Source organism: Solea senegalensis, linkage group LG12, assembly GCF_019176455.1.
Source record: "Solea senegalensis isolate Sse05_10M linkage group LG12, IFAPA_SoseM_1, whole genome shotgun sequence".
NCBI lineage: Eukaryota > Metazoa > Chordata > Actinopteri > Pleuronectiformes > Soleidae > Solea > Solea senegalensis.
Genome location: NC_058032.1, coordinates 3,337,204 through 3,398,656, shown reverse-complemented (window position 1 = coordinate 3,398,656; position 61,453 = coordinate 3,337,204). Strand labels below are relative to the sequence as shown.

At 40.7% G+C, this 61,453-nt stretch overlaps 1 long non-coding RNA gene across 1 annotated transcript; it reads left to right on the top strand.

The window, feature by feature from the left end:
• The first annotated feature begins 35,518 nt into the window (after positions 1–35,518).
• Positions 35,519–47,954, top strand: LOC122778236. The gene is made up of 3 exons (XR_006361420.1): positions 35,519–35,572; positions 41,113–41,228; positions 47,810–47,954. It is a non-coding gene; the product is annotated as an uncharacterized LOC122778236 (long non-coding RNA).
• Positions 47,955–61,453: the final 13,499 nt, after the last annotated feature.

Below are 61,453 nucleotides of genomic sequence, written 5' to 3'. Positions count from 1 at the left end.
TTGTTGAGGGTTAAGACCTGGTTTTAGGGTTAGAATTAGAATTAGGTTTAAGTTAAGGCCGGGGTCTCCAACAAGTAGATTGCAAGCTACCAGTTTAGCTCCCAGTCCCTTTCCAAGTAGCAAAGGTTTCAATAATCAAAACAGTGGTTCTCACACTTTTTTATACAACATTTATTGAAATGAACATCAATATTAGAACAAACATTTCACTTTCCTTTCAATAATTTGCTGTGAAAATAACATTTTTGCCTGAGCAATACAAACAACCTCAATATTGCTTCCAGAGAAAGCAATTTTTCAAATACAAATATGAAATGTGCATTAGTCTTGTTGCAACTATAACAAAGTTTTAATAGTCGTCGTATTTTCTGCAGTTTTCCTTTTGGCCCCCGGCAGAAACGTCTCCATTATTCAAACCTTGTCACCAGCGTAGATTTTGTTGTGGTACATCACTGAAAGGAGTCCGGGTTACCGCGAGACCAAAAGTTCCGCCTGTTAAACTTTAGTTAGGACTTTAAAAAAAAAAACATGAGAAGCTCTTGGCCATTTTCATTTTGTCAAAGTAGCTCTCAGAAGAAAAGAGGTGGGAGACTCCCGGGTTATGGGTTAGAGAATTAGTCGTCCCGGTTAAGGTTAGGCTCTCTGTGAGTGTCCACGTAAAGAATGCAAAACCAGCATAGTGTGTGTGTGTGTGTGTGTCTTTGGCACAGCAGACTTGTTACAAACACAACAAAGTAACATCACTGAAAAGAAAAAAAAACAACATAAAAATAAAATAAGTATTTGATGAATAAATCTGTATCTGTGACCACAGAACCTAACACAAAGAAAGACTAATAGTGCTATTGTAAGTTTCAACTTTAACACCACGTGGTCACACGGAAACCGTGTTTAATATTAAGCTGTAAAGTGGGACAGCTTTTTATTACACCAGAATTTACAATATGAGCTCGGAAATGTCACTCCAGCACTTGATGGAGTGGTAAATAGAACTCCAGATTAATGAAAAATATTTGCATATAACCTCTATCGCGCTGTGATTACTCTATCCAACACACAGTGTGAGATATTTAAAAAAAAAAAGAAGAAAAAAGGACAAAGCAGAAACTTGAAAATAAGTCGTGTGAAAATCATTTGCAGCTTTGATTTTTTTATTTGTTTACAACGCGGGCGAGTGTCACACACATAGTCGGCGATTATCACAGCTCCATCACATTTAAAAGGGTTATTTGCTCATGGTGATGGTGCATAATGAGCACATTTGTTTGGAAATCATATTTCCCACTGAGAGAGGTGTATCCAATAGCGTCTGTGTTTATGAGTTTCCATTAATGAGATACAGCTATTGCCTTCTCCCCCCGCTACGACCTGTTAAATCGTCTTCTGGAAGTAAATCCATGTCCTCTTCTACCCAAAGTTGGGTTTTTTTGAAAGTAGAGCAGAGAGGATGTTGTTTTGTTTACTGTAGTCATCTGTGCCCACTAGGTCTGGATGTGAGATGATCTCTGTAGCCATGGCAGCTGCAGAGGAACTGCGTGTTTTGTTTCAGTTAGCACAGAACATTGTGTCTTGTCTATATGAACGCTGCCCCAAATAGACTTTTAAAGTCTATAATAATAGGTTTTAATGTTTGGTGTTGTGTTGTTTTTTTTTTTTTTTGAGGATTCCAGGACTGTGAAGGAGAAACCGGTAAATATTGTCTGACATTTTGTTTCAAAGATTCAGATTTTTTTCTGTGTTAAATCTGCAAAATGACACTTTTTTCTTTGGAGAGCACTTTTCTTTGTTGACTCTGAAAAGAGATAAGCGCACTTAAATCCGTCTCTCACAATGCTAGCACACTCGCCTTTGTTTTGTTCAATTGTTGGCCCCCCGATGGGTCAACACATGTTCTTTGCTGAGATATTTTGAGTTTCATAAGCATGAATAAGGGAGTAACGGGAAATGTTTTTGTTGTTTTTTTTAAATTAAACTCTTTAGGCACAGATTTAAAAACAGAAAAACTCTGCAAACAATGGAAAAGGTGAAGCACAAAGTCATAGCAACATTATGGGCACCTTGCAAAGACCCGGGTGCGTCAGAGAAGAGATAATGGCAGGGGAATATTTAACAATATCAAACAAATGAAAAGACCAAAAGCATCAGGAGATGAGCATCTGCCTGCGTCTCGGAGTTCCAGTCGCCCCCCAAGAAAATCGATTTAAGAAACGAGTCACACCTTGGCTCAATGATAAAAGCCTTTTCCGTCAACACAATCGACACAGGCACTGAAGCTGAGCCAGTGCCAAATACAGCACACACTGCCCCGACGCTGTAAATACACATTTAATGCTCTGCTGACTATTTACAACACACTGTCCCGGCGCTGTAAACACTCAGCAGAGCATCAAATGTGTAATTTGCTGCTGAAAATACCCAATAAATCAATCATTCATACTTTATTTGTGTGCCCCCTTTCACTGGATGTAACACAGAGTGCAGAATAATAATACAAAAAAGGCAATAAAATAATATCCCACCGCACCCCCGTCCTGAACCTATAGTTTAATAAATCACTTGTTATTTAAAAAAAAAAACAGAAAATATTTAAAAAAAGATAACATTAAATACTAAATATAAAGATGGGTGGAAGTTGGTATTATAAGGAAAAATGACTAAATTGTAAATGCCAGACTAAAAAAGGCAGCTCTTTCATTTGCATTTAAACATACCAACATTCTCAGCTGCCACTGTGTCTTTAGTCATGGACGTGGAAAATGCCTCATTGTGGATAATATGTTTCTGACTCTGAATGAAATGGAAAAGGCCACAAAAGGCTCGAGAGAGGAATCTGACATGTCACCGGATAAAAAGAGAACTAAACTGAATGAGAGTGGAGATGTTTCTGTCTGCAGGGAGAGAACGGAGAGACATTCAACTTAAGGCAAGGACTCTTTCCCCACACAATGAGAGGCGAGCTGCGACACTGTGATTGTTTGCACAGTCCCCTCATGAGAGTTCTGCTGTGTGATTGTGTGCAATGAGCTAAAGAGCAGTCATTTTTAATTTGACTACAACATAAAGCTCTTAACAGGGGATCGGTGCACTATAATGTACAGAAACTAAATGTTTGTGGCTCTTAAATGGACATTTTACCATTTTTAATAGAAAATATATTAGTATTACATCTTAACTGCATAAAATATTTGACATTAATTTAATACTTGGTCATTTCTCTCCTCTGTCCGGCTCTCTTTACGAGCAGCGGACACGAGATAAGATGGCAAGGTTTTAATCAACTAGTATTGATTAAACGAAGCAACTAAGAAGCCGGCTTCACAAGATCGACTTCCCGTTGTGATGATATAGTGAACGCAATCAATTCAGTGTTTTAAGAACAATGGAGATTCAAGCAGTGGTACGAGTGGTGTTTGTCAAGTCAAATAGACAATCAGCTGCGAGACGGAACCAAGGAAGAATGAATGCACTGGCCGGAGGACAGACAGGTGCTTTTAATTTAGTAACTCGTCAGTGCTCTTATTATGAAGGCAACGGCGTGAAACCACCCGTTTGAAAACGAACCACCTTGTTGACATGTCGGGGGTGACAGTCGGCACAGAGCTGAGTCTCCAGAGACGCAGATGTGTTGTCAGGGTCTCATGAGTGGAACGGTCCCAGTGCCATGTTAATCGATTATTTCCATTGGTGTGGTCCTTAAAATGTCAGAGGATGTTGAACCACGTTGACCCGTGATTCACGTGATGATTTTGTTTTGTCCACAAACCAAAATGATTGTGTTTTAAAGATTTCTTTCACATTTAAGAAGCTGAAAAAAATCATTTAGTAATGGATTAATAATCGGGTGTTTAGGACCTTTTCTGGTATTAAATCAAAACCTGGTCTAAATAAGGCAGAGTCATCACTGCACGGCTGCATGAAACCGCAGTGAAAGCAGTTGTTTTCACTAACTGAATCATTAGAATCCGTTCATTAAAACTATTTGTTCAGTACTTCCATGACCAGAGCACATTATGTCAATGATGTGTCCCCAGTAAGCTATAAAAACAAGTGTAAGTGTGTGTGTGTGTGTCTGTGTGTGTGCGCACATTCGCTCATTCTCATCAATAACGTCACATTACCCCCTGCTCCCCCTTTGAAATGAACTGATTATGTGTCCTCAGGCCACTTGAAGGTATTACTTTAATCAAACCTGGAGACTTGATGCGTGATGGCCATCTGCTTTGTTTCCAAAGGTAAAAGGGAAACTGCTTCTGTCGTTGTTCTTTGCGCTTGCAACAACGTGACCGGGCGTCGTGCAACTGCAACTGCAACAGCGCGGCGACCACGAGAGCACAGAGGCGGGAAGCTGAGAGACGGGTTCAAGACATCGCACTCACGCGTGGTTTCCTCCTCAATTAACTGCTGAAGGTTGAAGATGCAGAACATCGCAGGGTGCTTAACCTCTCTCCCAGCAGCCTGTGTACCCCCCTCCCCCACCACCACCACCACCCCACGCTTCTTTGCAAACCTCGATACATCTATCACAGCAGCTTCCAATCGACCGTCTGGAAGCAGCTCTGATAGTGAGGCATGTTAATGTTTGCCAGTACCCTTTTGGCTACCCATTAATTAACCTAGTTCATTTATAGTTGATTGATAAACCGCTGTAAGCCGCTGCAGCACGGCCGCTGCAGCACGGCCGCAGTCGTGGCTGAAAGTGATTTTTTTGTGCCGTGACTGTGTTAGCTTTGGGGTCGATTCATCGCTGCCAGGTATAAGTGATTATGTTTTATCAAGGAAACGCTAATAAGGCACATATTTATGGACTTAAATCCTTTTTTTTGGATAAATACCGGCACATTAGCTTCAGTGTAGATAGTGTAAAGCAAATATTTTATAAGTCTGATTCCCAGACATTTTAATGTGAAGGTATTCTTACTGATGCTAGAGTACAGTGATTCTCATAACCAAGATATTACTTTGGAAAATGATTATGACACGATATCACGATGTAACATTATATCCTTATTACCAGTGTTAATAGTAAGCTGTAAATTGCATTAAAAAATGATATTGCCATAATATATTTGATGTTCAAAGTGATCACCATACTATAAATAATTTGGGTTCTTCCTCTTGACCCAATAACATTTGTCAGTGAGGAGACTCTTTTCATCAGTGACCTATTTGTAACTAAAATAGCCAAACGTTTACAGATATTTATTGACACTCACTGCATAAATCAGCAAAATGAAACATGTCTTTAGTCCAGTTTGTGAAAAAAGCTCTGGTTCTTTGTTCATGTTTACATAGTGCAGCCAAACAACTGGCTACAAATGGATTAGGTAAGAAGGGGGATAATTAAAATGACCTTTCCCATATTGGACAATTAAACAATAACATAGCAGCAGACAGTTTATTAATTTATTGTGCTCGTCAGAATACAGTAGGGCTTTCTCTCTTTAGACTGTTCACTGAGCATTGTTTCTCCTACCTGATGTATGAATCTAATTACAAAGAAGTTGACACATGAACCATGAATGTTTCATCAGGAGCCACAATTAAAGGTTATCTCACAACTGCCTTCAAAATCAGAAATGTCCAATCTATGGCTGACAGACAGCAACGTTGCCCTTTAAGCCGGCGCAGCCAATATTTCTGATTTTGCTCTTTTCAATAATATTTACCAACCTGCAGTTACGTCTAATGCAAATTATTAACCATTATTCAAATGGTTATTGAGCTCAAATCACAGGTAGGCCATCACACAGCATAAATTCTGAGATTAAAGTCTGAATTCTGAGAAATAAAACCTCTGACTTCTGAGATTAAATTCAGAATTCTGACCTCAAATTTAAATCAGAAAAAATCTGAATTTTGAAAGAAAAGTAAAAGGAAAACGATTTCTTTCCTGCATGATTTTCCTCCAAGTACCACCAGAGGAAGCTTGCGTACCACTGGTGGTGCACATACCACAGTTTGAGAACCGTGGCCCTATTGTATTTTCTGGAAAAGAATAACTGAATAATGTAGTCCAACATACAGAGCCAAACATTCACACTTACACTCATATTCACACCCACAGTCAAAACAGAGTCTATTTGAGGCCTGTGCTGTAAAATGTGATGAGTTCAAAATCGAGGATGTCTGTTGATGGCCTTGAAAAATCTGAGTGAATACAATTAGTATTTATTCTCTTGGGTTTTATTCAAGATTTTGTTGAATTGGTTTAATTTTGAGAAGCTCTTTACCCCTTACAAATACCAAGTTTATTATTATTATTATTATTATTGTTACTATTATTAACATTGATTTGAAAATGTAAGGTACAAAACAAAGGCTGTCTACAGTAACCTCTCCACGGGGACATACATTCGCAAAGCAATTTTTCTAAATATTCTGAATATTTTACAATTATTTGAAGCTTAATGACAGAACACAAGGACATACAAACTAAATATTTGTGCTAAAGAACAAAGTGTTCTTTAAGCACCACACTTTAGTGGAAGTACTAAAGTATTCAACATTTTTGGTACATAAGTATTGCAAGTAGTTTATTTTAAAATGTGCTACTCAAGTACTGATAGTAAAAGTAGAAGTATTGTGTTATGTAGTTATTAAAGACAGCTAGTTAGCGTTAGCTAGCCGCTAAGTGAACACCGCAGCAGAAACCGCCGGTAGCTAGCTTCTTAGCTAACGCTCACTGATAGCTCAAGCTGTCGTGCCATTTGTGTATTACTGTATATTTGTAATTTACCTTAATATGTTTCTTCAAATTCGAAGGTGAATTTTTGAATGCCATTATTTCACAATCTTTCGGGAGGCAGAGTAGACATTTAATTAGATATGAAAGGTCTTTTACGTGGAAGTAGGAGAAAAAAAAAATACTCCAGTGAAGTACATATACAGCATTTTAGTACTTAAGTACAGTAGTGAAGTACTTCTACGTCGTTACTATACATCTCTGGATGACACTATTGACCTGTTGAATCCTCATTGTAATTATGTGGTCGCTGGTCCCGTTAGGACCACAGTGCATAATCAAACCGTGCACTTTCTCAGAAAATCAATAGAAGCCTTCATAATATATGTGCGTAATATGACAGCTGACACTTTCCTGTCATGGCATGACTGGATTTATTATTTTATGCCACATATATATATCCACTGACACGGTCACAAATAGAAATGTGGCATTTTCATGCCGCACATAAAACCAGTGAGTGATGTTGAGTGTGCATTAAGAGGATAATTGCTGCACATGTATTTAATTGGCTGCCACATGTCCCAGTGTAACCTAATCACCTGAAAAGTTATCCTCATACAGTAAAACTGAAAATTGCCTTTCCGACATTATCCGTCATTATATTTCTGGCAGAGTTGTGTTTACAGCCACGGTGAAGGATTGTCACGCTCGTGGTGATTTGATACACTCTCTGTAGTTTGGGCTTTTGGTACATAAAATAATTTAACCGGGCAAAAATGGAAAGTGTGTTCATTTTCTGGACTCAAGAGCTATGTTTACATGTGCAAAATGTCCTCATTCTGAAAGGATTCGTTCCGAAATCCTCCGATTGTGGCGTGTGTGCGCGTGCATCAAGAACAGATGTTTTGTGACGTGTGCAGTATTGTCTAATTCTCCAAAATTAGAAGTAGAAGAAGAATCTTCACTTCCGCTCCTGTCGTAAATAAACACTGCACATGTCTGTTCATTCGTTCTCGTTTTGGAGCCAAAATACAGCATTGACAAAATGACAATATGTCACATTTACGTGGGTCAGACACATGATGGCGCCAAACCAGGTAGTCGTGATGGGATCGACTGTTAATATGAACGCTGATCCAAATGATGATCGGCATATACCAAGCTGCCCTCCTGTTCGGAATGAAATCTCTTTCCGATCGGGCTGTATCGGAGCAGAATGTTTGGATTGGCATGTTTACATGACATACTTTTATTACGATCAGGCTTTTATTCCGTTTACTTGTGTCCATGCAACTAACGATTATTTTCATAATCAATTCATCTGTTGGTTTTTTTATCGATTCATTGAGTAATCGTTTGATCCATAAATGTATATTGATTTTCTCAGAATGTCTTGTTTTGTCCACAAACCAAAATGGAGCAAATTAACCAGACAATATTCACATTTAAGGAGCTGAAAAATCACAGAAACTGGTTTTAATTCTTTAGAAAACACTCAAACCGAATAATTGACTATCAAAAGTGATGGTTATTGAGCAACTTGAGCAACATTTATTTATGTTTCATTATTGTTTCTATTCTCTAGGGTAAATAATAATAATTTGCCATTACTGTGACAAAACAGAGTGCAGGGATGATGAAAATGGGTTTTAATGGTGTGTCCTGCAGCAAAACAGATTTCTAAGTGAAACGTCAGCATTGTTCACGGCAACCGAAAATCCCAGAATGACCTGGCAGATATGAGGCTTAAGAATAATGTTTTTTTTCCTGGACCTTGCAGCAGTCTCACTTCTTACCTCCCCGCAGCTCTGTGATGTAAACGTGTAGTCCAGTGTGAGCCGGAGCGCCGTGACATCACTGTTAAGTTGTGGTTTTATGTGCAACAGAGCACACTTGTGGGATTACCCAAGGTGAAGCCAACTCGAAAAATCCAATAGAGCTGTGAATTCCTGCTTTCTACTGTGATGGGGAAACTATATATATAATCTTTATGCATTTTTCATGGACGCAATCATTCTGAATTATTTCACATTTCGTTAAATTTAATGTAAAACCATAGTTTTCTGACTGGTCAAGATCGATATAATTAGACCAAGTAACCGAGACACGTAAAGAAACCTCAGATAAATAAATGCATGTGCTGATGATAAAGCAAACAACACAAAGATGTATGTTATGTTAATTACTTAGAGTGTGCTAATCCGACAAAGCCACCGTCAGTTTTTCTCACACAAAATGATGCCAAGTGTTTTTTGTCTGTATTGCACACATTGCAGTGCTGCAGTGACCAACTTAAAATACACATTTTATATTTCCAACTAAGCAACGGTGCTGTAAGATCATTTCAGTTTAATTTAAAGCCCACATAGACCGGAAGCTCCAATTAACGCTGCGTTTGTGTGTGTGTATCTGCGTCATGACCTCGTTTATGAAACCCTAAAGTTTCAGAACAAACAGTTCAGCCACTGCTGAGAAAATAGTGTTGTATGGTTTTCCTGGTCTCTGCGAAGCGGATCGGCACTTCCTTAATTTGATGTCGTCATCAGAAATCCTCACCACTCCTCTCACCACCGTAGCGCCTCCTGGTGCGGGCACTAGTCCGGGCACATCCGGTTGCGTACATTCAACCGCAGAAGAAGAAGAACTACTCTCGTTGTAGCTGCTGAGATGCAGAGCATCCACCGTGCCAGAGGGGGAGCTGTGTATCTGAGAGCTGGCCTATCTATTACGTCACTTCCAGGTACCTGGCCAATCACAGGACAGTGGGAAAGCTCTCGTTGGCTGGCCAATCACAACACAGTCCACATTCTAGGGGTGTGGTTTTGGTCTGAAACAGTGCGGCTGAAGAGAGCGTCAGTGAGGAGATATTTTGATCGGCTCGTTTGCAGCGATTAGGAGGTTTTTTAACCATGAAAACAAGTTAATATATGTAAGTAGACCTCCATAACTAACATATATGTGTGATACAAGCATTCAATGTCGCCTTTAAGGCAATATAACATGCAATCTCATAGCAGGTTTTTGTATTCTGATTGAAACATCTGCTAATTCTATTGTTGTCATCGCCGCTCTCCTTCCATCTCTGTAGCCAAAGAGGTTACAGCGGTTGTTTTGCTCGCTATTTCAGGCAAATGTTTCCGGAACATCTGTTTGTGCCGCGCCATTGGCACCTTCAGGGGAATGGATTGTATTGTATTTAAATGGCAATGCATGTAATCTTGTTTGACATGAAGGCACAACCACTCGAGTGGATCTACTTGGAAGATTCTCATCTACCTATCTCTGTCATTAAAACCAAATATCATACTCTTCACACACCACCAACACATCAGTTGGCGTACACAGCCGTTGGCGTCCAGAACATTGTGTTACTCACTTCTTCTTCCTCCCATATTCTTCAACAATAACACATCTAGTAATTCCCTGAGTTGCGTCAGTACTCGCCACAGTGCATACAGTCAATCAAAAGGTCTGAAGATGTTCCCGCACAGCGCTGATCTGATAAATGCAAGAGAAACACTGGGTATGCCAGTCACTGTTCTGTTAAGCACAAAGAACCAAAGGGACATGTGAGGCGAAATTGAACTCCTTGGACCATTACACAGTGAAGTAGAACACGGGACCAAATCAGACAGAGCTCGCCAGGAAAACTCTCTCACAGTGGGCATTATGCAGGAATTAGGCTTCTGACTGCAAATACTAAATGAGGAAATCTAATTAAATACAGGATTTGTAAAAGTATCTGTGCTGAGGATTACAAAGGCTCAGCTTCACTAAATCCACAGCATGATATTTCTCCATATAACGGTTACATAAACCAACGGACAAGGCAGACCTCGCTCACACGGCCACCTCTGCTTTCCTGTTTAGTATTTTTCTCGGTATCTGGGGGCTAAATGAAAAGAGGGAATTGTATCGTGTTGCACCAGGTTCCGCTGCCCTTTTTCCACCCCGATAAAAAAAAAAAGTGTAAAGGGGAAAGAAAGGGCAATGTAAAAGAGGAGCACTTGTAGCTGTGATGAATCAATTGTCACCGCCTCATGGCATGCTAAAGATTAACTTTCCTTTTTGGTTTATGAGGCGTGGCTGATCAGATTGACTGTGCTTACTGGGTAATTTGACACTTTAACCTTAAACTGTTACCGCGCAACAACGAGAAAAACTAATGAGAAGAGACAAATATGTTCTTTAATCATGTACGATTTTGAAATGAGGGATACGTCAAGTTTCAACGTAACGGTTCTAGCAAGCGCATTTTAGCGCTAACGCGTCGCGTTCGTGGCTGCTTTGATCTAGTCGTGCCAGCATCGAAGCGTGGAAATAACAACAAACGCACGCGTAGTATCGCATCGTGTTTCACGCCACGCATGACATTTCTCGCGCTGAGAAGTGATGTAAAAACATACCGCACATCAATTAGTAATCTATATATCGTTGATGCGAAGGCAGATTGCTCTGCGTAGTTCATTCCATACAGCTCAGCTGTCTTGAATTAGCGACCTATCAGCCATTCAGAAAATAGCATTTCTTGTTGCCGGGCGAAAGTCTGAAAATAGGTTTCTGCTGCGACGAGCAAAGCAAACAAAGCAAAGCAAATACAATTTTGATCATTGCAAACAAAAAGTGTATTTTCAAACAAATATAACGAGATATTTTTGAATGATTATATTGAGATTGTATTTTGATTATGTGGTTCACTTTTGTTTGCTCAATTCATAAGGTGTAGCTTACTTCATGAATTCCATAGAACACATGCCCAATCTAATTATTATCCTTTATAATTTACCTCAAAAAAATTGTATATGCCACATTTGTTTGCCAAGCACATTATAATGGAAAGTATTTCTGTCCATATCAGTATTTTCTTTTGAAACTCAATATACTACAACATACAGGTGGTGGGAAGGTAGTCAGGGCTGATGGGAGCCATCGGCTCTCATTCACATAATCCATTGCTCCCACACTGCGCCGTCACTGTTTCGTGTAGCATGTAATAGGCCCCGCCTCTTGCCCCCTCTCGTCTGTGTGTTCCACCGGGGTGGGAATTATTATTATCATCACTCTTCACTTCCTGCTGTGCCGAGTTTGGTGTTGAGGGAAGTGATGAGGCCTGAGCCATTACCACAGCTGTATGTGTTCTCCTTTCATATTATAATCGCTTTCATGTGAGTGGGTTAACTGAACTGTACTGTGCACTTTGTGAGGAACTGGATGTTGATCCAAAACAAGTATAAGATTCTGTCATTTGAATTCAGTATGAAAAACAACATCTTCAGTGTATTTATTCAGTATCCTCAATATGAAACACCTTTGACACAACCTTGAGCCCCCGCAAAAATCTAAGCGAAGTTGACCGAATGTAAAATTAACTTCGTATCACATTGACATGGAGCAGCAGCGCGAGTATAAGGGCTGATTTGTGTACATGTGTGTAGAGAGGAGATAGATTTTCCACATTGCGACCCTGACAAGGTGCTCTGCATCCCAACAAATGAGATCAGAGTGCTTCAGGGGCTTTGGCCAACCCGTGGCACGGATCCATGTCCAATTATCTGCCTTGGAAATTGCTGTGGCTCATCTAATTTATGCCAAAGATACCCTCTGCTGCACACACACACACACAAACACTCGCATGATAACATAGCTGTGGTACCCACTGAATATAGCGGGGCCATTTTATGTGAGGCCACCTTCATTTTCTTCTGCTGAGGGGGGGATGATTGCTTTCCCACTGTAGTCTTTAATGACCAATAAGAGGATCTGAACTCAGAGAGGTACTCTTAGAGTCATCACAGCGCTCTCATCACACAGGGCGGGAACACAGTCTCCGAATGAACAGGTTACAATAGACTACTTTACTGTCTGACCTCAAACCTGAAGACACTGTGTTCTAATCCACATGGATTCCTAATAAGTGTGTGTGACACTTTAATACCCAGGTGAAGAACTGCTCTGACGCTTTCCACATGGTTGGAACTGACACCACACTCTGTGTTGTCATTTTTGTTTCGCTGTGTTTAAATAAGGGGCCACGCGGTCGGTGCATTGGTTAGCACCCGGTGACACGGACCTCCTAGTGCCATCTAGTGGTTTTCTGTGAGAACCTTTTCGTTGACCATCTAGTCAGGCTCTGTGAAAGGTTTTGGTCGGCCATCCTTTTTTTGTCTGTCTGTACGTTGTTTGTTGTTTTATGTGTTGAAATATTTATTATTCCCGCAGCATGTTAAAAATTCTTATTATTTTGTTCGCTTTTTTTTTCGATACAGTAACTTAATTAGCTCATCCACGCTAGCCACCATGTGCACCTATTAAGTTTATGGTTTGTTCTGCTTTGCAGTTTCACACTTGACCCAGAGAGTTTCTCTATTGAATAACTCTAAAAGAGTCAATTACCATGTTCTGTAACACAGCAGGAAAGAGTGTTTTAGTAAGGTAGAGTCGGGAGGTCTTGCAATCAAGCAAGTCAATTTGATGTTATTAGAGTGCAGAAAAGTCTGCCTTATTTTGAATTCAAATAACTGATTTAATGGAATGGAATGGGTTTTTTTTTTTCAACGTGAGTCACACTGTACACAACTGAAACGAGCGTTTTCATCAAAAATGCCCCATAAAAACCAGTCAGTTGGGAAAACTCTCTGTGTCATTAAAAGGTTTATTGCGACAAACAGAAAATACAGTCAGACTCGGCACCGGTGGCTCCGCTCTGTGGATTGGCCAGGCAGCATTTTACACCAATGCAGGAAACCGCCATACAAGAGTGAGTGTGAGGCAGGTGTTATTGAAACGAGAACTGAATCACACAATCAAACCTCTCATCCTCAGTTCGACGGGCGTTCTCTTACTCATACACGTCGTCATAGTTTGCATCATTTACATCATAACGCATCGAGATTTCAAATAAATGATCACTATTTGCATATGTGCTTTTGAATCTATGATCGTCCCTGTGATATTAGGGCTCAACAGTAGTTTTACGATCAAAGCTCTCCTCCAAACAGGGCATGCAGTAAATTTAGCAGTGACATGTCCAGTCTGCCTTGCATTCACTGATGCTTCATCTTGAGGGCTTGGAGATAAAAGGGATTTTATATGAATACTTGACATTGCAAATTTAGGAAGAGAGGATCATTGACCTAAAATGTACCATCTCCCCCTCTCCTGTGGGCAATTTAAACTTCAGCTTCCCTGTATGCCTTTGCTTTTTTTACCTCAGCCATGCTGTGCTCACACTAAGGTACTTGTGAAAGGATAATTCTGCACACGCCGAGAACGAGACGCCTCGGGGGTCTAATACGGCGCGTAAGGTCATGATGATGATGATGATGGCATTCAGATTAAGTCCGTCTGTATTCATGTAGCAAATTGAAGAGGAAAAAAAACAACAGAATAAAGAGAACTGAAATAGCATAACACAGTGGGAGCCAAAAAGAAGCCACGAGAAAGCGATAACCCGATATGACTTAACAAAACTATCCCATAGGCATTCGCAAGCAAGGAACAGTTTGAAAATAACAAGCCTGAAAGGCTGGGGGAAGAGAATTGGAAGACTTTAACAACACTCAACAAGCTTAAGAAAACATTTGGGACCTCGGTTTACCCTTAAATACAGTGTGTCCACAGAGAGGGCAGACGGAATCGTAAACGGTGAACTGCTCCAGAAAGCTGTCGGGCAGCTGCACCTTAGCTTTTACTCAAGGCACAGTCAGGGACCGCTGCTCTGAGGATCTGAGGGATTTGGAAATCCAAGAGTGAACAAGTGGCTATTGTCATCTGCATGGGAATGATATAGGAGATACTGAGTGAACGTGCATAACACATACAACGACCCAATAGGACACATTGTCAATGACGGTTCAGGAGAAAAGAATGGGAAATTCTAGGCCTGTAACGATTAATCGATCATCGGCTATTTTGACCATTGATTCATCGGTTTAAGTGTTCTTTTTCAGCTTCAGTAATGTGAATGTTTCTAGTTTCTTTGCACTATATAATAAAAAATATCCATTAAACCTGAATAATTTTGGTTTATGGACAAAACTAGACATTTGAGAACCATCATTTCCAGGTTTATTACAGACCAAACAAGCGCTCGATTAATCGAAACAATCAACAGATTAAACTATAATCAAAATAATCGCTAGTTGCAGCCCTAGTTGATTTCACCAAAGTTGAAGCTGTGGTCCGGCTAATAATAATCCCACTAATTAATGTATGAAACAACTTTCATACATTTCTAAAGAAAGAATCTTTTTAAGTGACAACCCGACGTGAAAATTCTAAGAGTAAAAAAAAGTTGTAAGTGAGAAATGATGAAATACAGTAAAGTTGCTCTGGGGTGGTTTTAAAAGCCTTTACGATAAAGGTCAGCGTATGGGTGTACTCACAGCTGCAGGCTGGCCTGTCTGCCAACAGTGTTTTGGGGGAGGGGCTACGCTGCTGCGCTGGTTTACCGTGGAACAGTTTAATCAAAGCGTGGGGACAAATCGTATCTTATTTGTGCCAAATATAGCATTTGAAGGTACTAAAAAAATAACCGCGCCGTACCGTGGCGAGTCGAGCTTCGAGAAACGCGCCAGTACTGTAATGCCCAGAGCAATTGTGGTGAAGATGTTTTGCTCATGCGTGTTTTCGTTGTCACATTCTTTCAAAGTAATCAAAGAGCATGACTCTGTTTGCCATGAAATTTGCATGATAGACTGTAACCCACTTTTCACAAAATGCTCATTAATATGTTAAAAAATGTGTATTTTTACCAATTTTTTTAAATATACGATGCTATGCTTTATACATTGTTAATGTGTCCACGGAGATTTTTTGTTTTGTTTACGCTGTTCATGATGCACAACACTAACCTCCAGGAGCTTTACCACACCGTCAACTCAAACCTGAATCTACATGTCACGACGCCTTTATGAAGTAATTAGTCATCTGGTCTCCGAGTTCATTTGTCAGGCAGTTAGCAGAATTTAATTGGCTTATCTGACAGTGAGCCATCAAAACTGCAGGTGAATGGGTTGATGTTTTATTCAAGTAGCACTTTTTAAAGCCCTGATTGATCGTCCATCCCTGAAAGATTATTGTAATAAAAGAAAGAACAGTAATAATGAGCATGAATCAATTCAGGCAGATGGCGCATCCGCAGACGATTCAGATGAGCTCACAAGTGCGTTCAGCAAACTGAGTGGTCAAATGAGCGGATGAATGGAAGGAAGGAATGGACAGATGAATGGATGAGCAGGCATATGGAAGTCAGCGATTGTTCTCCAACCCACAGATGGTTCTCCGGTCTCAAACACGGTTTGATGACAGCCAAACCACAGACAGATCCACTGAGCATGACTTCCTGTGAACAAAGTATTCAGTGTGGCTACAGCAGTTTCTGTCTGGCTAATTTACTCGGCCCACTCAATCATGTTTAAAGTCTGTCATGCACTGAAACACTGGAAATATGGCTTTCCAGCGCTCAGAGCGAGAGAGGCTGCCATAGGCTATGACGCAGACTTCACATTATTATTTTTTTGACGAGCCGTAGGAGCCCTCTGCGCCACCTTTGACTTTGTGACTTCAAAGATCGCGCGCTGGCCTTTGGCTGCGGTGCCAATCTGTCAGCTATCACCGTTACAGTATGTGGGGATTATCACCTGCCAGTGAAGCAGTGTGTCGGTGTTATATCTAACACCGACACACTTCCTGTGACCCTTTATACACAGCGCTGAAGGAAAAAAAACAACTCACCTTAGACTAATAGTGCTCAGAGCAGACACAAGAAGAAAAACAAAAAAAAAAAAAGAGGTCACAGGTAGAGAGCACCGAGGCAGCACACCATACTTGAACTATCATGAAAAGAGACAAACCTCAGTGTTAAGTGGAACCTCAAATACTTATTTTCTTGATATCTCTCAGTCCTTTTTTTTATTTCAAAGTGTCTTTAATGGTTTTTTGACCTTTTGCCCCCCCTGAGAGTAGAAACTGTGTGTGGACAGAGACACAAATACATTTCTGCTATCATGTAATGACAGGGATGACTTTGGTAATGACTTATCACAGCAGGGATTATGAAGCGAAAACCCATCTACAGGGTTTCGCTGACACGGCGCTCTCGTCATCGCAGCCAAACAAATGAGTAGCCTGTCTCTGAATGGGACTGTGGCTGCACACTTCCGTGTGATTCATCTGCAGGATGCATCTGTATGTAAGTGATGTGAGTAGTTGTGCAGGAGGTAGAGTGGATCGCCCACTCACCAGGACATCAGTGCGTTGACCCCCCGAAGCTCTTACAGTCCCTGAGCTGAATACTTGGACGTGAGGAGACACTGAACCCCAATGTCCCTCTTGTGTGTGAATAACATGTGAATGGTGAAACCAGAACATAAAACACTTTAAGTAGTATTAAAGTACCATCAGTATAATAACAATGAATTAATTATTTGTAGGGCTGTCAACATGAATGTGTTCATAACGATTAATTGCTAAAATAAATGAAATACAATGCGACTAAGGGGGAAAAAGACTGACTCCTCTCTGGGAAACGTATTATTTTTTGTGAAAAATGACAGTTTTTTGTCTGCAGAGTAAAGTGCAACAATGCCTTGGTTGATGGTGAAAGGAAATGCTTGTTACTTCTGTTGAAAAAATATTCCAAGTCGGGTTACTTCAGCATGTAGCCGGACTGGACTCGGCGTTCTGCACATGCACCAAAATGTCCTCCCCGGTCTTTGACCCGGAAGTAGAAGGAGACGATGTCTGAACTGCAGTACTGTTGCCGTAAATGATACTGCCAATAAATTGATTTTCTCCTCCTCATGTATACTCAGACTCGGCAAGTTGTCCTATTGCCTGTCTTAGTCAGACTACGGCCTTTAGACTGCTCGAATGTGTTAACGCCGCAAACCACTTTGTTCCTCCGCTGAACCCCCGATACGCGGCCTGCATTTAACACGGACTTGTAACTAACCTGGAACTTCTGCAAAATGCAAACGCTGCTGCATTAACATTCCTAAAGTAGACGCTGCGCTCCCTCAGGCTCGGCGCACACACTTCATTTTTACTTGAAATAATCAAATAAAATCTGAAAGTCGAGTTCGTAAACTTTCTTTGCATTCACTGGATTTAGTTTTGACGAATTTTACAGTGAGTCATAAAGAGTAGCGTCCACTCCATTTGAACACTTGAGGGAAATCACTTTTATTTCTAGTAAAAGCATATTTTACCTCAGACGAGAAAGAGCTGAAGAAGATTCACGTACTGAATGTGAATTAAAGTCTAAGACGTGAACGTGCTTGACCTTAAATATCATGATCTATTTCAAACTGGCTGAAGACAATGGAAATCAGATTAGAAGCATGTACACATGTTGATCATGTGACATAAAACACTTTCAAGGAGTATTTCTTCTGAAATGTTTATTTTGTTCCTACTTAACTGACAGTATGACAGTGGTAGCAATAGCAAGCTTAACCAAAAGCCATATGTGCATGTTGTTTAGTTGCGGTTCAAAGACTACGTTAGTCTTTATTCAAACAATGCCTCCTTCTTCGCACTTAGACGTCAATAACTTTGTCAAAGTGAGATGCAAGAAAGGCAAATTATCATTGCCCTTTGCCATCAACAACACCTGCACACGTATGTCAATGTCTGAAACCAGAATTTCACTCAGGCAGCCCGGAGAATCCTCAAGGTCCCAATTAGAGAAGACTGGACACCCTCGACTGTTGGGGAACTGCTTTGCAATTTAAGCAGATAAGAGTGCCTTGTGTTTACTGGCTGGTCCCCGTGGTGGGGGATTAAAGCGCAGCAATGGACACAGAAGCATCTGAAAGATACCACTTAGTTGAAACTGCCTGCACAGATTTCACTGTGTGATATCGCACACGGAACACTTGACATGAGAGATTTATTTGTAGCCGACAGAGCCGCCGTCTCGGGAGTTGGCCACGGACTCATTCCAGTCGCGCAAGAACGGCACAAACGCGCGCGTTATTAGACGTCACAATTGATTCCTCTAATTCGTTCACTGGTACTTTAAAGATAATGCAGGTGTGTGTGCGTAAGCGGGGAATCTAATAACTGTTGTAATCCCGCGCATTTTCTCTCTGTTATTCACGAGCCATTGAAATGTGACAGTCATCGTCGTTTCATAGTGGACAGTTACAAAGATAGGAAGAGAGCAAACGCTGGACACTATCTGATGATCAGAAACAGATGTGGGCTTGTTTGTGGACTCTCCACAAACAAACCCAGTCACTGCCACTCGTGTTGATACTAATTTTGTCGATGGAAAGTCCAGGTTGAACTTTGCGTGCACCGCGTTCGAGCTTTTTTATGGTTTTGAATTGCGTTTATGTAACGTGTGCTCAGCCCACAAGTGTCCCTGTTAAGCAGGTGCGCGGGAGCCCAAAATGCAGCAGCACAATTTAGCACTTGGTGTTTTACTTGACCTGCGTATGCAAACGCAGCTGTGGGTTAGGAGTCGGGGCGCGATGACTCGGAGTAAAGCGTCGCTGCATGTGGAATTAAACGCTTGGAATACAGTGGCGATCATCCTCCTCTTCCTCACATCAACCTCAGACACTGGTATAGTGAAATTAGATTAAGGAGCGAGAGATAAGGTGACTCTAATTATTATTTAATGTATGAAAATGTAGAAAAATGTCGTTCAGTGATTGTCAGACCAGGAAATATTGACATTCTCAAATGTCTTGATTTGTCCACATACCAAAATAATTCAGTGTTAATGATTTCTTCGTTATATGGAGCAAAGAAACCAGAAAATATTCACACGTAAGAAGCTGAAACAATCACAAATCTTGTTTTAATCATGAAAAAAGCTCCAAACCGATGAATCGATTATCAAAATAGTTGATGATTCATTTAGTGATCGATTAATAATCGAGTCATTGTAACAGTATTTCTTATTTTCCTCCACGCAGTACAAGAGGAAACTGCCGTACCACCGGTGGCACGCGTACCACAGTTTGAGAACCGTGGCTCTAAAATCATACACGCGGGTCACAGAAGTGAATGATGATGATGACACAGACTGTGACTCAGGTCAAGGGGATTTGACTTGGACTCAAATGAGTGACTTAAAAACTCCTTACTTCATTCTAACCTTGATTCCTCCCCCCTCCTTTACCTGCCAGAGGTCACTGGCTAAAAGAAAGGACAGTGTGTACCTGTGGTGGGTGTTGGTATACACAGGCCCGCATTGTTTCTGATATATTTGCTGTTACATCTGATGAAGGTCATAGACACGAGTTTTTGGCCCGAGGAGAGTGGCAGCTCCTTTCTTTAAAATCATTTCCAGGCGGCTGGCAAGCAGAATACAGATACATAACCAGTGAAGGAAAGCAAAGCAAAAAAGAAAGAGAAAAACATCCAAACTCTTAACTACTGGAACCAAATAGAGTCCAAGGCATACTGATTGAAAAAGTGTCCTCAAAACGTCCCTGAATCGTTCCACCAATCGCACTTTTACTAACACCTGTTCATCTCAGGGGGTGTAAAATGAATGTTTACACTTGAAACGCATCAGTTTGCCACTTGCAGTAGTGGACGATTTTCACTCTTGTATTCCACGTGAGAAAGAAGCATTCATTCATTCATTCTTCTGCCGCTTTATCCTCCCATGTGAGGGTCCGTCACGGGGACACACATAGAGACAAACAACCATCCACTCTCACAGTCAATTTCAGTGGTGTCAAACTGGCGGCCCGTGCCCCAACACTTCTTGTGTTTAAACACAATTTAATACCAAATATGTTTGTTAGAAGTATTGTTTCTATAATAGTAATAATAATAAGACATTCGGTTGTTATTATCACAGTATTAAATGTATTGCCTTCAACATTAAATTCCATTATTAATTACATATAACTAAGTAGACAGAAGTAGACCTCGTTACCTTTCAAAACCATCACTTTTACATACAAATTCTGCAAAATCATGATGGAATATTGTGAAATAACATTGTTCGTCCCTACTTTTTTTTTTCTCTACAGTAGACCGGCTTCGTCTTGACCAGATTAGACGGTCATTTGTGTTTGACTCTCCTGATTTAGAGTGTCCAATTTGCCTGAATCGACAAATCTACATGTTTTTGAACCAACAACCCGTCTCGACGATGTACAGCAGCACACGGAGACGTACAGACTCGAGTCATCTAATTCAACAATGAAATCAACAACAGAAGAAGATGATGCTACTGATGAGGCTTTGAGAGATTATGATCTAAATATCAGCATCTTAAACAAATCAATTATTTAACAGCTATTAACCATTCCTCAGTTTAAATTACCAGCCTCAGCCGCAACAAACTCAGACTATAACATGTAAATAGCTCACAGTGCATCAAAACAAAGGGCATCCAGCATCAAAACACCAGATCCAATAGCTACAGCCTCATTAGACTGTTTGTTATTGATGTGTGAGCTCCCTTCAGCCAACAGCACGAGGCGCCCACTGTTCCTCAGAGTCAATGAGTCAGAGAAGCTCTAAACACGATCAGCGGCACTTACCGCTGTTATACCCGCGTTGTCCATTAGTAATGCTTTTCATTCTTAAGATCAAAGCGGAGGATGAGACGTCGGCGTGCTCGACATTTATTTGTTGCCGCGTGTCTCTCCCCACGAACCGCGGAACAAAGCTCAAACACGAGCTGCTCTGCGAGGCGTTGACTCATTTACACACAAGGAGACGACGACTTTCTCTTTCATCCGTCCATCAAGTTGAACGCTGTTTTTCTTTCAATGTTGTGATCTTTATTAGTTTAGTTGTACGATATGGGTGGAGTTGTTTGTGTTATTTGTGACACCATTCTAAAGATGGCACCAGTGACTGAACGGCTGCCATGGAAACAATTATTGAAAAATCTCTATTTATATCTTAAGTGGATGTCAAAATGAACGACATATTAACACTGTAACCTTCTAATTTTTCCTTTTTTTCTATTTATTTATAGGCATTTATTGCCTGAAGACTTCAATCAAAGTTCTAGTTGTTTCCTTAACATAATCAAAATGTCTACCAGAAACATGCGCTGAATTAGGTGGAGTATTAATGTGTCCTAGTCCCTGCGTCCAGACCCGATGGTGAAGTGGGATACTACAGGACCCTGACGAGTATACCAGGGTCTTCAGTGGAGGAGTCTTACAGAACAAGATCTTTCACTCCACAAAATAAATTAGATTCTAATTCTGTCAATTTGATATAATTGATTGATCGACACCTGTTGCATCGTCCACATCAGCAGCCACATCTTTGTGTAATCATAACTTTTGAGGACGACATAAAACCCTTTGACTATATTCCACAAATACAGGGTTTTCAGTGATTTCCTTTATATTTGCTCTCTCTGAACAAAACACACAAACATGGCATGTGAAACAATCATGTACGTCTCTCTTCACTGTGCTGAAGATTAAAGTGTAACACATTATTTTCACGGAACCTTGATGGCACTCTGCATCCGGATAGCGTTTCCTCAGAGGCAATGACTGTCTCAGTTTTAAAACAGGAGAGGGGAAAAACAGCAAAGCGGCGACTTCCATTACTTTGTAACGACAAATCATTCACCAGTGACTTCTTCTCCATCACAATATGAAAAACCCAGAGAGAGAGGATGATTATTTTAGATTATTTTCCTCAGCGCAGAGGAAACAGTCAGATGTAACAGAAAGCATTCCGTTTGAAGAACAAAATAAATAAATTCTGGCTGTCTGACTTTAAAGGAGAAGGAGAAGATTGAGTGGATTCAGTTTTGCATTATATAGGTATTTATCTGACACGTGACGTCAGGGAAACTTGAAATCCTTCACACGTCACATCTGAAGCAGTGGTCATGTTTTGGGCCACGTCTGTCTGTTTGTGAGCAGAAATAAAGCATAGGTGGTGCTGAAATGTTCTGTGGGTGTAGGCTATGACACAAATGTTGGTGGTGATCCAGATAGAGATCAGTATTTGGGATTTTGGCTGAAGTTTGGGCTCTCTGAGTGCTTTTTTTTTTAGCAGTGTGTGTGTCATTTGCATAAAAGAAGTCACCCTTGCTACTTTATTTAAGCAGATATCTCACTGTGAGTATTTAACAGTCGCTGCAGAACTCTTACTTATGAATTCACTGCATTAGGGGGTTGAATGCTTCTGCACCAGAAGCTTTAAATTCCCACTTTGTCCATTCACATACGTTCAATAAATGGGTTTGAAAATGCACAGTGTAACGAATGTTTAATGACATGGTATGGAAGGAGGAAAATACAGCTCACGCACACACATTATTTGTTGCGTGGATTTCTTGCATGCCTGGTGTTTTTGTGCCTGAGAGGTGTGAGTTAAAGTGCGGAGGTTGAACGTCACGCCAGAGTTAACACAGTGCTTTTGTTAGTGTCGAGGATGAGGAGGCATCTTCACGATCATCACAGCTACTCACGTGTCAGACACACATGAGCGTGCAGTGTCGGTCCATTCAGAAGGTATCCACAGGACCGAGCTCACGCCTCTGTACCGGGCTCAGACTGAGGACACGAGGGTGACAGAGGCCATGAGACGGCTCTGACACCTCATAGATCAGTAAGAGCTGATTAATCACCCCTTGTCTACAAGTTTATATCTAATAAAACAGGAGTGGGGAGGCTGTACAGGGACGGGTGGATGCAACAACTGCCACACCAGAACCAAGAGATCACACCCTGACTCCTGTCAATCATTACATTTAAACAATAATAATAACTCTTTGATCAAGGTCAGGGAAAATATCGTCCATCCGTCCGTCCTGCACAATGTCTCCTGTGGGAGGAAGAGAAAATGACAAAAGACACAAACCAGGATTTTACCCTTTTTCTTTCTTTTTTTTTGCCACTGAGGCAATAATATCATGGCACCCTCCCACAGCCATGAAACTTTCAGTAATATCGCAGCGCAAGTGGATATTTCCCCGCGAGACGTGATAAAATATGTTGCCTCATACATTCACGATCAGCACATTTGCATCCCTAAATATGAATATTAAAATCAGTCTCAGCAGACGCTTAAGAGACACTTCTGTATAGGCTAAATATTCCGTGCTATATGTTTCTTTTATAGGACACTCTTTGTCGTTCTTATTCATTAACGCATTGCGCTTCAATACTAAGTGTCAAAATAGAAGTAAATAGTTAAATCTCCGTGTATCGTCTCTGTTTGTTGTGGGTTTTTTTTATATTTCTTTGTTGAACGCGTTGAAAGGGCTCTCGTCTTAGTTCAGTGTTTCACATTTTGCCTTAAAAGGAAAATTCTGCTTCTTCAGAAGAAGCCGCTATCTCAGCTCATTCAATACGACGCGAGTTCAAACAGCTCGCTGCTCACTATGGTCCCGTCTGATTGTTTGGTTGTTTTAAAGACGCCTGGACAAGCGACTAAAACAGCCATTCAACAGAAATGGTGCAATTACAGTGGTTTAATAGCGATGATAATGATACCAGCCGGACCGCGCTTTTGTGTTGTCCTCGGTGTTCGCGCCTTCTCGACTATATAGTTGTTAACTTTTCAATAATGTATTGATTCACTGGCTGAAAAGGAGCCGCTCTGCGTCAGACATCAGACATGTTTTGGACCTCACACGAAATGTGTTTTCCCCCCTTAATTTATTTTCTCTTTCATCTGCCCGAGTTTATCAACACATCAAATAAATGCAGATTAGGGTTTGAAATCACTGAGATGAATGTTTTCTTCTTCTTCTTCTTCTTTTGGCTTCTCCCTTTTACGGGTCACCACAGCGGTTCATCTACCCCCATCTCGTCCGTGATGGGGTGGATGTTAAACTTAATACCTCTTGCCGTATCCTAACAGGTGCGCTGAAACCTACACTCCTATCAGCACTGTACTGGCTCGCAGGTTTAGCACCCAACCCAAGACCCTGGGCATCCTCTACACCATTACCAAGATATAAGAAGAAGACTCAAGTCCAGAGGGAGTTGCATGGTTGTACAGAACCTAAAGCCTAAGGCCAAATACAGACTAGACTGTTGGGAAGCTTCCGACACTCTACCACCAAATGAAGCTCTTCAGAATCCTCCTGAACTGTATCCACATATCACCGATCAAGACCTCCATGAAGCCAACCAAGAAGCCCTGAACTGGTTGCAGCACTGGCACGACAAGATATGATGACAATGATGATGATCTTGTGTCCTTTTTCTGTTGCACTTGTCCTCGTGTCCTCCTTCACAACATCCATGAACCTTCTCTTTGGTCTTCGTCTTCTCCACCTGCCTCTGGACAGTGTCCAGTGTAATCACTGTCCCTCCTCTGCATGTGGCCAAACCATCTCAAGCTTGACTCTTACTTGATATCCTGAGCTGAAATCCTGTCCGTCACGGTCACTCGCAACAAAAAAATCTCCACGGTTTCAGCTCTGTCACCTCCAGCTCCGCCTCCTGTCTTTGCGACTGAGCCGCTGTCTGCAAGCCGTAGATCATAACAGGTCTCACTGCCGTCTCGTAGACCTTCCCTTCCACTTTCGCTGCTCTCCTTCTGTCATACATCGCGTCTGACACTCGTCTCCACCCACTCCACCCTGCCTGCACTCTCTTCTTCACCTCTCTTGTGTGCTGTCAGTTTCTTTGTATTGGTTGTCCCCGGGTATTTAAACTCTTTTTAAACTCCCTCTACTCTGCGTCTGTCTTGCTCCTGCTAACCCTTCATTCCCGTTCATACCTCCCTCCACCTCTCCACGCTCTCTCTCTCCCTCCTGTCACCTAATCCCACTACAGATTACAGTGTCACCTGCAGACAACATTCTGCCAGCGTTTTTTTCTAATTGTGAAGACAAAAACACACACACACACACACACGGCTGGGAGAAAAGAGGTCCTCGGGCTACGAGCCGCCGCGCGGCGACTCTCGCGAGAGAACGTATTAAAGTATTCCACACGGATAATAATGCATGAGAGTCACATAGAGCAGCTGAGAAGACGGCAGGGAAAATAATGAAGAGAAAAAGAAGCACAAAAAACGTGGCAGGAGAAAACAATTTAGTGTGTCACAGTCGGTTCTTCGCACATTAATGCAACGACACTTCTGCTTTAGTCGTCAGAGCGGCGCACTAACACTGCCAGGGGTCAGGGGTTCCATTCCCACTAGGATTCCAGCATCGGGTGTGTTTTCTATTTAAAAGCGCGCTGGACAGCGACGTCCGTGGAGCGGTGATTCTCTGAAAGAAACACATGTTGGAAAATAATGATCTCTGTGATGCACGGAGGCTGTTTTCTTGTTTTCACAGCAGCCACTGCTGCTGGTGAGCGTCTTCATTGACACGTGTTTTATAAGAGTTATTTATGAAGTCCTGATGGCTCCCCAGACAGATAAGCATCGGTGTAAAACGTTAGTTATTGTGGCTGCATATTTATAATGTGTAATGGGATATAGTGATTAGTTCAGGGAGGTTACGAGGGCGCAGCGTGAGAGCATTGACGGTAATTAAATGTGAGATTTGCCTGCTGCATTTAGGCCTAAGCAGTGAACTGCATTATTCCCATGGTAGTCATGTTAGTGGCTATATCTCCACTTATTATCTCCCTCTTTATTGCCTCTGTGCCACGTGTTGCGTCCATACTGATTAAAAGAAAATGTGCGTTTTAAAAAGATTATTATTGTGACACAAATTTGATCACATGGAATAAGTGTTGTAAACCAAGTGGATGGTATTCATTCTTATTAATCGTCAAAATGAGTGTAAACGACTTGTTTTTAAGCCGTTTCAGTAATTCGGCTGCTCTTTTATCATATAAATAAAAACGTCCTATACTGATAAACACGATCCCTAAATGTGCTGTACGCCTATAACACCACCCACATCAAAGGAAACCTGCTGAGCCTATAACACCAGAGAGTATGCGCTGACATTATGTCTATGTATATATATATATATATATATACTGCAGCACAGACCTGGATTGTATGATTGATACCAGCGTACTGTGCGTCATGACCCTGACAGCGGACTCTGTTATGTGTCTTATTTTCAACACAATAAATAATTCCCGTATAGACGCACACAGAGAGTTTGAAAACTCTGATTCCAGCGACGACTGCAGATAGAAATGCCGTTTATATGGACGTCCAATTTTACCGTCGAACACAAACAACATGGCAATGGAAAACCCAGGGTTTTAGTACGAGAATTCCGCCGTCTTGCTGTACTGTAGCAGTCCATTTGCTTCACTTTTCTTTAGCCTTCAGCAATCTGCAAAGAGTTCTAAATCTTGTTTTTTTTCTTTCAGCAATACTTTAACACTTAAGCCGTGCTTTTGGGTGATGTCGGTGAGTTGGATCTTTCTTTTTCACGCGGAAGAGAAAGTAGGTCGCGATGACACATTGTGTTTGTAAATTTATGAAAAAAAAAGTTGTTATTATAAAAAAAAGAAAGATTTGTTGTGTATAGGTTTTTATGGTATTATTTTACTGGTCCGGCCCACTTGAACTAAAATGAGTTTGACAGCCCTGCTCTAAAGGTTCCTATACTCCTATATATGGTACATTTGTACCATATATATAGAAAATCAATATAAAAATCAAAACACATATACAAAATTTGGTGCCTATCACCAACCCTGGCAGATACATCGGTGTTAGATAACAAAAAATCATAAATGAATATCTTATTCTGTATGTTAAAGGGACATGTTACATAAAAAACAACATCAAATATTATTTTCTCCACTGTTTCCTTTTTTATTTATATTATTTACATAGATTCCCACATATTTCCCAAGATGAAGCGCTGTTCTGTGGCTTTTTTGGAAACATTGTTTTTTTTTTTTTTTAACCTTTATGTGTAATATAAATAACTTAAGTCACTGCTGCTGCACCACTGTACCAAACGCAGTGTAACGTACACACATGTTGCTCTTCCGGCATCTGCGTAACCTTGAATGTCACACTGAGCTGAGCTTCTCTGTTTGCTTCAAATGTCACGTCGTCTCTCTGGGACGCTCCCTCTAACTGACATATGTCACCCACCAGTTTGCCACTGGCCACTTTCAGCTATTTCCTCTTCTGTCATTCTCTCGTGGCATCTTGTTCGTTTATTTTCTCCTCTTTGGGCCCCAAAGGCTTACCGGCATCTCCCCGATGAAGAGACACAAAGTAGATGCAAAGCAGACACCGGGGGAGTTCTGTCGCATGGCACATCAATGCGTGTCATTAAGGGATCGCAGCAAAAATGTGCTTTTATGTAAACTGAGAAAATGTGTGTTTTAAGATACAACATTACTTACTCTTTGTGTTTCATCTGGTGCTTGTGGGCGACCTTGATCAGACAAAACGATCTCGTCTTGTTTCCACTCTGTATAGTGACAGGGGACAAAGAACACAGAGGCATCGTTGTCAAGGCAACGCGGTTATAGAAGGCAAAAAGGCAAAGACATGTGCGTACACACACTCACTCACACATACGCACTCCCTCACTCTGTCAATGACAGCTTCTCTTTGGACTGTGCTCGTGTTACAGTGGTGTCAGTGGAGGTGATGGCAAAGGGGCTGCGCGTGCACGGCTAAAGCCGCGGTGCACAGATGAGTGGGTGAACCGGTGGTGGGATGTGACGTACGACTGCTGACATGTTGTCCTTCAAGTTTATTCCTTCAAGGCGAGATCGTAGAGATAATTTCCCCCGATGTTTTCAAATCTTCAGAAAATTTGATCTTTTTTTGTTGTTGTTGTTTCTGTTTTTTTAATATTTATGGTTATGATAAGGTATCCTCCCTTTAAAGTTGTTGTTTTTTTAATGGCAACTTAGTGCCCTTGCAATTATATGTCAGAAATACAGAAGACATGCAGATGTTCATCTTTTGTGCTTGGCATACGAGAGGTGCTCAGTGTCATCAGTGGGCGTTAAAATCATAGAACTTTGACATCAGAAGAGCCCACGTTTAGTTTAGGTTGTTGAAATTGACGGTTACAAACAGACCTTCCAGTTCTACGTCTCTTTTTCTATCAAGTTAGCTTCTGAAATGAAAGGGTTACTGCTATGAAACCAAGAAAACACAGGGTCTGATTTCCATTACATACATTAGTTAATCACTAATAAAGCCACTCCCACATTTTCCACCGACATGAAACCCATTTTTTTTTTTGCCCTGAGATGATTTCCATCAGGCTGAAATGATGTGGCCTAAATCACTGTGTATGATTTAGCTGCTAAATGATTGAATCTGGGCATCGCAGTGAATTCATGGGCTTGACATTGCCACAAAATTCACATAGTGAAAAGGTTAATGTTGCTGATTGAGGTCTATGATGATATAACAGGGTTTTATTATAATGGCGCTTTTTTTTCTTTCTTTTTTTTTTTGCAGAAATGAACTGCCACCGATATCTAGTGAAGTGTGAAATGTTCTCATATCATGCCTAATGTGTATTAAATGTCACTAATTTAAAAAATGGATTTACAAAGAAAATGTGTTCCTGAGTTGGATTCAGACATTAATTCTAGTGACATTCAATATAGCAATCCAACATCAGTGTAAATCATAATGATGAGATTAGATTAGATTGAATACAACAGAACGCTCGGGGGAAATTCGGATGTTAGTGTTGCCCAAGTACAGAACGTAAAGGGTCAAATTTTTTATATTGAGCTATTATATATACGTATATATGTGTGTGTGTACTGAACCAGTAGACAGGGGACTTCGGTGTCGTTACACACTCACAAAGAGGGGACTCCACGTTGAACAGGGGACATTTCCCCTGTAATTAAAAAAACAAACATATTTTTCTGTCTCACTGAAAATGAGAAAGTGACATTTGTTACTCTTTGGCTGCCACCGAAGATATGAATCACATGTAGGATAAGATTAAAATGTTATATTTACTAACTGTATGTGATACTATCGTTAAGAAATAGGTCACAGTTTAAGGTAAATTAACCCTTTAAGCCCTAAAGGGTGTTTTTTTTGTTGAATTATTTAAACAACAAAGGGCCAGAAAGTGTCCCATGAGTTTTCCAGAATAACTCTCACTATCTGGCCGTTATTTACAATTTACTGCATGTTAAAATAGTGTATTAACAATTTAAAATGAGGAAAAACTAAAAGTTTATCCATCTCGCTCCACTCTGGTGACAAAGACAAAGACGCTGATTCGAATTCCTGCAACAGCGCTAGTCAAAATACTGTAATACCCACATGTTGGCTTTGACGTCCAACTTCACAGGATTTCTTTTGCATATTTTAACCACAAAAGGGCCAGAAATGTCCTGTGAGTAATTGCTTTTGCCTATTTTCCCAGAATAACGTTCAATATCTGGTCAGTTATTTCATTTAAAATGAAGAAAAACAAACAGTTTACACTGCAGTTGTACATGAACACGTGTTTGTGTGTAAAATTAAAAATTTCAACATTATAAAATGAAAAAATTTGAGTCTTTGTTTCAATGTCCAAAAATAGGCCAACAAATGGAAACCATGTACAGGCGTTTTTCCCACTTTTTCCCCTTTCTGGCGACAAAGATGCTGACTTCCTGTAACAGCTGGACAGAAATGAACCACACGTTGGCTTTGACACGCAACCTCTCAGCTTTCAGAAACCGTTGGTATTTTTCCAAACCGTCCACAAACTTGCGCACACGTGTCGTCTCCGATACGTTCGGTGTTTAAGGATTAATTAAAAAATGTCTATAAGAGAAACGATCAGTCCAGAATCTGCTCTCTGTGTGTTTACATGTATGCTTTGACCTCCACAGATAATGGCACAAGGACGTCTCCCTTCACTTTCATGCTCATTAAATCATCCTGGGAACCTTGAGCGCTGCACAGAAACACCCGCATTCACACGTCACACGTGTAAATATGATGTGCTTTCACATTCCACGCCATTGTCTGCGTTTGCCTTTAAGAGACTGACTCTTATTTTAAACATAAAGTAACGTCGGCGGTGAAGTGACAGTGAGATCACGTGCCACTCCTGCTCGTTCATTTCCATTAGATTTACATGAGTCTGACTTCCCACCACGAGGCATCATTAGTGTTTTTTTTCCCTTCTACATACAACAAGTCCCACCCATCAGAATAATTCTACATGTGTTAACACCGTGTACAGTCTCGCGGCGGAGACGTTTAAATGATTCATATTATTTGTGTGTCATTTTTTTGCTTCTCCCCCCTGCTGCTGCTTCCTCTCGGAGAACACAAAGCATGTCGTACTATTAGTGATTGGACATGGATTTGAAACAGTGACGTGCGGTGAGGCTCATGACTGGGGAGGCACTCGTCGGATGTACAAATAAATTAACCCAAAATAGGAGCTTATATTTCACTTTTGACCTTAATTGAAACATAAATTATGCGTTAATCAGTTCCATACTGTTCAACAATACGATAGAAAGAAAAACAAAAGAATATTTATTAATATCATGTGCCTAATCAGAATCCTAATCCAGTGTGGCAAGGTACTTGACTGTACTCTGTTCATTAATTACCATATAAAGTAACTGGCCTGGTTCAAATATATTAAGAGTGCTTTTCATCTTGTGTTTTTCTTATTTTAAAATGCTGAAATACTGTCAAAACAATGGCTCAGTCAACTCTACTGTAAGTCTTGCTCAACAGAGATATGCAAATAAAAGTAAAGTCTCTGTAAAGTGATGATCAGTTAATCACCGTCAATCTTGGTTTGTTTTTTTTTCTTCCTTTTTATTATCTGTGCTGAGGGCGAGTTGTCAGATATACTCGTAAGTCAAACAACACCCATTGCTCTTATGTGCAGCACATTTCTTAAGATCAAGATTCATTCAGCTCCCCGTTCAATTGCATCTAGAGCAGTCTTTTGAAAATTGTTTCCACTCTCGCGCAACCGTTCCTTGGAGGCACTCGGATAAATGTGGTAAAGGACGGGCGGAGAGGACGGGTGGATGACGGAGGTGGTAAAAGAAAAAAAAAAAAAAAACATCTCGAGATTGATTTTTCCATCATGACTTGAAGTAGCATATTTATCGATTGCGTATAGGGAGAGGTGAAGGTGGACAGGGTGAAGGGGGCATAGGAATAGTGTTGTGTTGCTAAAGGCAAACCATCCTTTTCAGGTCAGCACCCGTCTTTTAGCGAGGTGACAGTGGTGACCTGTGCCGCGAGTGCTTCAAAAATCACTTTACATGCAGCGGTCAAGAGATCGGGATCACGGTACGCGAGCGCCTCGAAGAGTTTATCAACATCTGCAAAAACACTGTTCACGCTGTATTGGTTTTATTGGTAATATTGAGGGTGATATTTTACTTTTATTAGCCTCAGGTTTTTTTTTCACCATGTTTCTGTGCTCATAAAACAGCAGGATCTCCAAAAATCCCACTGTGTTTTACTGAGTGAAAAACACATGTCTGCAAAGTATGGAACAGAGAGGAAACCTGATGCTGGAACACTATGGGTTATGCTAGTGTTACCATGGCGATAATGGTCCGGTACATGTGTACTGATTAGACTGACATTTCACATGCCAGCACAGAAAGTGCTCCACAGGTGCCGACAGCAACGTCTTTGACAACCTGATTTATTTATACCATTTTTGGCTGTTGATAAAGATAATGTACTGTATATTAGACAGAGACACAGTGCCTTCATCATCCCGCTTAATTCACAGTCACAATTCTTTCTTCTTTTTTTCATCCCGACATTTGTATTTGACAGGTGTGTTGCGTTTATTCAGGTTTCAGTTTATTTATTTAACCCTTTAACACCGAGCGTGTTTTTTCCAACATTGAGACAAAAACATTTTATTTTAAACGTCTTTCACGTTTTTAATTTAACATGCAAACACACTTGTTCATGTAGATTATTATTTGTCTGCCATCAAACTGTGTATGACTCCTCCAGCCCAGTTTTCCATCCATCAAGACTCCCATGGAAGCTTGTAGATGAGACGTGGGTTATTTCCAATGTAATAAAATTGTATTCCTTGACATGAAGTGATAATTTTGTTTAACTGGAACCATTTTAAAATATTCTAACTCGTCATGAGAAATTAGCATGTGAGAAAAACAAGTTAGTATCATCAGCACAAAAAGCACTGGCTGCAAGACGGATAATGTGGCAACTAAGTCATTAAAATAAATAAGGAATAAAAGAGTGGTCCTAGAATAGATCCCTGGTGCATTTCTCTGTACTCTGTCCTTTTTCACATTTACTCAAACGTTGCACTTCACACCTGATAATGGAGTCACTGCTGCTCTTGGGTGTTTGTAAAGTTAATAAGATTTTCTTGATACATTTTTTTTTGCTTTAATCAGCTTCTTCTGCCACATGAATTTGGACCAGCGCCTTTGCTCTTGGCTAAAGCACAGGAAATAAAAACTCCTCTCGTACACATATTTGCATACAGAAATGACATTATTGATTTCCTAATGCAGCCAACTCACTGCGGTTTCTTCGGTATTAAAGTCCTAAAAGTTTCGGTCAGTGATTGACACGCAGTAGATTGCAAAATGCTGTTGTTGCTGAAAAGGATTTCAAAATACCCCAAAGCAACAGAAACAATCTTCATAATCCCCAAATAATTTCACAGAATTCAAATTGCAGTTTTGAGCCTAATGTACTGTATATTCCTCCGTGCAAACAGAGCGCGTCACCTTTTATGTATTCCTCAGGCATATTTGGATGCATTCATTATGGCAAAGCCTCAAAAGCATGAAATGTCTGTTGGAAACAGGGCACAGGGGTTGACAACATTGGGTATTTAAAATGCATTCAACCATTTATCAAATCAGATCCCTTCACAGTCAGTTAGAGTGAACATACTTTATATCTACCATTGGTCCTTTTTTTTTTTTTAGCTTAGTCAGGCTATGCAAGCCTAAAAAATGGATGAAATAATGAAAGAGAGTGCATACGCTTTAAACAGCAGGTCCTCAGTTCAAACCCATTTACTGCATGTGCCTCCTCTGCAGTTCCCTCTCTCTTCTTACTATCAAAACATTTGCGTGACATAATAAAAAAAAACAACCAAAATCACTCAGTGTGCTTTCGTGCATGTTAAAAGTCCCAGTTTAGTCAGACTAAGACAATAATTTGGTTTCTTAATGTCTCGTAAACAAGTTCGTTGGACTAAAATGAAATTGTCTTAATTGGACTCACATACCTGGATAATGTGATTCATAGTCTGATTACTCATGAAAGTATACGCTTAGTCAGACTGGAGTCGGAATTGTTGCCAGAAAACACAGCATCCACAAGAGTAAGGTTATTTTAATGACTTTAGTGACGGTATTTTAATCTGACGATTGTTTCACTTCTTCCAGAATCCGTTCACACTAAAGAGAGATACAGCGCCACCTATGGAGGCGGAGTGAGACCTCAGCATCCGTCCTTGGGCTCGGCAAGTTGTCCGTTTGCCTGTCTTAGTCAGACTACGGCCTTAAAGCTACGAAAATTGCATTTCTCAGAGTCAGATTAACACACAATTTGATTGGAAATCAAATCATAGCTGCATGTGTGCCTTCAGTCGGTCCAGAGTCGGACTCATGCGCCACAGTTTGACAGAAACAGGCCAAAATCCAGGTACATTTCATAGACTGATGAGGATTTTTATGCTGGACGAGTTGAACATTTTAAAGTTCATGGAGGTTCGGAGGACTTGTTGTTTGTCTGCCCTGTTTCTGTGCTGCCTCTTAGCCAGGTCATCACTGTCAATGAGAAGTGGTTCTCAGTTGACTTACCTGGTTAAATAAAGGTCAAATAAATAAATAAATAAATAAATAATAAGTGAAACCAAAAAACCACTTACTACAAACAAGTTGAAGGGGCGTATCGCCGCTCAGTGCCGCGGAGGTGGACACGCGTCATTGAATAAATCCGTTTCCTACAAATGCCACTTGGACAAGGACGTTGTTCCAACTGTTCATGCTCTGTGTGATTGTTAATGTGTCAAAGCCAGAGTGTTTGAAAATGAACGTCCTTTAAAACATGCTTCTGATACTTCAAATGGATTAAGTGTAAAGGAAATGAGTAACGATCTTCAGCAACAATGGAAACAAGGTTGCATTGTATTCAAATCCACTGCCTTCTTATTTGCATTTCAATGCTTCCTTCATGACGCCACACACACACTGTACAGTAGATGGACTATAATGGAGCTGTGGCATCAAAGGGAGTTAGATTATTGCATGTACTGTATAGGTTCATGCGGTGACTCAAAAACACCATCCTTGAACATATTCAAGGTCCACGACTGCAACAATCTGCTCTTTCAACAGTAGCCGGTCACTCTCTGCAGCAAAGGGGCGTCTTGTTGCTGACCATGCGAGCAAATTACTAATTTCTCCCAGGGGTGGTGAGGAAATATGAAAAACAGGGACTAATTGGCAATTGTGAGGTGAAGACTGAAGGCCAGAAGCTGCAGGGGTTAGAGCTACCTGGCTCCTTCTGAGTTGCAACAGCTCCTGAAACTCACATAATCTCTAAAATGCCTCTTAAACCTTTTTTAATAAGACTTTATTGTTTTTATTCCTATCTCATTTGTCTGCTTTACTTCGTTTTAATCCTCATAAAAGCCATGACTGAATTAATTAGGCTACTTTAATTACAGACTTGTTAGGCGGTTTTCTTTGGACTGTGTACTTAGTTCAGGAAGTACAAAAGAAAAAGATATATCTTTTTTTCAAGGGAAGGTCAAAGTACACGCAGATTCGATAAAGAACTTCCACACACTAATAGGAATAATTTGGTCAATTTAATTACAGTATGTCAAACATTTGATCAAATATTAAGGTCGTTTTTCACACCTGCAGTGTTGTTGTTGTTGTTGTTGTGGGTTCTGAACTAATCCTTTCTTCACCTGCAGGAATCATCTTCTCCTCACATAATAAACCCCTGTGTGACTTGTTCAAATCTCTGGAATTTCATCCTCACTGCACAATCTTTCACACTGAGGTGAGGACATGAGTTTGTGATGGACACTGCATCTAACACAATCAGGCCGTGGTGGTGATTCCCACCGGGGCCTGTTTTATTCACTTGTTTTCCTCTGTTTTGGTCTCCCTGATATGTGTGCATAGCTGAGTCCTCAGAGGCATTCAAAGAGGGCCTTCTTGATATTCCACTCACTCACAGCCCAATGGGGGGAGGTAGAGGTGGATTGTTGCTCCTATTGGACGATACCAGCTGTCAATCACACTGGTGTCTGCTCACATGTGTTTTACTCTCAATGGGAACATAAGAACAAAATGGACCTGCAAACCCCCTCTTCCTGAGGACTTTTGACTCCTCAGGAAAATGGAATTTTCATTTAATTGTTCCATTTTTTTACTACCAGAGTCGCCCCCTGGTGGAAATTCAATATATTCTTAGCTCCTGGTTAGCGATACTACTTTTTTCCATTGTTATATGTCGTCTGTGGTCAATACAGTGATTTTAGTTGTGCAACAGATCCAGCTACTGTACTATAGCGCCACATACTGGCGTATCACCACTACTGCAACCATACTCTCAATAGCTTTAGGATTGAAAGTCACACTTTAGCACAAATTCACTTTCCAAACAATTTATCTCGACTTTTTCATTGAACTCTACTGACTAAGAACATTTTGTGTTGTTGAAAAACAAACACCGCTTTAGCGTATAAATTGGATTTTGTCACACGAGAGGATTTTCAACGTTTTAATCCCGAGAAAGCACAGACTAGGCGATCCAGTCAAGACGCAGGACCACACACTTGTGGCGTTTAATCTAACGATCTCAGGGGAGGAGATTCCAGGGATTTTGAATCTGAACAGAAACTTGCGTGATTTAACGTGACTCGTGAATGTAAACAGACACGGAGGCGGAGTGTCGGATTTTTTGTGCTGAGAAACGCAAAACAAATCTGTGGATGCAGTCACGACTGAGAAGAGCAAAATCAACACGCTCCAATCACTGGTCAGTCGTAAATATCCAATATTATGTTAAAATCTTACCCTTTAATCCCTCACACTACAAGATAATTTGGCCAGATAATCTGTTCAAACCTGTCTAAATTTTGAAGGCACCCACGATTGTCGTTGGGAAGAAAAATCTGACTATTCTTTGCATTAGTGTGTGGCGTGTCCTAGCCTGCTATGTTAGCTCGGCAGATAGCGTACAGATTCCAAGAAAGTAGCTGAAGTTTCCTTTCAATATCTTAACTCCAGAATCCCAGTAAAACTAAACAAACAGACAAATATATGTCATTTGTCTCATCATATCATTTTTAACTCTATACATTCACATACAAACTTAAAAAACAGCGTGTTTAAACTTATAGAAACGGGTCCGCTAGCTTAATGCTAATTTATATGGCAGATAAACGGTTAGCTTGTATTTTGTATTGTTATCTCTCTCCGTAAATGAATGAAACGTTCTCTAAATGCAGTTTTACAACATCTGAACATAAATATAATTTATTAAAACCTGTCTGTCTCTCTCTGACTTCCTGTTGTCAGAACCCGCTACGGAAACACTGAAGGCACAAAATTCTCTTTGAAAAACTACTCAAACTAAAAACCAGAACATCACACTGACCCGTCCTCTAGTGTGGGGACAGGCGTCCCCACCTGAATGCAACACTTAATATGTATTACATTGCAGGCACTATAGACTCGGGTGACTCTGGAAGTCACCTTGGACAAGCAGGCCGGCGAAGCTTTTACTCTTTGATGACAATGAAATTTCACTTGGGTGGGAAAGGCTGTGGTTCGGAAAAAAAAAAATGCTCCAGTTATTTAATGGGCTTTCCTCTCAAGCATGGCTCTGGTCACACAGGGTACTGCAGAGGTGAGAAATGCTCAAATTGAACTTGGAATCAACCAGAAAGCGTGTGTCTCGTGCAGCCAACATCTCCAGATGATCTGATGGGATAACGCCAGAGGAATGGGGGGGAAAACTCCTCACCACTTAGATCTTTCATCACATCAGATGCCCTTTTTCTGAGGAGGGCAAGGAGACAGAGGAGGAAAGGGGAGAGAGAGGTCTCGGCAGAGGGATGAATGAAAGGGGGGGAAAATGGGAGGGAGGGAAGGAGCGACAGAGTGGAGATGGTAAATGACAATATAATATGATTTGATTTGTTGGAGGGAATGGACTCTCTGCGTCCAGAGGAGATGGGAAGCACGGAGAGGGAGGGGTTAAGGAAGATAAAGGTGGGTGGAGGAAGTGGGCGGAGAGCGAACAGCAGAGCTGTGGAGTTCATTTAGGACTGGATCCGTGAGATGACCAGACAGCTGCTGGTGGAGGCATTAGGCTCTTCACTCTGGTCCAATTTTCTCTCTAATAGCTGTGTCCATTGCCGCCGTCCATGTCCAGGCCTTGCTTTGGATTTTAATGGTAGAGCAGAACTTGTGATAATGGGGCGAAAACAACATTATAATTCACTAATGTCACAGAGTAGCTGCAGGCAAAGAGGACATTTAAGGGTGGTCATACTTTATTAGAAAAGTCCTTAAAGCATATATCGCTAAAATGTTTGGCACCAATGTGAGACACGATGTCCATCAGCTGAGGGACATGCCGCCTGCTCTCAGAGAGTGATTGATAGAGGGAAATTAGAATGAATTTTAATATTCCTGTCAGTCTGGGAACATGTTAGCGGCATTTGCAAAGAGGAAAAGAAATTCCCAAACGCCACGAGGAAATTCAAATGACTTTTATTTGTATCGTGTCAAATCACATCATATTAGTGTCTCTTTTATTTTATGTGGTGTGGATGAGAGAAAACCGTCTTCTAACAGAGAGAGGACGCCTCCAACAGAACCGGACTCAGAGTCCATCTGCTGTGAAAACAGGGGGAGGGGAAAGGGGAGAACAGAGAGAGAGAGAGAGACCAGGAACAGTTGGATTATGTTGTGTCACTTTATTATGTCCACGCAAACAAGCTATCTACTCTCTAGTTTTTGTTTTTATGGGTGGATTGTAATAGTTATAGTGCAGAAGAGTCTAAACGAGATTATATTATACTATATTTTTGGCCCTTTTCTCTTTTTTTATACCGGCAGTCCTCATGTCAAGGACCTTACCCCACTCAGCAAGGAGCAAAAAAACATTACCTCTCAACAAATCCATCCGTCTCGTTCTATTTATGTGTCTCTTCTTCTCGGTTCTCAGTTCAATAAAAAAAAAAGAGAAAAAGATGAGCAATATTTTAAGAAATACACAATAAAAAAAAAAAGCAGGATGTCGTGCACATGAGATATTTTTAAGTCCGAAAAATATCAGCTTCCTCACTGAGACGTGAGCAACATTTGTTCATTAGATCATGGTTATTTATGATGATTATTTATTGATAAAAGATACATTTTTAATTGCTTAACCTTAATGTGATCCAGAGACGTGGGCCTCGGAACATTTGCACTATTTATGTGGCTTCAAACTTTTGAAGTTTCCTCCAGAGAGCAAACACCTAAAATGTTATCTATCTCGAGCCGTTCCCCAAAAACAACACAAATCCAAGCCACTTTGTTTCCCCATCTTAGCCACACGGAAAAGGGTTTAGGTGAATACGCAGACTTTTTCGGGTTTCTCACTCCTGGTCCTGGGGAGCCACTGTCCTGCATGTTTAGGTGTTTCCCTGCTCCAACACACCTGATTGAAATAAATGGGTCATTATCAGGCTTGTGCCGTCATTCGTTGTCTTGTGTTTGGAGATTGTTTGACAGTTTTACCTTTAACTACTGTCAATGAAAAATCAGTAAAGTCAGTCTGAAAAGACAAAAAAGTCCTGTTTTTTAGAGATGGAATCAAGAGAGGAGACGTTTCCGTCCGGCCTTAATCTCACTTGGCATGGTTGAGGTTAATGTCAATCTTAATTTACGCCTCAGATAAGTGCATGCTATGCACATAAAAGTGTAAAAGTCCAGCACGGATGGACACAGTGTGGTTCTACTGTGAGGTAATAGCGGGTCCCTTTATGGATTATGAGGCAGGAGTCTGACCCTTATCTCAGCGTGAACATCACTACAGCCGCCCATGTCGCTGCCCATCACAGCTCTGTTCCCCTATTACCGTACAGGTGATGGACCTGGCAGCACCTCATTGCAAACAATATCCATCTTAACAAGTCGTCATAGGCGGTAATGAGCCCTTCAGATTTTATTTCGCCTTTAAAAAAAAAAATTGAAAAATTCATCCCACATGGTCAAAATCAGAGAAGGAGTGAAGAACTCTTCAACAATCTTTGTCCTGGGAGGAGCGACAATGACGGCAAACACAACAAATCACTCACTCTCACTATCAGAGATAATAATGACATGACAAATTACTGACACAGTGTGCGCTTCGGAGCAGAAACAATTTAGCCTCCCGTCTCACAGACGGATTGTTGACTTTTTTCCAAGTGGGAAAAATAATTGTGAGGCTAATTAGTGAAAAAAAAAAAAAAAAAGAACCAAGATACACAAAGGCACAGCCATGCACACTGTGAGGTCTTTGATGCAGAACCTCCATCTCTGTAAGCGGAGATTTACCAGTTTCAAAGAAACAGCGTCTAATCCAGGGTCAGCCACAGGTCATCGGCTTTAATTAGAACGTGCAGGACGATTGTAAGTATAAATGCTCGTTAAGGCGAGGTGTGTTCTGTCCATATTGTGCTGATATTCAGAGGTGAACCTCATTTAACTGCTTATGATTTGTTAAAACCTCAGAGAAACTGGACGCACCTCTTTGTGTTGAGGTTTCAATGCTTGTTTTTTTTTGTCTATTTGTATTTGATTTTAATGCGTCTTATTTTATGAGTGCCTTTTAAGTATTTTGTCATTATTAATATTCCAAAATGTCTGACTCCAAGCTGATGCCAAGTCATTCTTGTGCTCCTTATATTTTACAAAGCTGTTGTCTTTTCTGTACCAATTATTTTAATAGCTAAAAATGCAAATGCAAAGTAAATGAACATGTTTTGGAGTGACTTATATGTGTATATGTATATATATATATATATATATATATATATATATATATATATATATATATATATATATATTTTTTTTTTTTTTTTTTTTTTAAATGTTGTTACTAACCCATAGCAGGGGTGTCAAACTCATTTTATTTCAGGGGCCGCAGACAGTGCAATTTGATCTCAAGTAGGCCGGACCACTAAAATAATATTATAATAACCTATAAACAACAAGATCTCCAAATGTTTCCCTTTGTTTGACATTAAATGAAGCATAATTTTACAAAACATATGACAAACAACTGGAAATAAGATGAAAACTAAGTGTAACTTCAACAATAGTATGCCTAAGTTTACCATTTCCACATGTGCATTGCAAGTGTTTCAACAATGTTTAGTTTGAACGTTATTGATTGCGGAAGTTCAACTCTGTGAATATCTTTCTCCCTTCACTTTAGTGTCACGGTTTCAAGCGAGGGTGCGCTCCATTTGCTTACCCAGCTGTCTGAATGATACTATTATATCATACTATATAAAAATTGTCTCTTTAGGCAATGTTTTTTTTATATTCTAGTTGGAATACATACATCTACAAGTGCATGCATGGGTCAGCCCGTGGACAAGTGGAAGGGAATTGGGCTTGTAACCAGAGGGTTCAAATCCTGGGTCCCCAAAGCTTCCCAGGCAAAGGTAAGAGCTTCCCACTGCTCCTGCTCCTCCCCGGTCTGTGTGTGCTCAGTATACTGCTGTGAGAAAACAAGATGGATTAAATGCAGAGGTCAAATGCAATGATCACTAACTGGTGTCTCTGTGTGTGTAAATAAAACTAATTATAATGTACATTTTGTAGATTAGCCTCTGCAGTCGGCTGTAAACAAACCCTTCACAGGACAGAATAAATGCGCTGCATAAACATCGTCAAACATATATATTCATTTATCTGTTATTAGCTACCAGATTTACAGTGTTTTTCCTTTTTAACATGAGTGTTAATAGCATAATTATAAGGCAAAGAAACAACCCCAGAGCACAAGACTGACAATGATTAGGAAAAGATAAGACCTGCTTTATGTTGGCACGTATTGAGAAACCCCAAATTATCAATCTGATAACGATCCTGCAGTTTGGAACCAGAATTCCGTTAATGGCTGATGAAAGTGGGCAAATGAGCATACTGCGTATATTTAAGCGCGCGGCGTCTGTCAGACCGTCGACGTACAGCTCAGCAGAGGCCTCTCTGCTCATCAGTTCGTTCTCTGCGAGCCAATGTGCGGGGCGCGCTATTCTCCACAAGGACAAACGTATTGAGCCGTACTTCATGAATCTAATAACAATCTTTTGTTTATTTTGTACATCTCTCACGCGTCCGCCGGGACGTGCATCCTCTCCTATAACTGTGAAATGATTTAGCTCCGTCCAAGCTGCTGCTGCGAGGCAGGATGTTGTGTGCATCCCGAAGACCCGAAAACAACTAAAAAAATTAAATAAATAAATGTTGTCAATGCCTCACATTCATATGTGGCAAATAAAACTAAATGGACTTATAATGGACTGTCCAATAAATGCTTCACCAGTGTGGAAGTTGAGGCAAATAAACGCAACCAATTAGGCTTAAAAGCTGCAAGAACATAAACTGCAGTAGAACATAACTGGCTGAATTAGTGGCACATAAAACACAGTGTGTGGTGTCATGTTTCTGCAGCAGCACAATTACTGGAATTATAAAAACAAAAACATGGTGATTATTTAGATTTGAGAAGCTGTGTTTTCTGATGGGCATCCTGGGTTTGCTCCTGTATCCGAGGAGTTAAATTCCAAGCATATGGACACTAACGGTTGATTACTGGTGCATGATTTAGCTTCTGCTGTAACATTTTCTTATTTTATTTCTTTGACACTAGACAATAAAGAGAATATTATGACGGGAGTGTTAGAGCCAAACTGAAGAGGAAACCTATTTCAAAGTGGTGACATGAGAATAAAGTGTGATATCATGAGAATTGATTCACAATATTAAAAAAGTCATAATATACATAAATAATACAAAATAAAGTAGTAATATTAAGTAAGAGCGAATAAAGTCGTAAAATTAGGAGGAAAAAAGTTGAAATATGGAAAGTTATATATTACGAACAAATTCATAACATTACAAAATAAAGTAATAAGATTAGATAAGATATTATTATAAAAAGACATAAAATTGCGAGTCGTAATATTAAAAAAGTCCAAATGTTGCTAAAAAAAACATACAATTACAAGAATAAAGTCGTAATATCATGAGAATAAAGTCATAATATTACAAAATCAAGTAAAAAGTCGTAAAAATTATGAGAAAAAATTTAAAAATAAAGTCACAATATCATGAGAATAAAATCGTAATATATATAATAATAATAATAAGGTAAAAAGTCATATTATTACGAGACAAAAGTTGTAAAATCATGAGAAAAAGTAAAAATATGAGGATAAAGTTGTAATAGCATGAAAATGAAGTTGTCATATCTAAAAAGTTATATTACAAGAAAGAAGTTCTTAACATTATTTCATTGAATGTATTATTATTATAATAATAAAGTAGCAACAGAGCACGAATGTAACCAGCAGTAGCTTTGCAGTCGACCACTAACGTCCACGTCATCCTCCACAAAAGAGATGATTTCCTCCACGTTTGTGTGAATCTTTCTTCCAAACACACTCGTTTCAAAGCCCTGATGCTAAAGATAATGTGGTGCTGATGAAGTATTCCCTTATTTTGTGAAGCCCAAACCAATAATACGCACATCAGAAGGCAGAAGGCAGCAACAAAACTGATGATTTAGTGCAGATAAGCTCTGGGAAACACAGGCATGAGCACGATGCCATGAACTAAGCCAAATCTTGTAATGCAGCTGTGGATCAAGTCCTTTTTTTCACGCGGCTGCTTTACACGTTTTTTTGGACAGGCGGAGGAAACGCGACACCCTCAGCGTCCGAGGCCTTGACGAGCTCGTTGGCTTTCAATCGAGAGCGCGCTCAATTAAAACGTCCCCGTGCGGATTACATTTCCCCGCGGCCTCAGCGTGATGGAATGACAATACTCTTTAACCTCTCGAGCAATAGTTGTCCACATCCATCCCAGAAAAACCTCACTGTCTGCACTTTTTGATTGCGGGAGCGGCGAGACATAATCTTGCTTGATGGAGTCGTGATAGGATTGCTGATGAACCTACGCTGTAAAGTTTATTTAATGCTGACTTCGGATGGGGAAGTTGACTGGAAGCAGCGACTGTGTGTTTATCGGGACGTAAGGTCAATACTGAGCGATGACGACGAGCCGCTCCACTCGCTGCACGGAGACGCCATCTTCTGTTCTTTTGACCTCTGTTCCGGTGCTCGCTCGTTCTTTTTTGTGTGACAAAATGAAGCACTTGAGAGAAACAAAATGAGCAGTCCACATTTTCCATTTATCTTTCAATCAAAAGCGTGTGCTCAGCCCTGTCTGGATCTTTCGGTTTATTTTTATTTTTTTCTTACACCCAAGATTTTATACACACACACACACACGAGTCACTGTCTTGTAAAAGTTGTCTATAGCCAATGGTTTTTTTTTCAGGAGATAAATAAATAAAGCTGTGTTTGAGTTCAGCTGCGGGGCATCATTGTTTCAGCTGCTGTGTGGATCTGAATTTTAGCAGCTGGCGTGATGTGCTCTGAGGCTTAGCCCCGTTCAACCAGCTCCAGAGGCCTGGACAGCAGGTTGTCGATCAGCAGAGAACTCGCATAACCTCAGCGCCCATCGCTGGCCTCTCATGCTACAGAAATACAGATATATATATATATATATATATATATATATACATGACTACATGGGGTGAATGTAAAGGAAGAAATCACATGACACTTTTGAAAAAGACGGTCAATGTGGGCTTATCCAGGTCAAGATTATGAGCCACACTCTTGGATGAGGGGGTGAAACGTCTTCTTCACCTCGATGACCTCGATTTAACCCCTTGTTGGACGCTTATCTCCACACAGTGTTCACTGGACGAGATGTTTACAGTAAAGGTTCCTGCACATTGGCTTCTGAAAAACGCATCGTACATCATTCTCGTCTTCAGCCGTGGAAATTCATACGTCAAATGTCGTCATAACACAAATAATGAATAATGAGTTCATGTTTATAAGTAGACCTCCAAAACTCACATATAAGTGAGATGGGACCGTTCTATGGGACCTTTAAGCTCAACGTGTCGAGATTAAACTCGGAATTTCGGGAATAAAGTCGGCACATCGTGTCAATATTTGCCTCCACGTGTCCATCGGAGACACAGAAGCTGCCACTGAATCCGGACAGTGACTGATACGTGATTCAGCGGCAGCTTCTGTGGGCGATGGAGCGGCAGTCGTGCTCTCTCTGGTGGACACGACGAGACGTGACTGTTGAGATTAACCCTAGAAACAATGACGTTCTTCTTTGTAACACCATCGCTAACGCCGGGCATATTTTATACCTGAAAAAAAAACAGCCTTCTCATCAGAATATGTTAAAGTAAAACAATACGTGGCAAATTGAAGTGTACTCTTCTTTTATTTACACACACAACATCGTATAAAACAAAAAAAGGGCTGAACCTCAGGTAAAATCCACTGGAAACAAGTGATGAGGTCAGAGAAACACGCTACCTTGTATAAAGAACATGAAGGAGCCATGCGAAAAATCACGTATTCATAATTGTGTGGGTTTTTTTTTTATATAGCTCTGCGTTCATGTCCCACTTGCCTGTGCTCTGATATTACAGCAGGTACATCCAGGAACCTGCAGACCAACAGAAAAGATGATGAATATATAGAAACATTCAGCTTTTAAATCACGATATGAAAACAAGTCATGTTTTCATCTGGCGAGAGTAACAGCGATGGGGGGACGGGGGGGACGGGGGGGGGGCTGCGCTGCATTTGAAGCAATGTGCCATGAGATAAACACACACCGAGCAGGATGGGAATTCATGAAAGGATTAATTAAATATGCCATGAAACAAAGCGCCCGTGTGCACATTCCAACACGTTTCACGGAGCTGCAACACCTGCGCGAGGCGTCGGCTTCAAAGAATCTGAAATGAGACAACAGGAGCTTTTATTTATGTTATTTTATTTTAGAATTACCATGAATATTTGGAATTAAGTAGTGGGTGGATTAATAATGCATCTTGAAGGGTTCAAGAGTGCGGTTGAGTAAGTGAAAAAAAACACTATATAATGAATACACTAACATATAATCACGTTTCCTTGTACTAGTTGTTTTTTTTGCCGAATTTATGTAAAAAGAGCTTCCCCCTGTTTGAAAGACCAGCAGCCGCCACTGCTATAGGCAGCACTGTGCCTTTACAGCTGATACCAAACACTGTGTCTGTCAGCACAGTCTGGAGGACATTAGTCCTGCATAGACAACTCCCAGGATAAAGCCTTAAGACGGCTGGGATTACACTGCCAAGGGCTAAGAATGATAGAGCAGCCCCTGTGTTCACACTGTCTTTCTCACTAGTATTATATGTTTATTAGTCTGTCTCAAAGCCAGCCTTATAAAGCTGGCCAAGGCCCACTCGGCCATACAAAACCATTTTTCACTCCAAAACCACAGACCCACTTTTATATAGTGTTTCTCTGGCCTCAGAATAAACACTAAAAAGCAAAAAGAAAGGATTCAAATGTGCTCCCTGTGCAGCCGTCAGGTGCCACAAAGAGAATCTGAGCACCGGGTTGTTTGAGATATGAGGTTGGCGTCTCAATATACTGCAAATCTTAATCGCATTTTTTAAAAAGAATAGTTTGCGGCGGCTCCTGCGAGACAAATGTAAGATGGTGTGATGTGGTACATTTGCCTTTGCTTTCATTACAGTATATACTGTACGTCATCTTTTTATTCATGAAACTCGGATAGAGTGCGGGTGACTTTTATGAAGCAATTAGGCACATTGTGAGATTGAGCCGCGCTTTAATTGTCTTTTTGGGGTTGGAGAACTTCCACGGCAGAGTTATAGCACCTCGCAGCAAAAAAAGCTACGCTTATAATGCCCAAGTTGGAAATATCCCTTTAAAATCAACTCACGTTATCGCCACCGTCCGAGGTCTGAAGCTCAGCGAAGAGCAATAAAGTGCTGTCATTCTGTAAATGAAGGGAAGGGGGGGAATGATTTATCCTCTCTACATAATCCTGATCACCCACATCATTAGTTATAATAAAATGCTAATAATGTATTGTACGTCTTCGAGGGAAACTAATTTGTCAAACGTTCATTTAACTGCAACAAGAAACTCGGCGCGGTAACCTTTCGGAGAATATTACTCCCAGCTCCGCAGCAATAATATATCTCGCGGTGGAAAGAATAAAGATCTTGACTCCGCAGTCTTAAAATTATATGTGTAGCGCAGGTGGATGCGTAAACAAGTAAGAGCGAGAGAGTACAGAATAACAAGGTAGAAAATGATGTGAGCACTGTCAGGTGTATAACAGTTATTTTAAAAAAGAGCAATGTTTAGTGCGCATTATATGAGTCAGATATTTGTCCGGGCTGTTGGTGCCAGCAAATGGAATAGCAGAGAAAAGATGTATTAGAGGTAATAAAGGGACTATCCATAGAGCTGTGCCTTTTTAGACTTTGTTCTTAAAGGTCCGGTGTGGAACATTTAGGAAGCTTTATTGGCAGATATTGAATATTCTACCCGTAAGTATATATCGCCTTAAAATAGAAGTGCTCTGGGTTTTCATCTCCTTAGAATAAGCCTTTTATATGTACTTATATAGCGAGGGGTTTGCTTTATTTAGGCCACCACCTTCTACTGAAGTGGAAGCTTACCAACCAAAAAATGGAGAACAGCTTCAACCTGAGGGTTGAAGAGGGTTGAAAAAAGACCATGTATACCATGGCATATTTTTTTGCGTCTCCATTAGGAATAGTACCATTTTTCAGTACCCTTCGCTTGGGGTGCCAGAATAATGGTACGCTATGGTACAGGTGGAGCTAGACCCACGACAGTCAGCTGTTAGGGCGACAGAAAAGCGGTGTTCCAGACAAACAGGCGCAAACGAGGGCTTTACTGTTCCAAACCGTGATGGAAACACGGTTTCATAGTTCCCTGGTGTGCGAGGTAAAAGTCTGGGAAGTGAGTGTTTAGACTCAGATGAGCACAAACCCGACAGGATGACTTCACATTTGAAACACATTCATTGTGTTTCATTTCTACCCTAAAACCCTGTTTAAGTCTCTATGTTCTGTTTTTCTTTGTTGTTTTAGGTTTCTTTGAAGGGTAGACAGTTGTTGTGGACCACGAGCTGTTGTCCTATAGACCACCACTGCCCTGTGATTGGTCAAAGTCTTCCACCATACAAGGCGGTACGCAAGTCCAGATGTGGCTCAGATCACTTTCTTGTGATTATGCTGAAAGGTCAGTATGGAATTACTGCTTAAAACAGCTCAAATGTTTCCACCTACCACAGCTTTAAAATGGTCATTAAAGAAAGCAGAAGATCATGTTGGTTTCGATTTGTTCTACTTCTCTCTCCTTTAACAGTAATTGCATCTCTCGTGTGCAGAGATCAGAGAAACTGCGTTCAAACAAAACAGATTTCACCGCAGTGTTTTAAACGCTGACTGCACCAGGCCTTCAGACCCCCGCCTCCACCTTTCAACGTGCATTCTAAAGCGCTGCTTATGGTAATTGAGCATATTCTGTTCTGTAATCAGCGGTGGCTGCGAGTGTGGAAGAGGGTTGCAGAGGCACGGACTGAAGACGTAAGGGAACAGAACACAGCTGCCTGAATGTCCGCCGAGAGCACGTAAAGACTCCATGAAACGATGCATTGCCGCGTTTATTAAAATCCACCGGTTACAATCGAGCACCACCTGTGTTTGGATGCGTGCGGTTAAACAGCGATCCAGCGCCCGCAGCAGTTTCTGCCGGACAGTCTACTGTATCACACAGCCACTGGCTTCCAATTTTAAACCACTCAATGAAAATGAACAGCCCTGATAGGTTATATATTGCTGCTCCTGTCGTTGTCAGTTTGGCCGGATGTACGGCTGTGTTATCTGTTACCTCCTATAAATTCCAATTATCTCCCTCGTCAGATACGATCACACATGCTCACGCGCGCCCACATGTCAGCGCCGCAGAGCAATAGGCTACAAAACTTCGGCGATAGCAATAAAAAAATAATCCTGTCCTTGAATTTAATCTCTGTACCGCCTCAGCTGTAGACAAACTCCACTTCAGCGTAATTAAAGCTGATTTACACGCGAGGCGAGATAAAATAAACATGATTAGATTAGACAAATACTGAGGTCAATATTTTTGGGAGGCTTGGAAATGAATAATGCATTTGTATAATAAAAACTCGCAAGCAAGCACGGAATAATAAGCAGGTTAATATGCCAAAGGTGGTCATGAAATCCTCATTGTCAATGTCGGGTTTTTATATCATTTTATATCAACGAGCATTTTCCTCAGACATCCCAGACCGGTACACCTTAAACAAAAAACATGTTGTGTCTATATGCAAAGTGCTTCCAAACTAAGGAGTTATGATCCAAATTATGTTCTGCAATTTCTGCAATCTGCCAGATCTGGGACACGCCGTGTGAGCAGCGATTTCCACCTGAGAATGACTGGAACCTTTAGAGAGAAAGAATATAAAGCCTCGTTCATTTTGAGCTGCTTATCGCAGCCACTCAGCGGTGTCATCCTCTAAAATTAGCTTGTGCTGGCTGAGCAGTATCTGGTGAAGATGAAATGAAGGAGGGATCAGTTATGCTGCATTATTAATCTTGAGATGTGGAGGGGAAAGGACTGGGGAGAGGAGAAGTGACAGTTGAACTGGGGGGGTGAAAGGGAGAGGATGCGATATCTTCCCTTTGACCTCCTCAGGTAGAAACGACAAAGACAAACGTTTTTACCTAAACGAAGCTGCCACTCTCACCCAGCACAGCAACAGTGTAGGGGAGGGGGGAGTCTGGCGCGCTAACGCCTGAAGTAAAGAAAAGTCAAGGAGATAACGGTCCCTTCGAGGCTGGTGGGAAATCACTGCAGCCAGGGACACACATATCTACACAGCAGCTTTCTATTAAACTCCTTCACACACAGAAGTATAAAACATGACTGGAGATTTTGGATAGCCCCACTGCACCCAATCCCACCGCAGACTTGTGTTGCTGCCGCTGTATAAGCATCGGTGAGGTCAGAATCCAATTACACCCCATTTTCTGTGGTCAGAAAAACCTGTTTAATGCCAGGTTTGTGTGTGAGTGTGTTTAATTGGCCTTCACTGCCGGGTCCCACATGTGCCAGAAACAACACAGATTGGAAGAAGAAGAAGAAGAAGAAAACACCAACAACGACACAATAGATGATTTTTTTAAATTCCATTTTCAGACGGGTTTTTTAAGGATTTTTTTAGGTTTTTATTGACAGATTACACACACACAACAAGCAGAAATGTCCTGCATTTTGAACGTCTGACACACCACCCACTAACATTTACGTCCATTCAATCAACAAAATAATTTCGAAAACAACACACATTCCCACTGGTCAGAAATCCACATAATCTCAGGATTAAACGTGTATCTTTTCTTTTTTTTTACCATTGGGAATGGTTTATATTTATCAGTGAGGTCAAAGTTCATTTATATAACAAAGTGCCTCAATTCAGCATGGTATTTACAGTATTTCATGATAAGCCACAGTCAGTTGATGTATATTTGTCATATAGGGTGCCGCCTCTGGATATCAATTTAGCTGGGGGGGGGGTTTAAAGCTATATTTCCATCAGAGGATCTATTATATAAGGCCCCTCCATCACTTTGATATTTTGGTAAATAGCTACTTATCCAGAGCAGCTATGGAGGAAGTTGATTAGTGACGCACAAGGCATTTGTCTTCCCGCTGAAAAGCATTTGCTGGGTGGTAGGGACAAAGTTAACCGTGCGGGCCTGATGCGCAAGATATGCAAAACAGTCCGTATTTATGAAAAGGCCCGGTTTTTTTATTTACCGTTTGGAGACACACACACACACACACACACACAGTATCACATTTACCATACGAGGCGCTGGTGTCATGCTCGTGGGCCAAACTGACATTTCCCACAGTCAACCACGTATGGAAATGTCATCAGAGGGAACATGGGAGTCCATCAGTAGCACATTCACAATTTATGAATTTCATGCATCCGGACAGGTCAGAAAAAAAGAATTGCCCGCGTGGCACTTCATCCACTCGATGATGGAAATCCAGCCGCGATCCGACAGGGTGGTTCGGGACAGGGAGAGGGGTTTTCGAGATAAAGCTGCTATGAAAAATGGATGACTATTTGCAACAAACAGTCGCTCCTGAATCATTCATAGGCGGCGTAATGGAAAAGTACGGCGCAATGAGTGACAGAGGAAAACCCTTTACACATGACAAACTTCCACACAACAACAGGATTCAGGGGACAGATGTTGCTGAATCCCTGCAAAGCCCCAGTCGACTCTAAGATACATTCCTTTCTATAGTTTTTTTGTTTTTGTTTTTGCATGTCTGAGGTCTTGAAAATATAACACAGGAAAAGATCCAGTGCATGACATCAACCCATTATTCGTTCATTTGCTACAGTTTATCCAGGAGGCTCGCGTGCAGAGTTACTGTATTCCCAGCTGTCTATTTTGTGGAGGACAATCGATTTCCATTCACTGCTATTAAGTAAATATGGAGAGTTATAGTTCACAGAGGGTCACGACAGAGGGATAAAGTGCAGGTTGATGATATAAATAATAGCTGTTGCACCTGTTATTTCAGTCATGTTCCTTTATTGCATTAAGTCAAGGAGTTTCATCAGTAGTTTCATCAGTTTTTTATTCATAATATGCCAACGTTTCCCCTTCCCTCACGCGTACATGTATGCCGCCTCCTGCATCTGAAGAAGGGTCTTTGTTAGGCCACTACTATCAGACCTGACTGAGGGAGAGTTTGTGCCAGAGACGGGAGTAAGCCACTCATATGCAAGTCTCACGTCTTTAACCTTCATCAAGCAAGAAAACTCCAGTCCCTGCTTTAAATCAAGCAAGTTACAAGTCGTGTCGTATGAATACAGAAGATGAAGACGATTTCCCAGATATTCTGCAGTCATTTTGAACTGAGAGAGTTAACTCTTAGAACACAGAGCATTTCAGCTGCTTTTTTCCATTACTATGTTTCAACATACAGTATATACAGAGGCTATAAGAACGTGCAATATAGAGTGTCTTATATCCTCTTTTCCACACAAAAAAAAACATTTTCACCAAGTATATAAACGCACCTGAGCAAAAAATACTCAAAATGTCTCAAATCTGATCAAATTAGCGAAACGTGGAAATACAGTCAAGTTCACTTGGCTCGTTTTTATGAACAAAAGCAAAAGAAAAAAAGGTCTAATGTTGTGACTTCTGCACAGTTATTGCTACTTTATATCACTGCATAAAATGTGATATATAATCAATTATAACTTTGACTCAACAACACAAAAAACACACACTGAAAGCCTGAATATGTGACCACTAAACATATATGTGACCCCCCCAAATTATGAGATAAAAAGTTGAAATTATGAGATAAAAAATCAAAATTATGAGATAAAAAGTCGAAATTATGAGATAAAAAATCTAAATTATGAGATAAGAAGTCGAAATTATGAGATAAAAAGTCGAAATTATGAGATAAAAAGTCTAAATTATGAGATTAAAAAATCGAAATTATGAGATAAAAAATCGAAATTATGAGATAAGAAGTCGAAATTATGAGATAAAAAGTCAAAATTATGAGATAAGAAGTGTGTACAACTGTTAAATGAGGTAACTATAACATAATTATGACTTTTTATCTCATAATTTTGACTTTTTTTTATCTCATAATTTGGACATTAACTAGTGTTAAGTCACATGACTCGAGTCTGCCACCTGTGGTTTATGTGTAAGAAGACATGATCCTCATCAAACCACTGAACGACCGGGACTTTTTTTGTGCAGTTCAATTCACTTCTGAAACTTTTTTGTGTTTGTGCGTCTTTGTATTTTCAGCCACGCTCCGACCTGTTTGTGCCGTCCAGCTTTAATAACACAAGTTTCACAAGACACAAAACTAATCACTTCACGTGTAGAAATGCGACCAGGTGACACGAGCTCTCTTAACGCGGAGGAGAGAGTTGTGTTGTGCTTTGTTCGCCGCTGTGTGAACTCATTGGACGGACATTTTGCTTATCTTTAAAAGTCACACAGTTTTCATAGAAATGATTTGCATACATAAAACAAAAACTGTCCTCATAAAGGGAAAGATTTATCCTCACATGGAGGTTTATGTCTTTATTGTAACATCTACACAAACAAACAACCTGTGGTTTATTGACTTAACAATCTGAGCAATATTATTTTAGTATCTATATAACCAACAGATTTATTGTATTTGGCTCATTAAATCAGCTTTTTTTTTTTTAAACATCCCTTAATTTGATCATCTTTTTAATCTGTGTTCACGCCCACAGCGATTAAAGCAAATGTAACCTGATGTGAAGTCAAAGTAAAGTGGCCATTATGTCTCTCTCTCTCTCTCTTTCTGTGCTTTTAACTTTCTTTGAGGCGAGTCACTGAAATGGTCCAGTGCATAAAGCTCAGCCAAAAAGAAATTGCTTTCTTGTTCAGAAAGTGAAAGGATATAATTCAACTGACCAAAGGCCTCAATGCGAGAGATTAGATTAGCATAAAGATCGTACAGACCTCAGAGAGATGAACACCTCCCCGTCAACACAGAGGACGCAGAAAAGCCTGAGATCTACTCAAATCTCCGTCTTTCTCTCGCTCTCTGTCAATTATCACAGCAGAAATGCTGCAGGTGGATTCAAGGTCCCTCCGTGATAATGATGTCAGAATAAGAAAAGCTCGAGTCACAAAGAGCAGTGGCTGCGAATTGAATTTTCTATCCTTGACACCTGTGAAAGTCATGTGAGGGGAGACAATGTCAAGTACAACACAATCAACCAGTGACACTCAAACGCTGTAAGATGTGAAGCCAGGTCATCCTGTTTGCCCCCTGGTGGCTGGCAAACGCATTCCTCTTGTCAGTGGATGGGAGTCGGGACACTGAGCGAACTCAAAAGCCAGAGTTGTGGTGTCTGTTTATAATAATAATTTTACATAATAGCTCATGTATCATTACAAGCTTCGCCCACAAGGTGGAGTAGTAGCTAGCACTGGGTTTGGTTTGACCAAGAGTTTGCACGTGGGGGTCGTTGTGAATACATAATGAATGAATGAATTACTCGTTACAAACTGTAAACATTATTTCCTCGTTTTTTAACATAACAGTGAAATGATTCTTATAAAAAACCTTTTCTTAGTTCTCATCTTTTGCCCATTTTAACCATGAAAGTCCCAGAAATCAAATGGTGTATTGACAATTTAAAATGAAGAAAAACAAAGAGTTTTATTTAGAAAAAACATTGCATGTGTACATACAACACCAGATTGTGTGTGTTAAATTTGGAATTTGAACAGTATAAAACGTATTCGAAATAACTACTAATAATTTGTTTGAGTTTCTGTCTCAATGACTAAAAACAGGCCAAACAGGAATAAAGTTAACAACTTATTAGTGGTTTGGAATCACAGGGTACCTCATGATACGATGCATGGTCCACGATACCAATAATAATCAATATAATTACATTTAGTGACGCAATCACGATATCTGTCTAACTGAAGAAAACAAATGAAAAATAAATTAAAAGTGCAGGATTTCTCTATTTATTCACAACATAGAGAACAAAGTGCATGTGTATTGAACGTGGATGGAGCGTCTCTTAACTTAACTTTCTTCACCTTTATCCACACGTGCTATTGAAGAAGAGCCAAAACTAGCTAAATGAAACCGTATCCCAAGTTTCCTTGTATTTGACTTTTTGCGATGAGACTAAAATGTAATCTATTTTGAAGTAGTAGTAGTTGTCGTAGGTCAACACACGGACGGCGATACGCTGTCACAGGCGGATCGTATTTCTGATTTGTGATGAAATGTTGGCAGTGCATTATAACAGCAAATACAGTCTTAAATTGGAAGTTTTGCACCATGAGGCAACTGTCACTCTCCCCCGATTGCATTAAAATCTCAAGCAGAGATACTGTACTACACAGGTTTTAAAGGCTTTGACATTCATAGCATAAAAAAATATCACATAATATACATTTAGATTATGTTGGCCTTTGTTTAGATCTCATTTCAAATAAAAGGTGGCCTTTTTCCCTTTTAGCGGCAGAGGTAGAAAAATCAATAAGCAGAATAATTACGCTCTTCTCTTTGCTGCTTTCACACCTTTACACTCACTGTCGTCAATTTGCGGCACAATCTTTAGACCTCAGCCTTGGTTTTTATATTTGTTCTCTTGTTTATTTGAAATATGTGTAAGTGTGTGAGAGTGAGCGACGGCAGGAAGCAGCATGAACATTAAGAAGAAAGGAACTCTTAAAGATTACAGGAGGAGATGTGTGAGAGAGCGGGAGATAGTTCGGTGTCTGAAGGTGCATTTTCCTGACAGATCGTCTAATAATGCACCGGGAATGTGAAAAACAGGAAGGGTTTGGTTCTCGAGGTGGCGTCGCCGTCCTTGCTGCTCACCAAACTGCATAATGATGGGGGGAAAAAAGAGGAAATGTTCTTACTCCAAGCTGGAGATAAAAGGATTTGTAAGGGTATGTAAGTACAGAAGAGGAGTCGGGAGAGCGATCAATAATTAATTTACTTTCAACAGTCAAGGGCAATTAACACGCTTTTTTGCCCATTACCCACCTAAAAGGGCCGACGCTGTGGCTCTAGCCCCTAATCTCGCTGACCATTGTCACAATCGAGGATTACACAGCTAACAAATCGATGCACGCTCCCTCGCTGTCGCGCTCGCACACACGTACAGAAAACACATGCTTCCCTAAACTCTGGAGACTTGGATTAGAGGCACTTTTGTATGGTTACACATGTTGAACACGCCGGATTTCGTCGCATTAACCTCACATCGACGAGAACAGCGTCTCGCCGTCTCCGTTATCCGTCGCAAAAATGCAATTTCAGCAAATGCAGCGGCGTAATAATATGTGATGTGGCCTGAATATGTAGAGCGAGGAGTAGCTGAATGTAAATCTAACCCTGGCAACAGGAGTTTGATCCCTTAATTTGTCAAAACCTTCACGGGCAATTTCACTTTACTTTAATATAAAGAGCCAGAATGTTGTCCCGACTGCTCAGGTGAAAAAACTTTCACTTTTCGTGTTCCATAAATCCTGAAAAATCATAAAACGTCATTTGTGCCTTAAACTCTAAAACTACTTGTCCTTGGAGATTATCATCATCATCATCGTCATCATCCTATAAAGCCTTTGCAGCCAGTGACAGTTTTCTAGACTCAACACACTCACGCGCTCATCAGCATTTCTCATTTGAAACATGTTGCCATGGAGACGTCAGAAACGCCAGGCAAAAAGTCTGACCTCAAAGTCAAAATGAATCTGCAGTGAAAGGAAGCAGATCTGAGCAGCTCGGCTCAGCACACGTGGAAATAATAACAAATACAAGAAATAAAACGTTGATCTAACACAGATAATTAAAAAAGATGGACTAAAGTATGAGAAGTCAAAGTTTGATTAAGTATCTGATAAACTGAAACATCACATAGACAGTGAGTGATGCTGAATCAAATTCACTTATAAGCAGATTGAAAGGTGGAAGAAATGTGTTTCAAATCCTAAAATGAAGTTTAAAGTTGAAATACAGGACATAAATAAAGTTACGTTAAAGAGGTACACGTAGAGACACGCTCTGCAGATCTTAGACCTCAGACTCTCTGTTTCTGATAAACGTCTCGTCACATACGATGATAAGATTCTGCTTTTCACTTTCAAGGCCATCAACAGCCCCGCCCCTCAGTGCCTCCTCGCTGACCTCCTCCACATTAACACACCTACACGTTCTCTAAGGACGACTTCTTCCATCCATCTCGGCCTCCCACCAAGGGGTCAAGAGCCTCAGCCGCTCGCCTCTGGAACATCTTACCACATGACATCTTCACTATTTTGGATTGTTTTTATGTTGTTTCTTGTGTTTTATTGACATTTGCATTTTGTGCTTGTTTCACCAGGGGCCACTTTGGAGCCTCACAGTGTCGTCATACTTTAACGTAGAGACGTGGTTGGAACCTTAAACGGGTCACAAGACTTGAGACTATTCTCCACTAAATCAGAATTTTGATATCTATAATGGTTTTTAAACAACCGCAGTTTAAGTTTTTTTTGTTTAATGTTATAATAAGTGTGTTTTCGAGGTCCAAGAAAATAGTGACAAAAATCTCTAAACAAACTATTTTCCTGCCCACAATTTACAACCTACACGGACATTTGTTTTACATAAAAATGTTGCTATGGTTATTGTCTAACCCTGTGTGTTGTTTTCACTTTCATATGATCACCTAAAAGCGCCGCGTTCTGACCAAACCTCACATCGACTCCCATGTTAAACTCTTGGATTTGCTTTGCAGTTTTTAAAAAAGGAAGACAAGTGTGATTTTACTGTAATTAACTGTAATTTTACTGTAATTTAACTGTAATTTCTCTGTTTTTCACCAATTTAAATGCGGGAGCTCCTGAAATCCTCCCGACGCTCACAAACCAAACGTTTAATCTGTATCATTTTTTGACAGAAACAGGTGTTTGGAAAGGGGGAGGGGCTTTTGAAGTTTAAATACGTCAAGTACTAAAGGTTCAATCCACCCGGATGTTGCTCCAGTGATGCTCCATTACCAGCTCCAGTGCTGCACCTGACTTTGTTTGTATATAAACTTTTGTAATTATTCACTTTAATGTTTTGGTGTGTGTGCATTGACGGGGGGTTCAGTTTGGAGAGGCCTGGTTTGTCTTGCACACAAGCAACAGGGACTTCAAGGGGAAAAAAGGTTGTTTTTTTCCCCTCCCTCTCGCCGCGTGGTTGTCGCCTCCCTCTCGCCGCCTCCCTCTATTCGCGTGAGAATTCTCACAGCAGACACACTTTCACTTTCACCTGTTGCCAACACGTGCAAATGAACCAAAGATGTTTGATGTTCATAAACATAAAGCAGATAGTGGGGACAGTAATGTGTGTGTGTGTGTGTGTGTGGGTTTGTACAGGAACACGGTACAATCAGCTCAGCACTGCCCCCTATCAGTGTTGCACGGTACTTTCTGGCTCACCCTGTGCATTCTCACTGCGCATGTACGGCCGATCAGAAAGACTAAATAGGTCACACACATTGATGAATATATGAGACAGACTGTGGAACGTCAGCATGTGTAGCACATGTGTAATCAAACATGTATATTGGCGATGGGCATGTGCCAACTACTGCCTGCGTCAGTCAGTGTGTGCGGCACAGAGCGGGGGCACAGCGCTCGGCTGCCTCACCTCACCGTTCTTGAACAGGAAATGCATCAATTCAGCGATTTTGACCATAGAAAACGTACAGAAAACGAATTTATAGAACGGTCAAGTGGACAAATTGATTTTCTTTGATCACTGGTAGTATTTTGCCTCCCCTGACTGCACGTTAGGCGTATGATTGATATTGTCATTACAAGACTGCATTTATTTAGAATTACAAGCCAATAATCGACCAGACTAGAACATATATAAACATCCAGGTTTTTAACTCAATGTAGCAAATGTACACACAGGAAACTATAGGAGTTTTCTTCAATAATCTTTGTCACCAATGTTCTCCTGAAATGGGTCTCAACAGATTTCCTGCTTAACAGACAGGAAGGGAAGCTCATATCACTAAGTAACCGCTCCTGGACATATCCTGTCTCTCCCGTCTGAGCGCGTGTGAGAGAAAGTAAGAGGAACTCAGTTGCTACATTACACACATCTGTACAGTGGAGTTCACTGCGGTCGCACCAGATGGAATCAGAGCACAACGCTGCCAGGAGCAGGCGGGAGATTCGCCGTCTTGCTCAAGGACAAAGCAGCGTGGTTGTAAACATTGTCTGGAATGTGACGTGAAAGAGTGACTGAATACGTCTTCATCATAAACACTGGCGGAAGTTTGTTTTAAAGCTTAATTCTGTCCTCTTCTTACCTGTTACTACTTTTTTGAAAGTAAATATAACTTTTGGAATGACTTGTGGTTGCTAAAAATGATTAATAACAGATTTATAGGTAGACTTTAGAGCATCAGATGATGCATTGTTCAGCTAGGATCCATAAATGCTTGGTTATGAGTTGCTTTGAACTGCCGGTGTTTTGTGGGCTGACTCAGAGTGTTTTTCATCTTCTATTTCATTTTCAAGTATTTTTGTTGTTGTTGTTGTTGTTGTTGTTGTTGTAGTTGTGTGTAGGTTGTAGCACAGTGTCTGTCTTGGCAAATTTTAAACGCTGCAAGGATGCATTAGCAAGTATAAATATTAATTTGAATGTTAATTTAAATGCTGATCTTGTGTTAAAATAAGTTCCATTCCTGCATAAAACACTTGAGTTTGTAGTTGTTGCGCATTTAATCAGTGCAATCTGTGCTGACCCTCTTCTGGACCTGGGCTATCTGCAGCCACAGTTACTCGCATTGGTTTTAAACTGGATATACAGATAATTCCTGCAGTCAAATATGGCTTTTATGATTTCTTTATCCAATATTTAATCTGTTTTATCTTCATTCCAAAATACTTTATTTACCATTTTTCCCACATTAGAAACATTGACATCAAATGTTTTGTGCAGATTGGTCAATGTATGGCAAAGTGAAGGGTCACTTCCTGTCTGGGAAGACCTACTTCCTGTGTAAAGGTTATGGCTTGCAGACGCGTTTGTTCAGTTCCATAAATTCTAAATGGTCGACTTTCCTGTTTAGTCGAGGTCATGGTCACAATGGGATTTTTTGCTCATCTTGGGCCGACTCACGTTCCCAACTTATTTCGTGAAATTCGGTGAAACTAAATTTCGTCCTGCATTTTCGCCAGTTCTGATTTGCGTGCCAATTTCGTGCCAGTTTTCACGCACGTTTAGGCGGTCGAATTTGACATTCAATGTTGAGAAAGAATAAAATAGTAATTCCTACAAAAACCCCAAGTGATAGAAGTCAGTCATAATAACTGCATTATCAGTGACACGCTCCTTTGTAACATCAGCTCGTCCACGTGTGGATTACATCAACATAGTCAAGAGCAGCCATTGAGGAGAAGCACACCATAATCACACGCTGCAACTCAGTGAACTGCTTGATTAAAATGACTTACAGTGGTTTTTCACTTCATTGAACAATGCCATTTTGCAGATATACACGTAAGCGTACGCGCACGAGCTCTGGATTACCTGTGACTGCAAAAATAGTCGGGCAACGTAATCTGCCGACAACACGAAAAGAACGAGCAGATACTCCCGCCTCGGCAGAGGTATCAGTGAAGTGTGATGCTGATCAGTGAGTGATGGGATTGGGATGCACCAGACGTGGGGAAATGCTGACAGCACTTCTACAAGTTGAGCCTTAAATTGCCTTCTGCATACTTGGACAAAATTCTGTTTGAAGCAATTAAATATGAGCTACTCATCCCGGCGTTGGCAGCTACAGTATATCCTTCCCAATTTCAGTGACTCGAGGAAAATGTTGAATTTATTTGCTGAGCCCTTCCCGTCAAAGACGTTTGTAATCAAGTGATTTATAGTACGTATACAAAGGACCTCAGAGGAGACTCTTTTTTATTTATTTTAACATCATACATTTTGCAACTCTTCTGTTGCCACTTGACTTTGACTTTGGCCTGAAATTAATTTAACTATCTCAACAAAAGAATCAATTATTTGCCAGTATGTCCAGACTCACATGTCTGCAGTGCAGAAGATTCATGGATCATGTGTAAACTTGTGAGCTTGAGTTATTACATGACCATCATTGAAATGGATCATGTGAATCCTTCCACAGATTTGAAGATCGGTGTCATATGCAGAGAGATGGCGAGAGTTTGTGTGTGTACGCATGATGAGAACCCTTCCTATATGATGTACTAGGTGGCAAATGGGTGGATTCTTTCCCCTGGTTTCAGACAGAAAGATGACAAGATTATTATCAGCTCTGGGACACTGTCAGCAGCACCGGGGATAATAACCTACCTACTGAGCCTAGCTTAGTCCTGAGAGGCAGCCGCTGGTGAGGTACAGCGAACGGGAACTGTACTTCAGTGACGCGTCTGTCGTGAAACACACACACACACAGCGAGAGAATCGCGCCTCCCGCGGTCGCAAGGCGCCATCATCAACCTTTTACCGTCTGCTGCAGCCTCACCCAGAGTGGTGTCATGCCACTGGGTTTATAACTCCTGCACTTGTGCATAGGAGGTGGTACAAAAACATCAGTCAATTGGAGGGTGCATGGCTTGACTCTCCTGGTCCCCTTTTGTGTTCTGTACAGGGCCTGGTGAGCAGGAGGTTGACAGTTGCCTGAGGCAATCGGGGTGAATTGTAATGTGGATTTTTCTTTTTTTTTGTCTTTTTTGTCCTGTGGTAGGGGGGCTTATAAATAAAAAAAAAAAGACACACAGCTGCTATTTACAGATATCTTCCTTCGCTCGAGTGTGCAACAGAGCCACACCAAGTGGAATACCAATTTCCTTTACCAAATTGTAAGTGGTGGATTTAAAGATTGGATGACGGCACTCCTCTGTGTAGTTATACTGCCTCCTTGTGGACAGTCTGTGAAAAGAAGAGGGGGAAAAAATCACTATACTGGCAAAATACAGTAACTCCTGAATGCCCAGCCTTTCATTATAGAAACAATGGAGAGGAGCTGCCCATGCCTTTGTGCCTGTGTAGCACAAATGATAAATTCAGAATGCCGATCTATGATCCAGGTCTTATCTCCCAACATAATA